This window comes from Arvicanthis niloticus, chromosome 22 (genome assembly GCF_011762505.2).
Source record: "Arvicanthis niloticus isolate mArvNil1 chromosome 22, mArvNil1.pat.X, whole genome shotgun sequence".
NCBI classification, from domain to species: domain Eukaryota; kingdom Metazoa; phylum Chordata; class Mammalia; order Rodentia; family Muridae; genus Arvicanthis; species Arvicanthis niloticus.
Genome location: NC_133429.1, coordinates 47,438,470 through 47,510,558, shown reverse-complemented (window position 1 = coordinate 47,510,558; position 72,089 = coordinate 47,438,470). Strand labels below are relative to the sequence as shown.

The 72,089-nt window shown below is 43.7% G+C and overlaps 1 protein-coding gene across 1 annotated transcript; it reads right to left on the bottom strand.

Moving 5' to 3' along the window:
- Window positions 1–19,821: 19,821 nt before the first annotated feature.
- On the bottom strand, window positions 19,822–68,798 carry Lrig3 (leucine rich repeats and immunoglobulin like domains 3). The gene is made up of 19 exons (XM_076920388.1): window positions 68,413–68,798; window positions 62,953–63,024; window positions 62,678–62,752; window positions 40,000–40,131; window positions 38,978–39,121; window positions 37,800–37,943; window positions 37,349–37,492; window positions 36,810–36,953; window positions 35,837–35,917; window positions 34,664–34,735; window positions 32,641–32,712; window positions 32,024–32,187; window positions 27,991–28,311; window positions 26,439–26,720; window positions 24,885–25,337; window positions 24,092–24,250; window positions 21,950–22,093; window positions 21,584–21,853; window positions 19,822–20,381 (listed from the first exon to the last, which is right to left on the bottom strand). The coding sequence occupies exons 1-19, from the start codon at window positions 68,646–68,648 to the stop codon at window positions 20,137–20,139; spliced, it is 3,354 nt and encodes a 1,117-aa protein (XP_076776503.1). The 5' UTR covers window positions 68,649–68,798; the 3' UTR covers window positions 19,822–20,136.
- Window positions 68,799–72,089: the final 3,291 nt, after the last annotated feature.

Here is a 72,089-nt window from a genome sequence, read left to right as displayed (position 1 = left end):
GGCCTGCTTAGGTGAATCAGTGAACTGCGGGTTCAGTAAGAGATCCTATCTCAAAAAATAAGATGGAGAGTTGTTGAGAAAGATACCTAATGCTAACCTCTGTACACACACACACACACACACACACACACACACACACACACCACATTCATATTTGCTCTCTTCCTACAATTCTTTCCAGATCCACCCTCTTCCCTGCACACCCAACTCTGTCCTCTTTAAAAAAATAATAAGATAAAAAACAAAACAAAATAAAAAAGACTCAGAATCAATCAGTTTTGCCCATAGAGGCATGGATTCTGAACGTGTGGTCTCTCACTAGAATGTGGCTGTCCTATAAAAGTCCACACCCTTAAATATGAACTCCCTCTTTCTTCTGAGAGTTATCAATTGACAATCTCTCTCAGCTAGGGGTGACACGTCCTGCGTATCCCCCTTCTCCATGCTTGTATTTTGTCTGGTTTGAAATTCCACGGGTCTTGTGCATTCTGTCACAACTGCTGTGGGTTCATATGCACAGCTGTCCTACTGTGCATAGGAAACACTGTTTTCCTGTAGGCATCTACCGCCTCGTGTTTCTATGTTCCTTCTGCTCCCTCTTTCACGATGGTCCCAATCCTGGCAGTCTGTGTGGTTCATTTAAGGAGAAGTATTCTACAGTCTCATATTCTCTGCGCCTTGACCTGTTTTCTCCATGTTAATTGCTATCTACTGCTAAAGGAAGCTTCTCCAACGAGGGCAGAGAAATGCCCTAATCTACGTGTGTAACAATAAGTCATTCAGAGTCAGTTTTTAAACCCTGTCCATTTAGCAGAATAGTATTAGTAAGTTGTCTCCCGTCCCTTCCCCGTATCCCATGACCTGTCTAGCAACAGGTTCTTGGCACAGATATCAGGGCCAAGTTGATGTTCACATTGTAGAATATGCCTTAAATTTGATCAAAAAGTGATCGGTTAATCCCACGACGTTTATGCCGCCATTAAACAAGTGGATATGTCTTGCCAGGCCCGTAATGCTGTAGCTCTCAAAGTTCACACACGAGTACAATTAAAATGGCTTCTGCTGTGTTCTAACTTATGACAAGTAAAAGCACGTATAATTTATGGGAGGTAACAGAAATTTAAATTATTTGATTTTTTTAAGTGACTTTAAAGACTGATCTGTGTGATGCTGAAATGTCAGTAAGCTTTTAAAAAGTTGTGTGTTACAGAGTAAATGATCCCTCCAGTGTTTGAATGAGTGTGAACATCCCTGTACACATCACATCCGGTAGTAAGGAGTACCAAACATAGTTCAAACTATGGGCATCCACCCATGTGTTACCACAGGATATGGGACAAGCGTTGAGTGCTGCTGTATCTGCCTCAAGATAGAGACATTCTTGTCACCTGAGGTGCTGGAATTGAGACCAGGTGCCAGGCTTTACCTACGGGACCCTTTTCCCATGTTCAACAGAACACAAAATGATCGCATAAAACTCAATGTCTTGACTATTGTCAGTGACCTTTTATGGGGGAGTTATTTTTTTTTTAAATATAGGTCAGATAAAACATAAAACGTAAAGTTTTAATTTCTTTCCCCTTAAAAAATTACAGAACTAAATTTTATACAGAGAAGTCAAGAATGCTTACCAATTATGCTTGAAGGAATTATTCCTTCCCTATTCAGTTTTCTCGGTGATTTTAAAGGATGCTCTATAATTGGGGTTGTGTGCATCTCTCCTATCTTGAATGACTTGCTCTTTGAAAGCACAAGCTAAAACATAGCTACTGCTGTACATGTGATCAGCCAAGAAAGCTGACAATCAAGTGCTGCAAAGGGCAAGCCAGTACCACTTGGTGCTAGACTTAGTCTTATTAATAGCAGACTTTACTGACATGGGTCACAATTGGTGTGGGAGTAAACATGTTTAATCATTCCTAGAACAATAGGTGTCACTCTTCCTCCTGGACGCGGCCTCTGTTTGCTTTGAAAGGAGCTGAAGAGTTCGGCTTTACTGTTGCTGTGTGTAGATGTCTCCCCGAGTGCTCACACATTAGCAGAAATAGCAAATAGTGTCTCCCTTGTTGCTTCTAGACAATAATCACCCACTTTGCAAATTGCTGAGAGGGAAGATCACAGCCATTAACATTTGCTGAGCAGGCCCTGGGTACCGAGGGCAGTACCAAGAAGAAAGGGGAGAAGAAAGTCATGGCAAAATTAAGGGCAGCTTTATAAGCACACAGACATCCTAAGGTGGTTTTTGCTGTTGTTTGTTTGTTTGCATAGTGCCTGAAAGGGCACCTTCCAAAGTTTCCATGTACAGCCCGACAAATAGTGTCAAGAGAGGGTGACATTCCAGGCTTGTAACCAAAACCTTAGAGTTGCATCAGGTTGGAACATTGTCATTTAGTGAAGGCTACGTATCAGATGGAAGCATGAGGTAGCCTTAAGTTGTTCCCTGACAGCAGTGGGTCACAGCAATCTGAGTCAACCCTTGCGGCCTCACCTACTGTGCTGAGAAAGCTTGTATTTTCTTTGTTTAAAAAAAAATGAAAGAAGAAGAAGATATTCATCTTCTTTAGATCTATTTGGAGTGATAACTTTATAGGTTGGACAAATATTCTCTGCTTTACAAAGGAAGGAGAACCAAAAATATCACTGAGCTGGAATTACATATATATGTATACACATATTGTGTGATAGACATACACAAAACCTATGTTGTAAAAAAATGGTGCTTTGAAAATGTTTTCTTAAAATTGAGGGTGGTTAACGAAGCATTTCATGCAGAGGAAAAGAAATAGATGGATTAATAAATGCTCTCAAAAATAATGCTAAAACACCTAAAAATGATTAAGTCTCTTCTCCAATCAAATTTAGGGTAGACCATTATTTAAATTAAAAAAAAAAAAAAAAAGCTGAAGGAACTAGAAGAACCTGCAGATGGTGACTTCGAAATACAACATGGAGAGAACTTATTAACATCCCAGCCACCACGGGAGAGATAAGCCAGAGGCTTGACTGAAAATAGTAGGAAAATTGTCTGAACCAGATTAATACCCCAGGATTACGTTATATAGCACACCTGGAAACATTTGCAAACTTTATTATAAAGCATTTTATGGTTGATATATAAATGTTGTTTATTTGTTCATTAAACACTAACATTCTAAAAGACCGAGCAAAAATATATTGAATAGCAAATTCAAACATTCACAAAAAGAGGCAATAATCATAAAAACATGCAGTTTCAGAATGGGGAGACATTTCAAAACTCTTAAAGACTTGTTGAATTCTCATGAGGACAGGCTTTCAGATTTCTGTAATGCACCTAAGTCCTCAAGAAATACCCAAACACAGATGATTCAAAGGAAGCTGGTTACTTAAACTAGCCTGATCGGCAAGCTTTTGGTTCAAGTGACCCTGGGTTCAGTATATAAGGTAGTTAGAACTGGCTTTAGAGAGCCAAGAAATACAGATGACTAGCGTCTCGTGCAATAGCTGACTTTATTCAGAGCATCAGACAGTTCATGCTCTGTGGGTTAAGAAAGGTCACACAAGTTCTCACGAGTTCAAGCTGTTTACAAGCCCAAGAACAAGCTGCATGTGGTAAAACCATGTTCTTCTATAGAGGCGTCAAAACAAATAACTCTGAAGCAAATTCCCTCCTGTCTGCTACACTTGGGAGGAGTACAAACACACATTCCAAGAACAGTTGTGTTTTGAAAAAAAAAATAAAATAAAGATATCACAAGACTCATCTTGTTTTGGGCTGTTCTCACAAGCACTCAAGTCTCCTCACATGACCCCATTTCTGGACCATGTTCCAAAAGTAATGATTGACAAAGATATCGAACATTAGCCTTGGGCCTCCACATGCACGGGCAAACACACGCAAACACACACACACAAATACACACATACAAACATATACATACACACACCTACATGTACCCACAAACACCCATACACACATGCATACACATCATGCACATATACACAGGCCAAACAACAACAACACCCTGAGTCAATTGGGCTTCAGGTTAACACAGTAAATGTTAAAGCCCAGGATGATCTGGAGATGGTGCTTCGGTGCCCAGGAACACTATCTGCTCTTCTGAAAACCTGGAGTTCAATTCCCAGCACCTATATGGTGGATCACAGTCATCTGTAACTCACATTCCAGGGTATCCAATGCCTTTTTGTGGCCTCCAAGGGCACCAGGCACACACATGACATACATAAAAACATTCAGCTAAAGCATCTATACACATAAAAAACCAGCCAACCAACCAACAACAACAATTACTACTACATGTAAAAACAGGCGGCTCACCTATAAGCTAATTTTTAACCTAGAATAAATTTCTAGTCTGACGATTTTAGATCATGAAAAAGTATTTAGACTGTGTTTCATTTTCCTTGGCTATAATATGAAGACGCTGATAAGAATTACCTCACTGTATCTACTTCATAGGGTTATTATGTAGATCGAATGATGTAATTCGTTTTCAGTGCACTAAAAACTATTTGGCATAGGCACTAAAGGATCTAAGCTAAATTAAAATAACAGCAATTTCTTTCATATTTCAAATTATCAAAATATATAGACAACATTTCTAATAAAACTTAAGAGAAATTGATCTATCACGTACATATAAACTGCTCAAAATAGACTTAGTGAGTTACTTTATTTAAGGACATTGTTCAGACGTTAAGAGCACTTGTTGCTCTTGCAGAGGACCCAGATTCTATTCCCAGCACCTACAGAAAAGCTCACAATTGACTATAATTTCAGTTCCAGGGGATCTGAAGACCCCTTGTGACCTGCACCAGTGCTGGGCATACACATAGTTATGCCGAAAGGTTTTTATCTTTCCCATAAATAATCAATGTGCTCTTGGACATACTGACATACAAAACTGTAGTGAATTAAAAGCAATTAGATGATGTAATGGTACTTTATTTTAAAAGGTCACATGGGACATGTTAAAATTTTGAATTTTTCTCTAAGCATAACTGCACTGCTGTTCTTGGCTGTAGGTTCTCCATGCATCTGTGAGGATGCCTCTTAGATCTTACCTATTCCTCAGCATAGCATCAGAATGTCGGCTGTAGTCTCAGTTGTGCTAAAAGCTAGAGAGGACACAGAAAGTGTTGCAGTGCTTACTTGTAGAGAGATTAAGAAAATGTACAAAAACTACAACTTGCCCTCCACTCTCCACACAAAGGAGGTAACTGGTAGGTTCCATTCACTTTCTCTAAACAGAAGGGGATCTGGGAGAAGTGCTTAGGGGATCCTAAGCACTTCTGCCCTCAGCCATTAATAGTGGAAAATGTAAGTCAGGGGAGCACAGCTTGCTGCTGCAGTCTACACCAGGAGTGGGGGAGGGGGAGCTGCTTCTCTTTAAATTACTCCCAAGGAACTGAGCGCACGTCTAGCCACCGTCTTTTCTTTTACAGTTTTCCAAATAACGAGTCCTCTAATTGCTTCTGCTGGAGCCCTTGGCCACCAGTATTTTACCTTCCCTTCGTTCTTCTCCCTGAATTTGCTGAAGGTCTGGCTTTTACCCTTCCAGAGGTCTAAGGGGTTGAATTGAATCACGACTTGCTTTGGTCAGTCATCCAAGGAGTGGCTTAGGAGCTGGAGAAACATTGTATCTGCAACTTATCCATCCACCTGCTCTGACAGGCATGGGATTTACTGCTACACTGAAAGCCTTCCAACCCATACCTCAAAAATTCTACCTTCTCTTGAGCTGCGTCATGGAGCATTTGTCCAGCAGCCAATTATGTCAGCCCCTAATTGATTTATATTAGCATCTGTAGAACAAGGTGAGGGAGGGGAGCCTGGGCTCAAGCCTAACTTCCTGAGTCTCCTGGAGACACTGCAGGATTACATAGATATTGGGTTCCCTTCTCTCTCTCTCTCTCTCTCTCTCTCTCTCTCTCTCTCTCTCTCTCTCTTTCTCTCCTGTTTTATTTTTATGTGACATGTTTAAGATCTTATACATACTTACAAAGCCCTCATAACCTATGATTTTCTTAAAAGTGAACTCATCCCCTCCTTGCCAATGTTGCTAAATTCTAACGAACACCTGGTCCTAAAAGACAGCCTTCATTTTCCCTGGGGTAGGAGCCCTGGGTAATAAAACCAAAGAAACCCCTTTGACATTTCTCTTCTACAGCTTTCATTTAAAAAAAAAAAGTTATTGGCTTTAATAGCATGTTTTTATATGTAGACCCAACTTCTGCTGGGTTAGAAGTATAAATCTATATATTACTTATCCAGGAACACCTGGTGTGAGGTGAGCTCCAAGTTGAGGGCACTAGGGAATCCAGCCAACGGGAAGAGCACAAGACCCTCATTCACTACAGTTTGGAGCCCTGGCACTGTTTTATATATGTAAGAGTTCCCAGGCTAGCAGTAGAGCATCCAGAGTGTGTTGGCAACGTGGTTGTTCCTGTTGGCATCTCAGGTTGTGGGGTTGGTCTCTGTTGACACATTGCATGTGCAATAATTTCTGCACAACCATCATGTAGGAGGTGCTGGGTCCCTGTGATGGTAGACCTTTCTGGAGCTAGAGTGGATATTAGCAAACTGAAGGATGACTGCATGCAGTTGGCCACAGAGTATCCACTATGTTCTAGTTGCTTGTTATTATGTACCTGGCTACTATGGGTCACTGTGTAATTGGAAACAATCTTTGGAATTAGGGAGTTCTTGTGGAAGCCAGAGATAGGAGTCCAGAAGTGAACTAAGACAGATGTATAGACAGTACCACCACTTATGCTTAAAATTACCTTAATGTGCACATGCTGGCTATTAGATCTTATATTTTTGGTTGTGAGCCTAGCCTTTAATGGCTGAGCCATCTCTCCAGCCCTGGCTATTAGATCTTAACCGTCCCTTAAGGAACCATGTGTTAAGAGTTTAGTTTCCAGGGTTTGGCACAAGATAGTGGATCTTAAAGTGAAGTTTAATGGGTAAAAGTCTCAGCACTGAGGTGTGCCCTTCCACGTTCAGGCTTCAGTAGCTTTCCCTCTCTTTGTTCCTAACCATCATGAGGTGAATAGCATTCATTCACCAGTTACTGAATACCACAAGGTACTACTGAGGTCTCAAACACAGACAAGATAGATAACTTTGTGATCTTTTTAACTTGCTTCCCTCTTTTTAACTTGAGTTTTTTTTTTTTTTCCAGGTATTTTATTATGGCAATGGGACTCTGATTAACACAGCTTTCTTAGGGTTTCTATTGCTGAGACTAAACACCATGACCAAAAAATAAGTTGGGGAGGAAAGAATTTCTTACATTTACAATTCTACATTGTTGTTCATCACCATAAAAAGTCAGGACAGGAACTTGAACAGAACAGGAATCTAGAGGCAGGAGCGGAAGCATAGGCCATGGAGGGATGCTGCTTACTGGCTTGCTCCCCATGGCTGGCTCAGTCTGCTTTCTTATAGAACCTGGGACCACCAGCCCAGGGATAGACCACCCACAATGAGCTGTGCCCTCCCTCCTTGATCACTAATTGAGAAAATGCCTTACAGCTGGATCTCATGGAGGCATTTTCTCAACTGAGGCTCCTTCCTCTCTGATAACTCTAGCTTGTGTCAAGTTGACACAAAACCAGCCAGTACAACCGATCCCTTGTCAACTTGACACATAAACACCACTGTTAAGCCCCAAGCCTTCCCTATTCATCCCCAAGATCTTGCATTTAAAACATAAATAACTTTAAAAGTTCCACAGTCTTTATAAATTTAAACACATTAAAAAATTTCAATATCTTTTAATTATCTAATCTCTCCACAAATCCAAAATCTCTTTGTAAGTTCAAGGTCTTTAGCTGTGGGTACTCATATAAATCGAAAATTAATAGCTTCTTCAAGAGAGATGGACCAGGGTCCAGTCACAGTCTGAACCAAGCAAAGCCAAACTCCAACAGTATAAACAACTCCATTTGCAATGCCTGGCATCAACTTACGGTCTTTTGGGATCATCCAAAGCACTTGGGTCACTTCTCCAGCTCTGTCCTCTGTAGCACAAACCTTGTCTTCAAGGCTGTGTCTGACTCCACTCCGCTGCTGCTACTGTTTTTGGTGGTCACCTCATGGCACTGGCATTTCAGAACTGGTGGCGTCTTCTGCTGGAAACGACCTGCAGTTTTACCGGTAGATCTCATAGGCTCTTCCCATAGTGTCGAGCCCCAGCTTCTGTGCCATGACTTTTCTTAGCCTTGGCCCTTCAACTACTACCGAGGCTGAGCCTTCACCCATGGCGTCTCCTGGCCTCTCACACTCCAAGTCTCAGCGGCCCTCCATGATCCCTTTATGCCTTCAAAACCAGTACCATTATCTCACATTACCAAGTCTGTCTGCCAGCACAAGGTACAACCTTGGCCACCTCTGGAACACAGCTTCTTTGTGCTCTCAGAAAACACTTCCCAGAAGATTTCACCTCAGTGATGCTGGTCTCTTCTTAATCACTGCCCATCTCTCAGCTCCAGCTGCCCAGCATCTATTGTCTCACTAACTCAGAGGTTTCACTTTAATGGTGCTGGGCTCTTGTTAATAACAGGTGATTGTTCACCACCCCAGCTGACCAGAACCACAGACTCTTAATTCAAAATAGCAAATGGACCTGCTAGTCTTTAATCTTCCCTCTGAAATGTCAGAAGCCAGGCCTCCATCTTCTGCACTGCTCCCAACATTCTTATCCTCCAAGCTCCTGCAGAACAGCCCACTGAGGTTTCAACACTCAATGGTTCTTTAAGCCCAAAGTTCCAAAGTCCTTCGACAATCCTCTCCCAAACGCAGGCAGCTCTGTCACAGTGTTAACTTCCCTATGCTGGTACCAGTTTGTCTTAGGGTTTCTATTGTTGTGATGAATCATCATGACTGAAAGAGCAAGTTGGGGAGGAAAGGGTTTATCTGGCTTACACTTCCACATTGTAGTCCACTGAAGGAAGTCAGGACAAGAACTCAAGTATGGTGGAGAAACCTAGAGGCAGGAGCTGATGCAGAGGCCATGGAGGAGTGCTGCTTACTGGCTTGGTCCTCATGACTTGCTTAGCCTGATTTCTTATAGCACTCAGGACCACCAAACTCAGGAATGGCACCACCCACAGTGGGCTGGACCCTTCCACATTGATCACTAATTGAGAAAACGCCTTACAGTTGAATCTAATGAAGGCATTTGCTCAACTGAAGCTCCTTCCTCTCTGATGACTCTGAATTGTGTCAAGTTGTTACATAAAACCAGCCAGTACAACAGCATAGCAAAATAAGATGTGACCCAGCATGTTGAAAATGAGCATTTGGGGGCTGGAGAGATGGCTCGGTGGTTAAGAGCACTGTCTGCTTTTCCAGAGATCCTGAGTTCAATTTCCACCATGACTCCAGGGAAGTTACTCTCACGGGCATTTTTATATTTCCATATGACTAACTGGCTTACAGATTCTTGGGCTCCATTTTTCTTGACCTTTCAGATGGTCAGTGGTCAGTCCACATTCCTTGACACATTTTTAAACTTGGCTTTCTGATACCACCTGAGCTTCTCTTCTTGCCTAGCTATTAGCTCTATCTCAGTCAACTAAGATGGACTTTTCCATCTTATGTCAGATGCTTTGTGAGTGAGCCCCAGAGCCCAGCTTCCCTCTCCCTCTCCCTCTCCCTCTCCCTCTCCCTCTCCCTCTCCCTCTCCCTCTCCCTCTCCCTCTCCCTCTCCCTCTCCCTCTCCCTCTCCCTCTCCCTCTCCCTCTCCCTCTCCCTCTCCCTCTCCCTCTCCCTCTCCCTCTCCCTCTCCCTCTCCCTCTCCCTCTCCCTCTCCCTCTCCCCCTCCCCCTCCCCCTCCCCCTCCCCCTCCCCCTCCCCCTCCCCCTCCCCCTCCCCCTCTCCCTCTCCCTCTCCCTCTCCCTCTCCCTCTCCCTCTCTGTTTCTCCCTTAGTAAATAAGTTGATCCAAAGTCCTTCCATGATATCTTTATGTTAATGATTTCTAAGCTCATAAAGTCATCCCAGATTCATATACCTGACTGCCAACCTGACATTTCCATTTGAATATAATCAGAATTCCTGAGTTGGTCCAAAGCTGAGCTAACATTCTCTACAATAAACCTCAGTGTTCTACGTTGTCCCCTGCCTGACATTAGACATCTTTCCATCTTTATAGGCAAATGGCTTACTTCCAACACTGTCCACTTTAGTCTGTTATCAAGACAGCCATAGAGTTAACATGGTTAAATACAAACTTAATGTGCACAAGGCCTGGCTCATCCCCTAGTATTAAGCAAGTGGCTATTAATACATGTCTTCCCTTTGATCAAAACTCTTCAGGTATATCCATATTCCACAGAGAAAAGACTAGATTACTGTCTGAGGGTTTCATTGCTATGAAGAAACACCATGACCAAAGAAATTTATATAAAGGTAAATATTTAACTGGGGCTGGCTTAGAGTTCAGTCCATTATTATCATGATGGGAAGCATGGCAATAGGCAGGCAGACCTGGTGCTGGAGGAACAAGAGTTCTACATCTTGTTCCAAAGGCAAACAGGAGAAGGGTCTTTGCTGCACTGAGCAGAGAGCTTCAGCACCCGGAGCCCTCAAAGCCCGACCACACAGTGAGACACTTCCTCCCACAAGCCCACACCTCCTAATGGTACCACTTCCCATGGGCCAAGTGTATTCAAACCACCACCATTACTTCTTCTTAATGCCCTGTTGTAGATTCCTGTGCTTCTACAACTCTTTTCTGCCTTGGACTCCATATACTAGCTGCCTGTTCCTACGACAACGGTGTACTTATAGTTTGTCTTAAGCATTGAGTGCTGTCCCCTGACATGAACACCTTTCTTAGGACAGAGGGAGTCTTTCTAGTCATCTTATATAATGTTTTATTCCCTACCGCTGATATGGCAATATTTGTCACTTTGTAGCATGCCACATAACATTCATTTGGCTTAATTTCTTTACTTCACCATACGCTGAATGATGGAGGTGAGTTTTATTTATTTGGTCATTACATTTCTGCAGGTGGTACAATTAAAAAGTACTCAGTGCACTTTAAATAAAGATTAGACAACTTAATACATTTCAAATCGTAAGTTTCTTTCACCCTGATGAGGTGGTTTTCAGATCATTCCACTTCATCTGTGTGTCTCCTGCCCCTGAGTTTTCTTACCTGTATCTCTGTAAACATATAACCTCACAGATCCAATTTTCATCTAGTGCAGTGGTTCTCAACCTTCCAAATACTGCAACCTTTTAATAGAGCTCCTCATGCTGGGGTGATCCCCAACCATAAAATTATTTCACTGTTACTTCATTGTGGGGAAAAAAGTGAATGGCCATCGAGCAGGCACCTGCAGGCATGAGTTCTCTGTTGTGTTGTGGGCCCTCTGTCACGGCTCAGAGAGGCAGGAGCTTGTGGGATCTTGACTGAGTTTGTTCTGCATGACACTAGGCAGGGCGGGTGCTGGGCTGTGAGAGGCTGGGGTGCCCCCAGGCAGGGAGTGAACTCAGCCTGATTCCTGGGGGCTCAGAGCTCTTGAGTGGGGACCCCCAGGCCTGGTGGTGGCCAAGGGCTGATTGGTCTCAATTCTGGGGCTCAGGGAGCTCTGGGAGGCCACAGCAGACTGGAGATGAGGAATGAGCTGGTGCAGCAGCTGGCCCACACAAATGACACCTCCCATGGCTAGAACGCAGAGAAGTCCTCCACAATGGCAGCAGGATGGCAGGCCCCCCAATAACATGAGAAAGTCTGGGGTTCCAAGAGGTTTATTGACATGGCGGATGAGAGTTGAATCTGGATGTGCACCCCACACTTAAGGGGGGGGGTAACCTGACTTAAATAGGGAGGGAGAGTGGGAGGAGGGTCACTTAGTTAGCTATGCCCTCTGGCCTTTAGGTAACTCATTAATGTGGAAATCTCTTGAGGCTGAAGCCTGTGGTCATGCCCCCTACCTGTGTAGAGTGATAGAAACTGTGCCCTTTCCCCACAGCCTTGAGCAGGCCTAGGATCTGTTTACCACAATAGACCAAACAACAGTAGGACCTGAGAGGCATTGCATTGCCCGCCTTGGCACCCTGCATTCTGCTACAGGAGCTAAGAAGAATGGACCGCCTGCTGAGCTTGCCTTGACCCCTCCTGGGCTACTATCTTCTCACCCAGCCCCTGGGCTGAACTGAGAAGAAACTCTGAGGTGGGGTGGGGGGGGCTTCCCCTTTATATGTGAAAGCAAAATATTAAACTTCAGGCCTTGATCAGAATACGCTGTCTTGGCCCCATGCTTCTCTCGAACTCCATTCCCCTTTTATTCCCAGCCTTCCTCTCAGGTGAACTCGGTTACCCGTAGCTGCTGGTGGCTACAGTAAACCTCTTAGGGTGGGGCTGCATCTTTTGTGACTGAATGACGCAGGTTTAATGGAGTTCCATGCCATGCATGTGTTAGGAGCTTGGATTCTGGGAGCCAGGCAGAATAGATGCCCGTCTTTTGCAGGGTCTCTGGGCTACTTCCAGCCAGCGCTTCTACCAAAACCAAAGACCTCTTTCATGGCCCCACATTTCATAACTGTAACTGACATGCAGGATATCTGATGTGTGACTCCCAAAGGGATCCTAATGCACAAGTTGTGAATCACTGATCTAGTGGCTTTCTACCCTCTTCCTTAAGATTCTGCATGGCAAATGGGCGAAACTTGAGAATATCATCTTGAGTGAGGTAACCCAGAGCCAGAAAGATACTTATAGTATGTACCCACTTATAAGTTGGCATTAGCCAGAAAGTGCAGGATAACTATGCTACAATCCACCAACCCAAAGAAACAGGGTAATGAGGAAGGCACAAGGAAGGGATGTGAATATCACTCAGAAAGGAAAACAAAATAGTCATCAGAGGTGGATGGAGAGAGGGACTGGGTGGGAGACGGCATGGGGGGCTATGAGGATGGAGATCAGCTGTGGGTAAGGGTGTGCGAGAGGGCTGGGAGTGAGAATAGAAATCAGTGGGGGGGGGCATCTCTGGGACCAGCTGGAGACCTGGGATGGGGTAGGCTATGGATGTGACTATACCTGAGACTGCTAGCAGCTGGGGATATGGAGACTGAAGTGGATACTTCCTGTAGCCAGGCAGGACTTTGAGGGGGGCATTAATCCATCCACAAAGTCTTCAACCCAAAATTTTTCTTACCTTCAAGACATGCAGGATTAAAGATAGACCAGAGAGTGAGGGAACAGTCAACCAATGACTGCCCCGACTTGAGTCCCATCCCATATAAGACAGTCAACCCTTGACACTATTAATGATACTAATGATAATCTGCTATGTTTGCAGACAGGACCACAGCATAACTGTCTCCTGAGAGGCTTCACCCAACAGTGAATGGAGGCAAATGCAGAGATCTAGTCAAACATCAGTCGAAGCCCAGGGAGTCTTGTGCAAGAGTTGGGGATAGAAGTGAGCAAGCCCGCCGGGCGGTGGTGGCACACGCCTTTAATCCCAGCACTTGGGAGGCAGAGGCAGGTGGATTTCTGAGTTTGAGGCTAGCCTGGTCTACAGAGTGAGTTCCAGGACAGCCAGGGCTACACAGAGAAACCCTGTCTTGAAAAACCAAAAAAGAAGAAGAAGAAGAAGAAGAAGAAGAAGAAGAAGAAGAAGAAGAAGAAGAAGAAGAAGAAGAAGAAGAAGAAGAAGAAGAAGAAGAAGAAGAAGAAGTGAGCAAGCCCAAGGGGTCTGGGATGCCATAGGAAGACCCAGAGTCAACTAACCTGGGACCATGAGGGCTCACAGAGACCGGGCCATCAACCAGGGAACATGCAGGAGCTGGACCTAGACCCCTACACATTTATAGCAAATGTGCAGCTTGATCATCATGTAGGCCCCCTGGAAAGTGGGGCAGGGCTATCTCAGTCTCTGTTCCCTAACATTAGATCCCTTTCCCCCTACTTAGACAGCATGGCTGGGGCCTCAGTGGGAGATGATGTGCCTAGTCCTGTTGGAACTGGGTCCCAGGGTAGAGTGGTTCCCAAGGGGGTTTTGCCTTCTCCTCAGGGTAATGGGGAGGGATTTGTAAGGGTGGGACTGGGAGGAGAGGAAGGAGGGGAGCTGTGATCAGGATGTAATGTGAATGAGAAAATATTGGGAAAAAAACCCACTCTATGCTTCTAGACTTTATGTTCTTTTTCTAACAAACAGCCTACTGGCATTTCCACTTAGTGTTTTAACAAATCCCTCATACAATATCAAGTAAAATCTTATACCCCTTCGTCAACCTTATCGAGGCCTTCTGTGCCATGGTTAGTGTACTATAACCCACCTAACTGCAAAACCTACAGCTCTGGTCTCTTCTTCAGCTGGTACTCACTGTCTGCTTCCAAGTAGGAGCCCCTGCTTGGTCAGCATGGGGCTGTGGGTCCTCCCTTTAAATTGAAACCAAAAAAGACAAATATGTATACATATAGGTGTTCATGCATGCATATATGTGTGTATGTTGTTTTTATGAGACATAGTCGCACACACAAAAATGAGACAGGCAGTGGTTGGTGAGATGGTTCTGCAGGAAAAGGCACCTACTGACAAGTCACAATGACTGAGTTCAATCCGGGGCCTAATGGGGTAGAGGAAGGGAAGTGACTCCCATGGGGTATCCTCAGATCCTACTCATGCACTATCACACACACACACACACACACACACACACACACACACACACACACACCACAGTCATGTGAAGCCACTTTTCCTAGAGTAACTGAACACATCTGTTTACCCCTGATACAATGCGTCCAAACTGAGCTTCCTGGAGAGTGGGCCATATCATCTACAGCATCGGTTCTCAACCTTCCTGATGCTGTGACCCTTTCATACAGTTCCTCATGCTGTGGCGATCCCCAACCGTAAAATGATTTTTGTTAATAATTTGTAACTGCAATTTTGCTACTGTTATGGATTGTATAAATATCAGTGTTTTCAGATGGTTCTTTGACCCTGAAAGGGTCAAGAGCCTTGGGTTAAGAATCACTGATTTAGAGAATATTTCAAAACAAACAAACAAACAAATAAACAGCGGTTTGAACAGAGTTCCTTTGATTTCTGTTACTATGACGAAATACCGAGGCTGGGAACTTATAAAGAAAAGCAGTTACCTTGGGGTTTGGAAGCTGAAGGACATACTGCAGGGTCTGGTGAGGTGGCAGATGGCACCAAGGCTATAGGAGCAGGTGTAGGAGAGGATCACAGGGCCAGAGAGGAAACCTAAGCACAGGGGTGGCAGCCTGGCTCTTTTAAGCAACCCTGTCTGTGGGAACTCACAGGTCTCACAAGAGCTACTAAATCCCTTCTGAGGATGTCTCCAGTGACTCAGTTGTCTTGCACTGGGCCCCACCTTCGAGAGCCCCACCATCTGTTACCATACTCAACACCATGCTTGCCACACATAGGCCTGTGGGGACCGTTCCACAGCTGACTCATAACAATTTCACATATTTATTTATTTTTGTAGAAACCTCCCTATTGGCATACAGATAGACTCTATTTAGTGTTTGCCATGCATCACAAATGGCTTCATGAACACTACCTTCTTGGAATTTTCTCCCAGTGGCTCAGGAGTGAGAGGAAAGAAGCTATCATGGTTTCGATAAAGATAAAATCATAGTCTTGGTCCTGGAGAGGCTTGCCAGGGGGAGCCATGAGGAAAAGCAACTTGGGTGATAATTGTTTCTGTTCAATTAGGAGTTTGAGGAAATATTGATTGTAAGAGTAAATATTTATTTGAGAATAAATATCATGGGGCTGATGAAATGGCTTCACAGGTAAAGGCATCATCAACTTGCTGTCAAGCCTGATGTCTTAATTCTATCTCCCAGTAAGCCTGGTGGGAGGAGAGAACCACCTACTGTAGGTTGTTCTATAATATCCATTCCTATTCTGTAGCACACACATGCACATGTGCACTTGTGTGCACAAGCATGCACACATATGTTCACATGTGCACACATACACAAATGTAAAAGGAATACATGTTATAGCCGTAGCATATAAGTCAGCTCTTAGCTACTCAATTCGAGTTTCCTGAGACAAACATGAAATGGTACTCTGCACAAAGGTGGTGAGTGGGCAGGCACGGTGTGCTGAGGCTCCTAAGAACTGCAGAGTTGAAAGGCTGAGGGTGCCGTGGAGATGGGATGAGGGCATGGATCACCTAGTTACACTATAACTAGGATTTTAAAGTTAGCTATGTGAGGATTTTAGCAGGGATGTGATCTCTTCCAATCTGCGTTAGAAAACTATTTCTGGTCATTGTGAACACCTTGCACGGTGTACAGAAAGGGATGAGCCTTGCTGAGTCTCTGCTGCAAGAGACAGATAAGAGTGTGAACTCCAACTATGCCGTGGGATGCCAGGGGAGGCAGGTCAGACCTTGAGAAGTCTCAGCAGGAAAAGTGAGGGCTGACAGGTAAACAGGGAAAGCTGGGCTGGGGTTGTTCTGCAATTCGAATGGAGAACACAGATAAAACAGCTAAGGCTGCCTGCCGCACTTCTCAAAGTTCATGGGACACTTCCAGGTTACTGGGTGAGGAAGTAAAGGTTTTATATACTAAATCAGTGCTGTCGATCGAGGCTTACTGGGCCAGAGCATTAGCATTCGGCCCTGATAAGTTAGCTAATTGAGAAACTCTTACTGTCCATCAACTCATCTGCTCATTTTCACCTAACCCGGGAGAAATACACAGCTTCGTACATAAAGGAAGCTGGGTACGGGAGTAAATCAGTGAGCTGCCCAAACTCAGCTGAACTGGAGACAGGCCAAAAAGGCCACATGTAGAAAGAACAAACCACTAACAGGCCTGGGGATGTAGCAGTCTGGAAACACCTAGCTCAGTTCTGCATCTCACAAACCTACCACAAACCAAACCAGCAACAAACATAGCAACAAAACCACTCTGCAAAACCATGATAAACAACAATAAATGTAAACAAACCAACTTCATTAAAACCTTGATAACCTCGTGGTGACAGTTGCTGTTGTCTTCCAACTGGACCTAAGACTTTAATCCTAATAAATAAAACAGTCACTCATGAGGCCCAGTGAAGATATGAAACAGAGAAAATAATTGTAATTGTAGACAAAACCTAAGCACTGACTTGTAACAGCTGTGAATTGCTTTCATTCGTAGGGATCTTTAATACTGTAAATGTGTGTTGGTTAACCTTTTCTTCATCCCTAAGTATCTTATATATGATACAGAATTGAAGACCAAGAATTCTGATCCTTAGCATTAAATCAAGTGATTGGGAAAGAAAATGAATCAGAACTTTGTACAATAAGGATGGATTGATCAACTATGTAAAAATGAAACTTTTTTTAATCAAAAGGTTCTTTATCCAATATAGAATTTCTTAAAAAAAAAAATAAAAAGGCAAATGACTCCAGATATTGGGATAATTCTGTAAATACACATGTACAAACCCTCTAGTCTATGAAAAGATTGTACCAGCTGCTTTTAGGTCACGATTGAAATCTCTCAGAGCCTGTGGCCATACTCTTGTGTTACAGACTTAAGGAAGGCCTTGCAAAAAAAAAAAAGAGAAGCCCTGGTAACCAGATATTTCTGGAGTACTGAAATGATTTAGTTCATGAAGGGACGGGCCTCTCTTTAGAGACTTGTTTTGTTTGGGAGGGATGGGGCATGTGTTCAGCGTATTAATAGTATGCTATTTTAAAAATACATGTTCCAAATTGTCCTATTGCACAAATCTCATCATTTCAGATCCCATGGTCAGAGAAGACGGAGAGAGCAGTCTGCAAGGATCCACTGTCCTCAGTCTTCTGAAACATAGCAGCACTGCACATCCGTGTAACACCGGCTGCGTGTTATTTCTCTCACATTACCAAGATAGTATGGAGACCAAACAACTACGGAGCATGTCTGTGCATCATGTGTGCATCTGGTGCCTGTAATACCAACAGCGGTTGTCAGCACTCCCTGGCATTGGAGTTAGACCACTGGGAGCCAATATATGGGTGTTGGGAACTGAACTCAGGCCCTCTGTGAAATCAGCAAGGGTTCTTCCCTGCTGAGCTGTCTTTCCAGCACTGGAATCTAGTGTTTAAGCTTAAGGTGCTGATTTAAACTTTTGTACTGAAGTTAGAAAAGAAAAATTACTTTAAAAGATGTTCTTAATTAAGAAGTCTGCATTTGCAGTACTTTGGATAAGAATGCAGATGAATTCACAGTAAGATTTCAAAAGTCTGACAGTCTAATAAAGCCCAAGCATGGGAAATCACTTTTCCTAGTCACTGGAGGGAAACACTTCCTGTCTTAGACTCAGGTTATGGCCCCTGACTCTCAATAGAGATGGACACAGCGCAGGGAAACCTTACCTCCGGTACGTCTTCTCGGAAGTTCTGCTTTTCCATGGGCTGTTTTCATTTTACTTCCAAAACCTGAAAATGACTGATATCTACACCCTCAAGTTTTGTTTTCTGAGTTTTTTTTTTTTTTTTTTTAAATATAGTATGCTACACTAACTCTTGTTATGACAATTTATCTTAGGCCAGAATGTTTTCTTTAAACGGCATATACAAACCAGTGTTTCCCAAGAACATATGTCCAGTTTCATCACAAGAGTCTTCCAATGCAGTAAATTTATCTATCCTGTATGCTTGTAGCCATATTATATAGTGTTGACAATCTGCTCATTCGTGTATGCATGAGCTTAACATGTAATAGTTTCCCTGATACTCTGTAACAGTCTCCCTGACTATGTAACAGTCTCCCTGATACTATGTAACAGTCTCTCTGATACTTAGTAACAGTCTCCCTGATACTATGTAACAGTCTCCTTGATACTCTGTAACAGTCTCTCTGATACTTAGTAACAGCCTCCCTGATACTATGTAACAGTCTCCCTGATACTATGTTACAGTCTTCCTGATACTATATAACAGTCTCCCTGATACTATTTAAAACAAACACCTTAAATGGCCGAAGGTTTTGGAGTAACATGTTCAGTACCTTAAATTCCAACCAGTTCAGTACCTTAAATTCCAACCAAGTAGAGCTGAAATGGCAAAGTTAGGAAAATATATTCATTAATAAGACATTACTTCAGAATACCTTCAAAGCCCTGTGCACACTCAGCCACACTGCTATGTGTGCACCCACAACCTCTCTTGAAGACCAGTAATCAAATCGCTATGTGTATTCCACTAAGCTCAGCATAGTGGGATAACATCCCTTAGCAACTGTGGATGAAATTTGACCTTCACCGTCTCCCTTTCCACTTCAGAGACACAAAACAAAGAGCCCCCTAGTTAGAACACAAGCCATGGTGGATGAGAAGCTCTTGGAATAGACATTAGGTACCAGCCCACAAAGCATAAGCTTCATTAAGGAAACATGGAGCATAAAGTCACCTAAGCTACAGTGGTGGCCAGACTGCAGCAGCAGAACTTTCTGTTTGTGAAGTTAGACATACACCTCTGATGGCTGTGAGCGACTCCTTCTCATGCAGTGTGCTTGGCTGTAGACCACAGATGTCAGTCTGTCTGTTAACACAGCAATCCGGGGAGGCCGGTGGAATGGGCTGTTTAGCTGTCCTTTGATATTGTACTTTACTATGCTAAATATAACTTTCAATTCATTTGAGATGTGATAATTTGAATGAGTTAGGTCTAAAATGCATTGGAAACTATTATGGTATAAATGGGGTGTGGCACCAAATGGCACATTTTATTAACTCGATGTGCAGAATAAAAGGGAGCGAGTGACCGCTACTCAGAAAAGCGTGTTAAGACGGGATTATTGAAAAGGCTTCAGTCCTCATGCTCAATAAAAAGAAATCTGGCTTTATAAAAATACATAAAATAGTCATGGATTCATACCATTAATTTACATATGATATTTTCATATAAAACAAAGTTATAAAATATTTTTAAAGACGTATTTTTTTATATGAAAGTTATTCCCCGGTGTAAAATTTTTATAATGTTTTGTAATTTTGGTTCATCTATATAAATAAAGCATCTTTTTTTTTCCTTTTTAAACTTTGTAAATCCATTTAAAAACATAGGATTCTGTCTCTTTTAAATAGAAGCCCAGCTGAGGTAGTATGTGGAAGCTTTTCTTCGGTCCCTTCCAGTCTATGTGTCCGAATCACAAGGCTGGTGGTCTGGAGTCCTGTAAGTGTGGAATATCTGTTGATAAGTACACCTGTGATTTTCTTCACGAAAATCTGTCCTTTCTTTTTCATCTTCTTCTGACTCAGAGTCCAACTCTGGTGAGGAAAGTGATTTCCCGTGACAGGACCTCGGCTGACAGTCTGGTGGTTGTGCGAAGCTTGAAAAGGCATCCAGGTGCGGTCTCCTCACAGGTTTTCCGAAGGTTCCTGAAAGAAAAGACACCCCATAAGTGCATAGGTCCTTCTGCTAGCACATACATGAACCTCGAAAGGGACAAGCGTGTTTCTGTGAGCACGATAAGCTTCTCTGTGAGTCCCTGTTCAGGTGCAGGTCCTCCCTGTGAATGGACTATTTTCAGAATCCAGCACAGAACAGCTGCACACCTGCTTATATAAAACCACCAAAGAAATGCATCCCTTTTAATGTTTTCACACGGCCCTTAGTAACATTAATCACCGAACAATGAAGTTCCTGAAGTCTATCAATGGAAAAATGCCCCCGGAGCCTCTGTTTGAGGATTTGTGAGCCCATGATTCTCCATGAAGGAGGACCTCACAGTAGGGAAGTGGTTCTGCCAGATAAAGCAATAGAGTGGGCATTCTTTCAAGACTCTGGTCCTGCCCTTTCTTCACCTGCAGCAAACCATCACCCAATTAACTAAAATTCCTTCCCTAGTTCTACAAAACATACTTCATTTTTTTTTCCTTCAGGGAGGTATATAAATAATCATACTGGGACAAAGAGTAAAATTTCTTAAACACTCAAGTAGAATGGTTTGGAATTCTTCTTTAAAAAAACAAACCAAGAACATAAAAACACACCACAGCAGGTTGAGGCTTGTTTTTTTTTCCTGATTGCGTCACTCCATAAAAAGAGCATCCTCTCTCTGTTCTTCCCTCCAACGGTTCTTATACATGAGACCAAAAAAATTCACACTCTACCCACGATGCTAGCTGCTGTCTGAATGCGCTGGCTTGTGCCTCAGCTGAAGGTCATCTTGCTTGTCTGAAGCTAGGCTAGGTAGAATGTTGCTTTCCCGGCCTCCACTGTGAGTTCAGTCAGAAGCCACGAGACATATGAAACCACAACCATGCAGAGTATACAGCTCCACCCCTCAGGCTGCCAGGACCCAAAACCACTTTTTCCACATGGCTGACAAGCTCAGCTCCTAAGTCATTCTCCAAACTCCTGTCTCCTACCCGCCTCACACAGCATGATCCAGAAAGCTCCTGGGCTTAGGTACAGATGAAATACATAACCCACACGCAATTCCCACCCAAGTGTATTTCAGAAACTCAGAGGATTTAGAACTCACAGGATCTCACAGTGACATTAGGAATAAAACGACTGTCCAACGCTTTGAGTTTAAGTCAGAGAAGTAAGGTGATTCCCAGCTTGACAAACGTACCCATGAAAGAGTTACTTGAAGTAACTGATCCTGGTTCTGGACTTGTACTAAAGTCCACGGAGGACTTGTTTAGACACAGAGTCTGAATTGCATGTCCCTCGTTCTGAGAGTACGTGGAGTTCATAAGCTTTCTGGAATGTGGCCACGGGATGCTCTTGAGGGTCCGTTCACAGGGTTCCTCTGAGGGATGAGCACATGAGAAGCAGTCCTTCTTCGTGTAGCTGGATTCACAGTGGTCCATTAAAGCAATCCTTGGGTCAGAACTGCAACCTTCTCAAGTAGGGTTCCACAACAAAAAGAGACAGAGTTAGCATGCCGAGAAGTCTTCCCAGGAAACAAAACTGTATTCAAGCAAGAAAACCATACCTGGAAGATAAACTTCAAATGGATCTGGGCCATATAGATTCCCCTTCAGATACACAGGGCCCGTGGAGCCCACGAATGGACAGAGAAACGGATCAGGGGCAGTTTCCACATCAGCTTCACTGCTGTCATCAAAATGGCAGGTCCCTTTAAAACACAACCCTACGTCAGTGAACCAGCTGTATTCAACACTCTCTGAGTCTGAACTTTTTGTATTTATAGAAGAAAACTGGGCTAGAATATGATAAGAAAGAAAAAGGACATGCACACAGGAACTTTTCAAATTTCCTGTGGCCTGTGCATCGGGGCTTATAACTGCCTACTCGAGCTATCCTTGGTTCAGAACTGTAAATATTTCAAGTTAGGATCTACCAGTTCAGGGCATCTGGAGAGAGGCCTGATTGCCCACTGAGCTAGGTGTGTCAACCCTGTGGCTAGACCCACTCCGGTTTTTAGGAAAATGGATCTGTGTCTATAGCCAAGGTTCGGATTCTCGGGACTATTGCTTTCCTGTAAAATGTCACAGCTGACTAGAACTAGGGATTGACATTTGGCTAGTCACCTCTTAGTTTTCTACCTCAAAGAAGAGTCAAAAACCAAACCAAACCATCTCAGGGTAGTTCAATTAAGCAGCCTGGAATGAAACAACAGTCAGCAGTAGTGGGAGGACTAAGAGGAGGACCACTGATAGGATCTTATTTGGAATTGCCATGGCAACAGAGGATGGATACTCTGTGGTCTGAGAGAGAAGCACATTGTGGCTCGGCAAGGTTTGGAGGCCCTGTAGCTTCTCTGGGCTACTTCTATATCCCTGTCTGTCCCTTAACCGGTGTTATTCATATGTTCTCAGTCAGCTTCATTATACCCGACTGAGGTTGGGTCTCTACTCTTTGCCAATCTTCACACTCACTCCATGCTTGGATCCTGTCTCTGTATCTGCTCTTACTGTCTTGCCAAGCACTGCTGCATAGTTGGTCGGTATGTCTGTCTGTCTGTCTGTCTGTCATCCCCCCCAGCCCCCACCATGAGCATTTGTCTCACCAATGACTAACTCTGAAGCTGAAAGCAAGCATGCTTTTCTTCCCAATCATACAGTCCAATATAGAGCAAATACAAATATTCAATACGGGCTTTGTGCTATGCATGAAATGCTGAGAAGAGCCAGCAGCAGTTTGTCAAAGCAGAGTCCCTGGCATGTGCCAAGCCTGTGTATGTTCCTTTAAACCACCTCTCTGGGCAGTGTTGCAACTCCTGTGCCTGGAAGGAGTGAATGGGTCTGGGCGGGGACGCTCCTACTCCACACTTCTTCCGTTGTCAGGCTCAGATGCATAAGGCACCTACAGTAGGAGTGTCATCGGCTTTCTGCTGTAGTTTTTCAGCCTAGGACACTACGCAGGAGATGTCAACTGAGGACATTCAGTGCCAAAGAACACTCACAATGTAAAAGAAATAGGACAGTCCTTAGAGAAACTAAATTTGACCAATTTGTCTATCTTCTTTAGCATCAAAAAAAAAAAAAAGAGGTGCTTTTAAAGAATTTTAGAAAGGATATTTGTGTGTGTGTGTGTGTGTGTTGTAAACATAAAAGAGCAGATCCCCCTAGAGCTAAAATTACAGGCAGTTCTGAGCCACTGGGAAGCAAAACAAAGTCCTTTGGAGGAGCACTAAGTGCTCTTAACAGCTGAGCCATAGGCGTTGGAATTTTGTGGAAATTGCCACGAATCTGTAGATTGCTCCTGATCATATAGCCATTTGCCTCAATACTAATTTTTCCAGAGCACTGGAGGTCTTTCCATTTTCTATTTCCTTCAGTTTCTTTGTTCTGCTTTTTACTTTTGCTTTCTGGTTTAGATTTATTCTCTGAGAAGTCATAAAAGGACCGTAGTCCTACTCAGAGCAGGTGAGTCCTCCGAGAATTCACCCACTGTGTGTCAGTCCACAGCATCTAGTCTTTAATACAACTTTTATGTCCATTCTCAGATGGGCCACCGTGGGCGTGGTGATCATAGCCATGGTTTGCTGTGTGGTCCAAAGCAGATGGGGGCCAGGCCCTCATCACTGTTAACCATTTCTTCTGAGAATTACTATCCATCCAGGACCCTCTCTGTGACCTCAAAACAGTCCATAGACATCTTAGATACTCACCAGCGCCATCGTGTTGGGGTAAGAAAAATCCGCCTCCTGAAGAAGTAACGAACTGGTGGTGACTTCCGCTTTCTGAGGAGATGTACCCATCCTGTCTGTCAGCTAATGTTCCCTGAGATGATAAGTAACTAGGGATATCGGCTGGCAAGTTGGTCTCATCTGCAAACAAACAACAGCATTCCATTAATAGCCGTGCTTCACCATACAATACAGACTGTCCTGGTTTCTATAACATCAGTCAGGGAAGGAAGATCTATTCCAACAATGGCATGTGATGGCTTTTCAGCTCTACGACCCTAGCTAATTTTTCCTTCATTACCCAGGAAATACACCCCTGCCCAATGTTCAAAACTACATGTTAAATAGGAAATGACTCAAAACCATGAATCCAGGCCCTTGACCACTCTGTTTCACCAAAGCGGTCCATTCTCATAACACACAAAATGCTGTGTGTGCACACATGCACACAGATCATGAGGCAGGACTGCTGGAGAGTGAGCCGACTTCCAGGTAGCTCCTGCCTCCCTAAGTCCATCCTGGAGAAGAGCTATTTCACTCTGCTTAGATTTTCTGTCTCAGCCACCAGGATAGCCTGATGAGGTTTTAATAAAAAGGATTCACCTTTGTGCAATGAATTCTTTCAGACTGGTATCATCTTTTAGCTGACCACATCCCTACAGCTTGCAGCAAATGAGTCACCTCCTGAGACAGACTCAGACTGGGAGGCAGAACGTCTGCGAAACCATAGACATGCATGACTCTCACGTTCTAGGCCATGCTCATGTTTACACACCTGTGTTGGTAATGCTGCAGTCTTCGTTCCTCCGCCTTGTGTGGTATATGATGACCACCCACACGAGGGACGTGCCCACCACACAGCAAACCACGGCTATGATCACCACGCCCACGGTGGCCCATCCATCACCATCCAGTGAAGGAGCAGTCATATGAGGGGAGTCGCAGGTCGGAGTAGGGATCACACTGAGGCGAACGTTGCCTCTCTCAGTGCCAAGGGTATTGGACATCTCACAGGTGTATTTTCCAGCATCGCTGACATCCGAGTCCACAATGATCAGCAGCTGGTTGCCTGCTGCGAAAAAGTGCCTCTCGGTCACCACCAAAGGGCTGTCATCTTTCGTCCAGTTCAGCCGAGGGGGTGGGCTTCCTCCAGCGATGCACTGCAGGACCGCTGTTTCTCCCTTGGTGACAGTTCTGTCTAACAGGGGCCGCAAAAATGATGGTGTCTCTGAAAGCACAAGGTTTAAGTTTTCTAAATGAAAACCGGATTCCACATAAGACCTAGCAGGTGAACTTACTGAAATTGGGTGCTCCTACAGCTTGATGGACAAGTGTATTAAACAGATGCCAAACAAACCAACCTTGGGTCATGTCACTCCTTCCACCAGGTAAGGGTCAAATTGACTAATTTTTATCTTGACTTCCCTCAGTTGTGCCAAGATTAGTAAATCTTTAAAATCTAGAAAATGTGTGAAAATAATGCGTCTTAGACGTTTGTAGAGATTTCCCTTCATTACTTTTAATTATCTGTGAGTGTGAGTGTGTGTGTGTGTGTGTGTGTGTATGTATGTGTGTGTAGAGATAGAGATAGAGATAGAGATAGAGATAGAGATAGAGATAGAGATAGAGATAGAGATAGAGATAGAGATGTAGAGACCAGAGGTGACGGGTTCCCTGGAGCTGGAGTTAAAGACAACTGTGAACTCTCCAGTGTGGGTGCTGGAACCAAACCCAAGTGGTCTAAAACAGTACACACTCTTAACTATGGAGCCATCTCCCCAGCCCCACACTTAATTCTTTTAAAATTAAGTTTCTCATGCAGGTCTGTATGAAAATCTTGGACCTGCTTCTATTACCTGGCATCTGGCATCTTGGTGGGTTACTGTAACTCACCCAAAGACACATGCATCATGAACATTTTCCCAATCTGACAAATAGGTGAGATAAGGTAAGGACTGGAACTTCTACTTCTGCACAATGACTCGGGAGGAGGAACAGAGAGAACAGGTCTTCCCAATGTAGCTATAGAAACCTTCTCAAATATTTTTTATAACACCAAAATGACCAATGGTTGTGAATAATCCCTGTGCACAAGGGTAAGCCTGAAGATTGTACTTGGAGTCAAGGGGGCAGATTCATCTCCCTGGCTACAGACATGAATGTGTAATATGTCCCTGGATTCAGAGCTACACAGAGGTTGTTTTTTGAAGGTAGAGCTTTCTGGCTCTTCACCTCCACCCCCTGCACGTCCTCTAGCAGCTCCTAGCATGGAGGTCTGGGTGAGTTAGGGCATTTAAGATCGTCTTGGAGTCTTAAGAACCTGCCTCACCTAGCACAGTCAAGGTTGCATTGGCAGAGACACTCCCGGCACTGTTTTGAGCTGTGCAGCTGTACACCCCAATGTCCTCGATCTTCACGTCCACTATGAAGAAGACATCGTCCTCAGGCATCACGTGCATACGTCTCTCCCGGGCAGCAGGGAAGTCTGTGCCTCCATCCTTCTGCCAGGCTATCTGTGGGGCGGGGTGTCCCACGGCAGCACACTCCAGGCGGGCCATGGCCCCAGCACGAATGGTGAGGTCCATGGGGGTCTTGGTAAAGGAAGGCAACACTGAAATCACAAAAGCAATGTATTCGTGAGGTAGGTCCTCTTCCCAGGTGCTCAATCACAAAGGTAGCGTGGGTGTGACGTCACTCCTCCTCCCAGGTGTTCACAGAGATGGCTGGCTCCAGTAAGAAAGGATTCTTTCTAACTCAAAGACAGCCACAGAAATGAAATTTACACAGGCACAGGTGTGATGGAGTCAGGATGACACAGGGTCACAAGGTCCTCAGATGAAGAGCCTCCTGACATTCTCTGGCCACATTTGAGTTTTCTCAATAATTAAGTGTGAGATCTTGGGCAAATCGCTTCATCTCTCTGTACTGTGAACATTCCTGTCATCTATTTCTTTCCAGTCCTGCAGGAACTAACATTTTGTGCCTTCATCCTATTCTACCCTCTACCTTCTCCTGTGTGCCAGGCCTTGGCAACTGGCTGCTGAATGAATTCAGTAATGAATCATCTCCTAAATCTTCTACCAGGCAGACACCAGCGGTTAGAGTGATAAAGCGGGAGCATCCAAAATACAATCTCAGAATTGTAGGATTGTATGCCTGCCTGCAGTGCAAACGATGCTACAGGGCTACTGCTTATTAATGATGGCTGCTATAAATGCCTCACTGAGCACTACCCAAACGCCAAGGCACACCACCAAGCCCCTGACACACATGCTATCTCATCTATGAATCATGGCCTTTCTATGAAGTGACACTTAGTATCTACATGTTTTCTTAGGTATATTGTGTTTTTGTCTGCACATCTGTCTGAGGGTGTCAGATCCTCTGGAACCAGAGTTACAAACCATTGGAAGCTGCTCTGTGGAGGATGGGGATTGAACACAGCTTCTTTGGACGAATAGCTAGTGCTCTTAACCACTGAGCCTTCCCTCCAGCCCCATCTCTAAGTCAAAAGATACAGGGAAGAGGGTAAGTCAGCTGCTGAGAGTCACATAACTATATACCAGGAGTGGCAGGATTCACATCCAGAGCTCAGTTAATGCCATATGCTTTAAAAATATACCCTGTGGCCCTTCACATAAAAATATACCCAGTGTCCCAGAGAGAGAAAAGCGTCTGGTTCATTTTAATGCTGGTTCAACCTGCTACATTTAGTGAGATAAAAATAATCACCAACAGTGATTCTGTGTATCCAGAGATGGGGGAAGGAGCTGGGTGGGAAACCATTAGAAAGAAAAGTGAGGGGGTGGGGGTGGGGGGGAGCAGAGAGCGGACAGGCAGTATGGCTGTCTCCTAACAGCGGTGGAGAGTGGATTACTCACTGCTGATGGTGAGCTTGGCTTTCATGGAGTATGACGAACCGAAGTGGTTGGAGATGACACACTGGTACTTCCCCTCGCTGGTGAATTCCACATTGCGCAGCCTCAGGATGGTGGTGTACTCCATCAGCTCTCCTCCCTGGGCCCGGAGGTGTGCGTAGTTCTCCATTTCAGCATCCTGAAGTGCTTCGTTGTCCTTTTTCCAAGCGAATGTCATAGGGGAGTCGCTGCTGCTAGCGGCCGAGCAGGTAAAACTCACGTCGGAGCCCTTTATTGCCGACTGCGTTTCCGGCTGGACTGTGATCTGGGGTTTGGGAAAATCATCTGTTTAAAATGGAAAGGAGGAAACAAATGACGTGAGGGCCTGGGAGTACACCGGCGCTCGGACGCCAACACCGGGAAGAGTCTCGGCAGCTACGGTTGATCCCCTGCCTGGGTTTTACAGACATCGCAGCTGACCCAGGGATGAGCGACAACCAGGAGAGAATGTGCATCTGTAAACTGTCCAATGAGGACAAAGTTTCCATCATTATTTACATGAGAAAAGTGTTACCCTGAAATGATCATAAAGGTTTATGCCACGTGTCTGGTGTTCTGTATAAGCACAGTAGCTGGTAAGAAGTCATGGAGGACCTAGACCCCATTTAAATGAGTGAGGTAGTGTGACTTGACTATTTCAGGAGCCTGTGGAGGGGCTATGCAATACTCCCAGCCTAAGGAAATGATTTAAATTTGTGGTGATGGGTCCACCAGTAGCCTGATCTTGCACTGATCTGTCACAATGTATCCCATGCACATATATAATTACCATGTTAATTACCATTAAACATAAGAATACATATATACATACATGTATGTATAGGCATATAAATATACACATATGTGTACATATTTACATGTATGTACACCTGTATGTGAATATATACATATATGTATGCATATATTCTTATGTTTGATTATGTATGTTCCAGTATAAGTTTTATATAATATATATACACACATATATATGCATCTTATATATATACACATACATATACATACATACACATATTATATATGTAGTATACATCATAGCATATATATTTATGTTACATATACACATTACATACATATATATTATATATAATGTATATATAAAATGCACGTGCACACACACACATATATATTTTTGTTTTGGTTTGGTATGGGTTTTCTTTGATTTGTTGTTGTTGTTGTTGTTTTTAAGACAGAATCTCACTATGCAGCTCTGGTTGTCAGACCAAGATGGCCTCAAATTCACATAGATCTGCTGCCTCGACTCTAGAGTGCTGGGATTAAAGGTCTATACTACAACTACCCAGCAAGAATATTTTTTTTAAGGAAGACAGAAAAGCAGCTTAAACACCTCCAGGCTCAAAGATGGTCTTTGAATGTTATTCTCAACTACTGCAACCCTTTGGCCAGACTTGCCATCAAAAACATAAAGTAAAACATATGCAGGCAGACAGCAATGGCAAACAATCCTAACTCGTATCATCATGACGGTAACTGGCTGTGCCTGCAAAGGACCTAGGTTTGGTTCTCAGCACCTTCTAATTGTCTGTAACTCCAGCTCCTGGGGTTCTTATTCCTCTTCTGGCCCTATAGGCACTTGCACAGACACAGTGCACCAATAGACAGGCGCACACATGCATAAACAAATTAAGAAAAGACAGCACTGAATGAACAAAAAGCAAGCAAACAAACAAAATAGCCCAAAATAAATAGAACAAGTGGGAAAGCACTGCAGGCTGGCACTCTGCTCCAGCCTGAAGCTGGTCAGTCCATCAATCACACTGCGGCACAGCCTGTCAGGGCTACATTGTAATTAGAGCCGGGTGACTCTCATTCTACACAGTTATTTTTAGTTCCCTGTTACTTTTTGAAAGAGTTACCTTTTTTTTTGAACTTCAGTTTCTCAGAGATGGTCTTCATAAACCCTGGAGGAAGCTGCCAGATCTCCCAATATGGACTTTTGGCTAATCAGAAAACACAAGCTTTCAGGGCCAGGAGCAAAGTGCCGCTCTGGCCATGGCTTGGCTGCCAGCTTTCTACCCTATGCCTGTGGGTTGTTAAATAGGACAGCTTCTTCTGTGTGGGTTTCCGTCCCACACATCAGTGTTCTGATTCACAATGGAGAAGGAAAGAAAAGGACAAGCACTACGGGCAATGTGTATGGGTTTGTCTCATAGTACGTAGCGTTCATATATCCAGGCCAAAGAACTGGGAGACTGGGAGGTAAAGGCATAGAGAAGGAATTAATGGGGGCCCTTGTGGATGACTGCCAAAAGCTTACTTGCATGCAAAGCCTATATCAGAGATTTTCTTTCCAAAAACTTGCTGACACCATTGAATCCTGCAACCTAGAAAATATATTGCTATATTACATGATGATATACAATATATTAAATGTGCTATGTGCTATGTACAATACATGATTATACACACAACATAATATATACAGGTATGTGTATATACAATATTATATGTATATATAGGCAAAGCAGTGTTCAGTCACACTTAAATGTATAAAATGTGGGTCTGTAGGATCTTCTCACATGTGCTTAAATTTAAGGAAATTTAGATTTCATGTTTTATAAACACATTTATTTTTGTAAAGGTTTCCCTGGAAGAGGAACTAACAGAAAGCTGAATCAGAGATGAAAACTGTATTTTTTTTTTTTTAAACCGTGGTCTGTTCCTAACTTGCCACAAGAACTCTGGGTGGATTTCAAATAGCGAGACTTGTGATTGCTAAGACAATGGATCTTTAAGTTGTCTGCAACAGATTCAGACCTGCCATTCGTCCTAATGCTTTGCCCATCAACAGTTAATGTCTCAGCAGCCCTAACTCCTTAGCTACTTAGTTACTGATTTGTTTTCCCACAGGCCTCTCAAAAAAACACCAGGGTTAAAGAGCAGAAAGCAAACTGCCCCAAAGTACCACAAGACCAGCCCATCAGTATTTCTATCTTGTTTGCAGGAGGAGCACACTGATGGCCCTACCCCTCCTTGAGAGCTATAGGCAGCTAATGGTTACTGAGGGGTGGGGAGTCACGCGCTACGCTGCACTGTCCTTTCACAAGTAAATAATTCACCCATCCATGCTCACACAGACTACACTGGTTAAACATGGTGGGCCACCAAAAAGACACAGAACTTGGAGCTGGATTCTAAAAGAAGGGAGCTCAGGGGTGGGGGAAGGTCTGAGAAAGAACGAGTACACATATATATGTATGAATTTATGAATTTGTGATTTTATGAATTTATAATTTATAATTACATGAATTTATAATTTTTAAAAGACAAGCATACTGGTTTTTAAAAGGGGGCAAATGGCAATTAGTAAGTTTTCAAGTTGCCTGGGCTGGGAGGTAACTCAGAGTTATGACTTCACCTACTTAGAAGGCTGGACTATAAAGAGAGGTCAAGGTTATTCACTAAGAGCCCCCCCCACCTCAAAAATTGAAAAACAAAGAAAAGGGTGATGGGTGGGGAGCTGGTGGTGCAACTCAGTGGTAGAGCACACAAAAGACCCCAGGTATGATTGCCACTAACACAGAGACAAATGCAGCTCCCAGGTCCAGGGACCCTTTGAAAGCTACTACTGGGAACTACAGTTTTCCCAGCAGTCTCTTAAATCAGGAGAGCAAGCCTCAATTCAGTATCACAACAAAGGTGCCTATGCCATTTCCAGAAGTGGTACCAAAACCCAGTAAGGGTCTCCACGCAGGAAGGTGGGGGAAGTGAGGTGAAGGAGAGCTGGGCCGACTCTTTCAAACTCCAGTTTCCTTCCTGCCAGCAAACCACGCTGATGCTAAAACAAACACGAAAACTCCACAAACATCTGTAAAACTTTAACAAGCAGCAGACTATAGACCCACTTCATGTACCTCAGCAGAAAAGGAAAAGCTTATTAAGAGAACACAGATCTCTTCAAAACCACTATTTGGACAAAAGGAGTGGGAAATAGAAGAGAATTAATAAAAAGAAAAATCAAGGAGGATGTTTTACTCACCACACACAAAGCCATCTGGGCTGACGGTAAAAATGCTTCTCCCTTTCAACAGCTGAGGGTGGGCACAACTGGCATTTACGAAGCTCTGAAAGTTGTTCTCTGCCACCCACTGTGGGAGCCATTTTAGCTGGCAATCACACAAAAGGCTCGACGTGTTTAAATGCCTGAGGAGAGAAATTACATTCGGTTTGTTTCGTATTTCTAAATGTAAATCAAACGTACGTAAAATATGAGCCAAGTAGGGGATTTGGAAACTGACTGCATGATGTTGTAAATATCCTATAGTCTACCGTAAATGCAAGAAACTGAGCTAGCAGGGCCCTTGGTCTTTGCTGTTCTTATTGTCCCACTGAGGAATAAGTACCGATACATCAGAAATTCCTAGCTAGTAGAAAACGAGAACTATATTTAGGAACCATACTATATATGGTCTCACAAATTTAAGCTGCAAATTCAAAACAGAAAAAGAAATTCCAGTTGCAACTGAGGGAAAAAAATGGCCCGCTCCCCTTGTTTCCCGGTATAACCATTAATAATGTCAAGAATGTGCTAGACACTTTTTGTAGATGTCGAATCATGTGACGGTTCCCCTTGGGGATGGAAAAGGGAAAACTTACAGTTGCTGAAGTTTCTTCATTTGGGAAAATGCATTGCTTTGCAGAGACATGATTGCATTTCCACTCAGGTCACTGGAAAACAATAAATCAAACCCATCAGTGAACTATGGCCAGGGTGTGTCCTTAAGGCCTGGGCCACACCCTACTACCCATCCCCATTCACCAACCAAATACTTCAATTGAATTGTGTAAATGAAACAAACACAGAGGAGCCCCTCACAAAGCTCCGACCAAGGCACCCAGAGACTGGTCCTGTTACAGGGAAGAAGTTATTTGTGTCACCCTCCCAGGGCATCCACTCTTCAGAGCTCCAGCTGATCTGCCTGCTGCATTACTTTCTTGTTATTCAAATCCACTATTAATTAAGAGTACATCCTAGGAAACATCGTTGTGGAGTGACTTAGAATACATTGCCGTTGGTATCCCTAAAGCAACCCAGTTAACGATGGCTTTACTACGCAGCTTAGCATGAAAGGGGAAGAAGGTTCTTGAGCCTATTAGTTTTGACTCCACCCTGATTCTGTCACACAGAGCTCACTGCTGCACAGGCAGCAATGTTCAGAGAGATGTATTTATTAAAGCAAATAATGTTTCAGGCAGGACATCTATAAAATGGGAGGACATTTTGTGTTGGCTTTATTTTTAACTGGTCCTTTATAGCAGTTCTAATTCATCTACTAGCCACAATGGTTACAGTCCTCCCACGACCCCCGCGGTTCACAGCATACAAAGGGGATTTTGAATGAGGCACATAGAAATGGAAAACGAAGACTAAAAGTGCCAGACTTGGATAAGGAAAGAGTTTGCGAGAGTCAGGGAAGGTTAAAGAAAATTGAAGCAGAGCTTAACGCTCTGCTGATCCACTAATTCCACTTTCCCAGAAATGGAACGGGCCAGCTGACAAACCCTTTGGCTAGTTTTCCTTTGAAAACAATCTGTTTCAGTAACAGCAATCCTGGCTTGACGCTGTGGCGCTCAGTTTTGCAGACTCATTCTGCAATTTCCCACTGATCCACTGTCCTAGGTGGGCCTGGCAATCCATGTCTCTCTCCAAACGACTGGTACAGTGTGGGGAGATGCCCGCTAGGTACCCAACAGACAGATTACACCCAAATACACAGTCCTGGTGAGGTACAGCCCAAATGTTCACTTAAATGATAACATGTGTCCAAGTTAACACATAGGAAAACTGCTGGCTACAAGCATTCCTCAATAAAGCAAGCATGTTCTAACTTACACTGTGATTTGGCTATCCAAATAGGAAACTAATAGTTAGTTGGGTCAGCTGTCGTAATATTAAGTGTCTTCTTTAAGTAGCTGAGAACCCTCCGCCTGGAAATCTCATTTCAAAAAAATGTATGCCAAAGGTTCCTCAGACCAGCATGGACTCGGGACAATGACTGGAGTAATCAAGGGCTAAAGGGATATAGGCTATGGGGGGGATGGCTAACGGGATCTAGGAGCTCTGTGAAGCCAGAGGGAGCCTGACCTCCTGTTTCCCTGGCAGTCCGCAATTGATGAGTGCAGATCAGGGAGAGGAACAGAAAGCTAAGCTATACATTTTAGATCAAGCAATTATAGCAACAGAGATTTGTTGAGATACAGTCATCCACCCTTAAATCTCCACCATGGTACTCTCAAGGATATCTTGTTCTTTACACATCTTAACATGGAAACAAACAGAATCCGTGAATCTTCAGGGATTCTAGTTAACTTTTAAAAATGATAGCAGCAGCTACTGAACAGTACTCTTGTTAAGTAATATATATATATATGTGTGTGTGTGTGTGTGTGTGTGTGTGTGTGTGTGTATGTATGTATGTATATATGTATAATGTATGTGTATACATATAGCCAGACTATATCCTAAGAAAGCACACGGGTAAATTGGTAGACAGAAAGCAAGATGACAGGTAGATGTATAAATGGCTTTTCCTGGGTGAGGAGAATGTTGTTACAACTGTTGTATAAACAGAAACCCCTCCTGGGTCACCCTTAGGAGAACTAAATTCCAGCTACTCACAGGTGTTCCAATGTGTCCAATCCAGCGAAGGCCTTTTTGGTAATAGATCGAATCCGGTTTCCCTGGAGAATTCTGCCGGGGTGGAAAGAGGTATAATCACGTTTTTTTTACCTTAAAAGGCCATTTTAGGAGCAGGACTCTCGTAAAAAGGACTATTTTCATTTGTGCTCAATACTATTGTCTTGAATTAAGCAGTGTGACTTGAAATATTGGACTCTTGGCATCTTGTTCAGTAACATTATCTAACATGGGTCTCAAAGAACTCAACAGACACGTCTATGTAGGAGCTTCACTAGGAAGTGCCCCCACCCCACCCCCAGTGGGCTCATGTATTTGGATGTGTGGTCCCCAGCTCGCAGAACTGCTATAGAAGGCTTAGGCTACAAAGCCTTGCTGGAGGAAGTACGTCACTGGGGTTGGGCTTTGAGAGTTTATAGTCCGGCACCACTTCCAGCTCACTCTGCTTTCTGTGTGTGCAGCAGAGATGTGGTCTCTCAGCTTCCTGCTGCCAATGGCCTCCTTGGCTTTCCTACCACCATGAACAGCTAGTTGTTCGAGGTGGTAGGAAAGCCAAAATAAACTCTTAAGTTTCTTTTGATCAGATTTTATCACAGCAATAGGAGAGTCATCAGTACACTCAGCAAATACAGGTGCTATGTAAGTTTCTCTGGGGATCACACTGCCCAGTGCGGCTTGCTCCCACCTCTTCTCTATAAATGCCCTTCATCATCAACTGAAAGCAGAGCAATCTACAAGACCATCTCACTGCGAAGCACAGTGTTTGCATCCCTTCTGGACCCTGATGCAGCGTGACCGATGAACAGTCGACTCAGTTGAGAGCTCGAGACTATAGCATAATGTGAAGTCCTTCTAAATGCTGGCATAAAGACACTCATTCTTACACAGTGACCATTCCTAATGTGCCAAGTGCTTGTCTGGATCTCAAAAGGAGTCGCTACACAAGTCCCAGGATTGAATTTTCTTCCTTTCATCCAAAGAAGGAAGAAAAGCTAATTGATATGCACACGTCATGAACAATACCACTCTCTCGGGAGAGGGACCAAGGGCACAAGCACATGCCATACTTACCACTGACCCTATGATGTCACCTGATGGATCAGACGTCAATCAAGACAGCAATTTTAAGTCATAGAGGAGAAAAATTACACTCACAGTTGCCTCAATTTGTCCAGCCCAGAGAATGCTCCGTTCATGTCTTCGATGGTCCATGAAATTTCATTGTTCCTCAGGTCCCTACGGAAAACAAAATATTCTCTTTAGAGATACTTTTCAGAAACCTCAGACGCTACCCAGGTGGTGTGCCCTTTGTAACCAAGTCCTCCTAATCCCCCACCTTCACCCAGTTCAGAAGAAGAAAGGCAGTTCTCCAAGGTGCCTCTTTGCATCCTGAACCCTCACTCAACATTTATTAAAACTTTCTCCCAAACTGAGACGGTAACCCTGGCCCTGTTAAGTCTTCTACGAAGATGGCTGAACTCTCAAGTCTTGAACAACTTGAAAAATACATTAAGTTTTAAAACCAAGTGCCCATCACAAAGACCGATATGAGCCAAACAAAGCATGTGGCATGTTTTCCCATGAGCTCTGTAATAGTTCAGATGGAACAGAGCGCAGGTTTCTAAGTGCAAAATCCCGAAGCCAATGGCACAGCACTAAATTAACGTTTGGAGAGATGTTTCAAGAGGTCAGTTAATCCAATACTTTTCGTCCTTAGGACAGAAATCAGGGGGTGAGAACCAGAAGAATAAACACTCAGCTCCCGTAAGGGCCTTTCTATCGTCCTCTTTGCTCTGGCTTATTTGTAATCTATACTTTATAAAGAAAAAAAATAGTGGACTTTAAAAATTATTTTTTTTCTCTAGCAGTTCTGAACTTCCTAGCGATGCTATGAAGGAGGGAAGCTGCAATCACTGGGCAGGCTGATCAGCGTCCTTCTAAAATTCCTTTAAGAAACACACATGGCTGAAATGGATCTATTCTAATCAGACTGCTCTGGGAAAGATTAAGAGCCCACTTTTAAGGCTGTACACATTTCCTCAGCACCAAAGGAAATCTGCTGGGAGAAAAGTGGGCACAGTTAGGAACCAATTAGGCTTGTGTACCAAGAGCAAAATGTGTAACTTACAAAGTCTTTAAACTGGAAAGCCCCCGGAAGGCACAATCAGCAATGTAGCTGACTTTGTTATTCCCAATGTGGAGGGCATTTAGTAAGCTTAGGCCAAGGAAGCTGGAATCATCTAGCCTCGATAAGTGGTTGAAAGTCAGGTCTCTGCAAAGAACAACAACAACAAGAAGAAATCTTTTATCTTTCCATTCAACATAATAATCTGTTTTCTAAAAGAAGGGTAATAAGTAACTACAATAATCTTGTTTTAACATTCTGCCTTACAGTATCCAGGTAAACATTACTTCTAATCCCAGTAATTAAAATTAAATAAGTAGTCCATGAAACAATGACTACTTTTGTCAACTCCACGCAGAACTGCAAAGAACATGTTGTTGGCTTCAATGTATCACAACCAAAAATACAGCATCAATGGCACACAGGAAAGCTACTGTCGCCTTGGCAACTTTGTTACGAAAATTTCACAGATCAGTGGTAAGAAACTCATGCTCCAGCAGGATCCCTGCTCTCGAACCTGAGGAGAATAGAATGCAACTTACAGCTCACTGAGTTTCTGGCAGAACTCCCAGGCATCTGGGCTGATCCTGCTGATGGCGTTCTGGCTCAGATGAAGTTCCCGCAGCATCAACAAGCCATAGAGCCAGCCTTTGGTGATCTCGGTTAGGTTGTTATGGTCCAGCTGCCTGCATGTACAATGAGAAACCAAGGTTGGATCCGGAGTTCAAGATCTACTCTCTTCAAAAACAAGCATGTCTGGCTGCATGCAACTTATGACATATCCCTCATGTGCCTAGATATTTGGCTTTGGTACTTATAAGGAGAACAGCAAGATTTATGCAGTTCACCTGAAACATAACTAAATAGTTAGAACTATGATTAGATAGTATGAGGATTTAATGCGGCTTTTCAAACGAGAGCCCCCGTGTGTCCATTGAGTATTGGGGGGGGGGTCAGTGTATCTGAGTGGGAACTACGATAACCCGCACTTACAGGATTTCCATGTTGCTCAGACCCCAAAAAGCTCCATCCATCAGCTTTGTTACTCCATTTCTTTGCAGTTTCAGAGACTTCAATGCACCAAGCCCTTGGAATGTGAGTCCATCCACATTCTTAATCTTGTTTCTGTTCAGCTCACTGTGTTGGACATCACAATTAAGCCGTTAATTCATGTGACAATTAAATTCTAAAGGTAATAAAACCATGTCATACACTGCAATACATTGAACCCAGTCAGTGCTAAAACTGCAAGAATGTTTTCAATTTCCCAGACATTTTATTAACAAGGATTTCATTTTCCCCCTCCAATTTATTACAGGGAGTGAATGTCTATGTAAAACACATAATATATATTTTTGGAATAACACAGGAAACACATTAGATTCTCATTTTTAAACTGTTGTCCACTCAGGATAGCAGTCAACAAATTGATTTTCATCCTTTGTTGATGCAGAATGAAAGTGATAAGCACTCCAGGAAAACAGGAGGGCTACCCAGGAGTGGCGCGGAAATCTTGCTCCGTGTGTGTGCAAAGCTATACCATCATTCCCAATTAACGTTCAGTTTGGTACTTTCCTGCAGGCTGCAGCACTCTCTATTCCTGCTGAACACTAGAACCACCTAAGGAGCTTTAAAAGTTCTCGAAGCCCGAATTGCAACCCTTAGAGGTTTTAGTATAATTGGTGTAGGGTGCAGCCCGGGCTCTGGGGTTTTAAAAAGCTCCCCAAGTCTCTGTAATGTGCAGTCAAGGCTGAAAAGTGCCGTTAGGGGAGCCTTGTTCACACAGCATTCCACCATTTTTAACGAGACAGTTCTTTACTGCCACTTAGGCTATCAAAGCATCCTGGAGTTGTTGGTATTATTCTCATAAACCACAGCCATTGGGAGACGCTGTGGTTTCCCCCAGGTCCACAATGACACCTTTGTGAAGGGGCAATTCAGTGATCACCCTGCTCCTTCAGCCACTGTCTAACATGTCCTGTCAGGCAGCAGCTGGCATGAGGTAATTGGCAAGCTTTTTCCCAATCAGGAGATTCCACCACTTAAGCCATGAAAGGGAGAGCAGTCACCTGCTTGCCTCTACATTTCTCCTCTCCCACTGTGAGCATCAGACATAAACCCCAGAGGCTGAGACGTGAGAGCGTGATAGCCATGAGGCTACGTTCACTTACAGGTGCTGCAGCTGAGGCAACTTAAACATCTTGGGCGGGATGGCTGAGATTCGGTTCCTGTTCAGCTTCAGCACCAGGAGTGTGCTCGCCAAATTGTCAAAATACCCCGGCTCCATGGTCGTAACTCGGTTGCTATTGATATACCTGTTGAGAGTTGGAAGGCCAGCAGAGGCTTGCTCAGGCTTCTTTGGGAAGTTAAAGTGCTTTCGGTATCCCCATTGCAGAGACTCCCCCAGAGTCTCAGAGATGACCATAAGTGCATCCTTAAAATTGTTAATACTGAGTCCCCCCATGAACAAATTAAGGTTTATACATATTGGCTGCGATGTGGCTCACTGGCAGACTGCTCACCTGGTATGTGTGAAGAAGCCCTGAGCTCCCTATCCAGTACCAAAAAAATAGTACTTTTAATATGAAATGGCCTGTGTAGGTTCATGAGTTCTAACACTTATTGTCCAGAAGGGGGCACTCTTTCAGAAGGTTGTAGATCCTTTGGGATGTAGGGCCTAGCTAGAGGAAGTAGACCACAGAGGGCAGAGGGCGGGACTTAGGGCTCTATAATCTGGCCTGACTTCCTGACCACAATGTGACAGGGCTGCCTGCCACTTCTCCCAGCATGCCCTCCCTGCCATAAGACTGTGCCCTCGAACTGTCCATCAGAATAAGCCCTCCCCGCCTCAAATGGCTTCTTGTCAGGAATTGGGTAAAGGGAGCAAGTAAAGTAACTAATACACGTATTCTGACAGCAAAGACTGACAGATCTTTGAAGGTGACAAATATTTGCTACATGTGTATACACACACACACACACACACACTTTCATATATATACTTTGTGTGGAATTTGTTATTCATGCCCTAGTTTGGAGTATTTTTTTTTTTAAATTGTGGTACAAAATTGTAAGAAAGAAGATTCAATCTATTCAAGTCAAGAAAGTTACATTCTAATCAACTCTCCCCCCCCCCCACCCCCCCCCCCCCCGTTTAGAACAATATTCTCACTGTGAGGTAATTTACACTTACAGATACTTGAGTTGTAAGGGTGGAAATGCAGTTCTAAGTTCTGAAATATTGTTGTTGCTCAGGTCCAAAGTCTCAAGGGACTGAAAGGCTTCCAGCTGTTCAGGGAGGATTTTGTCGATGGTGTTCCCAGCCCTGTAATTAAAACACAGTCCGGGCAACCGGTCAACAGTACAACCCAAAGGGAGATGAAAACCACCTATTCCTGACCTGTTCTTCAGAAGTGTGAAAAACTAGTTGGTCCAAACCATATTTCTCAATGACAAACAGACACCTCGTGGTCATGTAGGCTCTGAGGTCACATTAGAGCACACGAAGAATGTTCTTAACACCAATCTGACAGGATAGTAAACATGTATAGTTGTCATGCTTTTAAACACAACTGATGAATCTTTTTTTTCTTTCAAATTATTTTTCTGTGTCTTCTTGTTTTATTAGATTGTAAATGAAACATCTAGCACAGAGTAGGCACACCAGGCTACACTTCCTCATTCCATAATACATATATACATATATACATATAATTATTTATTATAGTCTTGTTCCCCATTATATATATATGTGTGTGTGTGTTTACATATATTACAATGAGTATTTAAAACACATATATGTACACTCATATATTTAAACTTGGTGTAATTATTCCTATTAGTGGGACAGAGCTACACATGTGGAGATCAGAAGAGAACTTAATGGAGTCAAGTTTTTTTACTTCTATTTCTGTGTCTCCACAGGCTCTGGGGATGCTGGTCAGGTGGCCGGGCTTGCGCAGTAGGCAGGCACATTTAGCCAACCCAATTTCTTCTTGTTTCCTAGTCTGATTCTTTGGTGTTTTTAGACAGTACTCTCACACCACAGTGCCGGATCAGCTCCCAAGCCTTACCACTCTGTGGCTGCTTTAGATCCTGGCTAGAAAGAGAGTGCCCTGTTTATATAACAAGTTACTAAGTTGCCAGAGGCTTCAATACCAAAGAAAAAGCAACTGGGTCTTCTGTGTTACAAAGGTATCCCAGAAGGTGACCACCCAAACAGTCTCTAAAGACAGATAAATTAAGACATTCTTGGCATCACCAGTTTCAACAACAGATCAAAGTAGACCACAATGGTAGACTTCATTGGCTACATATAGTTCTTTAAATGTACACACACACACACACACAGAGTACATGTCAATGAACACAAAAACACACACTTCTAATGCCACCACTAAAGATGCAATGGCAGATGTTCTGGGTCAGCCAAGAAGACTGTCTCTAACAACAACAACAACAACAATAACAACAACAAAAGTATCCCTTTATTATCATATCCATATTTCAAGAGAGCAATAGCCAATGTACCTGACAACATCAAATGAGACAACATTGCCACCACTTTTCTGCTGCGTTTCAAATGGGGGAAATGTCCAGCTAAATTCTTACAAATGGGCATGGGTACTAGAGCCACTTAGTACCATACTAATTACCACTGAGCGACAATCTTATTTGAAAGCAGGAGCAATCTGAACATGCAAACCAGCCCAACTGTCACATGAGTTCAGGTAGCATGGACTTTTTGTCCCATTAATCAATTTATTCACTTTACGTCCCTATTGCTCCTCTCCTCCTCTGGGTCCCCCTTCCCATGCTCCATACGCCCCCCTTACCCCCTTACCCTTCTCTTCTGAGAGGGTAGAGGTCCTCACTGGGTATTCTCCTCTCCCTCATCACATCAAGTCACTACAGGACTAGGTGCATCCTCTCCCGCTGAGGCCAGACAAGGCAGATAAGTTAGGAGAACAGGATCCACAGACAGGCAACAGCTCTAGGGACAGACCCTGCTCCAGTTGTTGGGAAACCCACAACAGACCACATTGCACATCTGCTACATATGCGCACAAAGGCCTAGGTCCAGCTAGGTATGTTATTTGGTTGGTGGTTCAGCCTCTGGAGGGCCCTAAGGGTCCAGGTTAGTTGACTCTGTTGGTCTTCCTGTGGAGTCCCTGTCCTCTTCAGGGCCCTCAGTCCTTCCCCCAATTCTTCCACAAGAGTCCCAAGGCTTTGTTCAATGCTGGGCTATGGGTCTCAGCATCTGTTTCAGTCAGCTGTTGGGTGGTAGCATGGACTTTTAGACCATTGCTTAGCAGGAGAAACCATGTTAAAGTTAAAAAGCTGGGAACAACTCTAACAAGGGTTTCTCTTTATACCCTAAGAAAAAGCCACAGGATCTGATCCTTAGTCAGAAAATAGCCCCCATGTATGTATGTTGCTTACCGTAAATCAGACATGTTTCTCCATCTCAGAGGTTAAATAAACCTCTTTTATGGGCTCTCAAATCTTACAGTGAATCTTACTATAACATGCACACCACCACTCTCTTTCATATTGCAAACTCCTTGGAGGCAGGAATTCGTGTTCATGCCACTGAGTTGGAACATGGTGAAACCAGAAATAATGGGGCACACATTAGGTTTCAAGATCTACAATGGTGCACACATTAGGTGTCAAGACCTGCAATGGTGCACACATTAGGTGTCAAGACCTATGTTAAATACAGTTCACAGATTACACCATCCACTTATAAAGTAATTTCTCTCTTACAAATATAATCTAAAGTTGGGAAACTGGGGCTTTTTGCATAACCAGTCCAACCACTTCTGACCTACCTCACATAGCAAGTCTGGGTTGGTCCCAGTGGATCCCAGGTTTCTTTTACAGAACACAAAGCATCAGTGGTATTCTGGCAATTAATCTGGCATTTCTCACTGTACATATTCCTTCAGAAAGGTCTGCTACTTCTTACCATGATCAACAAAAGAAAGTTCAAATTCTGTTTTCAAACTGATGTAGAAATCCAACTGGCTCACTGATCCATCGTCACAGGGACAACGAGGGTCCCTTGTAATCTGCACTTCTCTCCTGGAAGAGACAGACCTCTAGGGATCTGTGTGCACTGTACCCACTACAGTTAGAAGAAGGTTGACTTCCTGAGACTGCAAAGGCCAGATGCTGCTTTCTCCAGGACGGTAAAGAGAAGACTCCAGAGACCCAGGCTCTAAACAACACTCTAAAGCCTCTCTCACTGCAGTGAAAATCCTGAGTCTATTCCCTTTAAGGATTTTAGGGTTATTGTCTGTTTGATCTTTAAGACTCAAATCATCAGAGAATGTAACTCCAAAAAAAAAAAAAAAAAAAAAAAATCCTACACAGGGTAACAAAGTAACAACTGAGATAATAGTAAAGTTCAAAAAGAAAAAAAAGATCAGCAGTTCCACATACAAGTCACAGATTACCAAGTTCCTTGGATTCCCATAAAGCCCTGACAGACTTTGTTTAGAGTCAAGTCATCCATGACCTCTGACTCTGACCATTTCCACATCTGGATTTCCCAGAGCACAAACTCCTTGATCTAGCTGTGAGGTAACAAGTGAGACAATTAGTCAATCTCCAGGTCCCGGAGATGGAGGCAGGCAGTCCAAGCCAAGCCAAGAGGCCTTAGGGCCAGGGTATAAGGGATGAACAAAACCACAATTTGGGGGACAGAAATTTCCTCTTAAATACATAGCCCAATGTTTCTATCATAAGGCTGTCCTCTTTCCAGCCACCCAGCAGCTGAAATGCCCAAGCCCACCCCTGTCTCTCTCACATCTCTCTTCGAGTCTGCACCTGGTATGGGCCAGGCTGTCTGGGGCTAGACTACCCAAACTTAAACACTATTTTGCAACAACAAAAAGAAAACAATAGTGTAGTGTTTGGTTTTGTTATTATTAGTTTTTTTCCCTAATAAATGGAGCACGTCAGTTTTTTGAGGTAAGGAGAGGGAGGAGGCCCACCAGGTGTCTATCATGTTGGCGAAATAAGGCGACACATTAGATAACAAGCCATACAACCTTTGGTTTATATATTCGTTTGTTTATAAGGTAATTATGAACAAGGTATTAAAACTGCCAATTACTTGAGTGACGAGTAAAATTTTCCTTGCAGTAAAAGCATGGTCCAGCCAAAGCCAGCAATTTCCTGAACTGCACAGCTCCTAAATTGCAGTGTGAAAGTGCTCCGCTCGAGATGGAGGGTGCACAGTGTGCTCTTTGTCAGCCTCACTGCCCAGCACAAAAATCCCTTATAACTGCCAGGATAATAGCCCCTGTATCACAAACATTTAAATCTGCCCTAATGGAATTGAATCAAATCCAAATTCGAGTTTCTTATTACCTTAGACTAACTGGCGAATTACCACCTGATAGGTCCCAGTTTAAAATGAAAACAAACAAATAATAATAATAATTTAAAAAAAAAAACCAACTTGCTTTATATAATGAAAGAGGGTTTTAAAAAGAAAGAGAGAAGTAACTACATTTAAAAAATGAAAAAAAAATTCTCATATCACCTGAAACTCTCAAAATAAATGCAATTCGGTGAATGGGTCCTAAACTAGTGCTTGTGGAAGACAAAGGTCCAATTCAGGCACAGTCTTAGCTTCTCTCCAAACAGGGATAAATGCCAAAATTCATCAACACATCGGAAAGTACCACAGCTGATTCATACTGGGGCCGAATGTGTGCAGTGCTTGATTAAAAAGCAGCTACTTATCCAGCACTAATGTTACACGCACATGGCATCTCATCTTTCCGTTGCCCAAATAACAAGGCCTGGAGGGTGTTTTAGCCCCGCACAAACCCATCAGAGACTAGGAATATTTAGTCCTCCGTTTGTTGATGGTACAGAGAGTTCCACCGTCAAGTCACTGCTGAGGTGACTTATAATTAGTCCCTTCAAGACAAACACACCTCTGGGGCATGGCTGGTGGGGAGCCTAAGACAGTTGCTTTCTTCAAGCTTCCAAAGAGGCCACAGGACCAACAGTAGCCTCAGGTATTTCAACCTTGGCTTTCGATGTCCAAAAATAATGGCTTCACTTTGCTGCCAATGTCACCTACCAGAAAACTTTGCCAAACACCTTAAAATGAAGAGGCAAATATGGCGCAACAATTTTCTCTGATGATATTTACTCTAAGTCCATGGTTAGGAGAGAGACGTAACTATGAACAAGATCAAGATGCCCTTGACTTCCCTAGAGTCTCATGTCTAGCAGGGAAATGGAGAAACAGACAGAGGTCAGTAGTAGGGTTGGTGCTCTGAGAAGGAAGGGACACAGATGAAACTCAAGCATCAGACACCTCAAAGGCGGTGGGAAGAGCATGGCAAGGTTGGCAAAATTTGACTCTCACTGATGAGAGTCCAGGGGTGCAGAATCAGCCTGGCAAGTGGGAGGCCAGGCCAGTGTTGCTGTGAGCAGAAGCAGAGCCACAAGTCAGCTGCTAGAACAGGAGAGAATGAAGCAGAGTGTCTTTTTAAGGAAATGGAGTATGATTGGCTGGCCAGGATACAGTGCTCACAGCTAGAGACAGAAAGGTTGACATTCAAGAGCGAGCAAGCTGGGGAGTAAAGAGGTAACCCACAGGTGAAGACCACTTGCTACTCTTCCAGAGGATGTGAGTTCAGATCCAAGCATCCATAACAAGGCGATCATCATCCCCTGCAACTGGAGGCCTTGGATCCAACACCTTATCCTGAGGACGCCTGCACACGTGTAACATACACACGCAGATATGCACACATGTAACATACACACGCAGATATGCACACATGTAACATACATACGCAGATATGCACACATGTAACATACACACGTAGATATGCACACATGTAACATACACATGCAGATATGCACACATGTAACATACACACGCAGATATGCACACATGTAACATATACATGCAGATATGCACATATCCATAAATAAAAATAATAAATCTTAAGTAAAAAAGAACAGAGTATCTGAGATGAGCCTAGGTCAGGAAGACCCTGGGAATCAGGTTAGGCCATGGGATCTCCTGTAGGGAGAGACCTGGGGCTGCTGAGTGATGGGGTGACATCAAAACCAGCTGAAAGGTGGGTGCGGATAGATGCGAGAGCCATGTGTGAAGCTTCCAAATCAATACAGAAGATAGAAGATGATACTTTGGTGCAATGGCAATGAGCTTAGATGTTATGTTTAGGGGTCACGTACCTCTCTTCTTCTGACTACTAGAGTGCAACCAAGACCTTGTTCCCTCCTGCACGTTGAGGTTGTTCCACAGCCGGGATTCCCCACTCTATAGTTCTGGCGCTGGGACCAAGTTCAACTCCAGAGGAGTTTGCATCCACTCTGTTACTCTCCTGTTTGGTGTTGGTTGGGAGATTCGAGACTCCCTCTTGCATGGCAGGTATGAAGCATTTCGGATGGAAACGACCAACAGCAACACTTCAGCATGCCCAGAGCTTCTGGAAAAATGGGGGAGTGCACTATCTCCACACACTAGGAATGGGCTCTTTGAATCCGACACTCAGTAAACCCCGGGTGGAGTCACTAAGAGCAGAATACAGCTGAGGCCAGGATGGCTTCTACTTTCCACTCGCTGTGGTCTCCCGGAATGTACAACTGTCTCAAAAGCACTCACACACATTGTGAAGTGGATTTAATGGTGATTATTTACTTCCAGGGTGAGGAAAGGGACTTTCAGAATGGAAGGGTCTCTGTTGGTGAGGAGCAGGAATAGCAGGTTTGTTTTACACCAGAATTCCTGAACCAACCTTGCTCGTTGATAAGTAAGGAACATCTGCCAGTTGTTCGGCTGGCTCCTACCTATTGCGACAGATGAAAGGCAACTCAAGACCTTCCAGGCCAAATATGTCAGGGCATGCAATGTTGGCTCTGTAAAAACCCTATGTGCAGGAGGCACTCTCCTTTGGAAAGGATGGGAAACCATGTTTCAAATGTTGCAGAGCCTCTGTACTTGGAATGTTTAAGCCCACTTATATCCCTTCATTTCTACTCTTCTGCTGCCTCTAACAACTGCCGAATCTGGTCATTCCATGCAAACACCACCATGCCAGCACAGTAATTATATTGACTGGTACAGTCTGGCACAGGCTCGGGGAAATACTGATCTCCATGCTTACAAGCAACCAGCTTAACACCATATATAAAGAAATCACAAGTTATTAATGAAAACACAACATTGTCCAAAGACATTAAAGGGCACTTGTTTCCAACATTTGTCACACACACACACACACACACCATCCCTACCCTCAGTCAAAAAGGGGAAAAAAAGGTTTTCTTGAGTCTTCTTGAAAATTACTTTGGCTGAATCAACTAACTCCCCATAGGATCAGACTTCTTTTAAAAGAAAAAGTTGGCAGGCGAAATCTGTGTCTCTCACTCAGATGAAAATAAACAACAGCCTTTGCTCGCCTCTGTGAACAAGATAACAAGGAAGTTTCATTAAGAGAACACACGTGTTTAGACTGGCCCACGAGCACTGTGCCATCTCGTAAGGGGGCCAGCCATAGAAGCTTCTGGACAGAGTCTTGATTAAGAACTAATGCTGCCAACCAGCAAGGGAGCGGCAGTGTGAGGAGAAGACTGTCACTTCTTTTCAGCTAAAAGCCAGATCAACACGAAGTATAATTATCTTCTGGATCACAAGCAGGGTAAAGATGGCCACAACACAGTATTTTAACAGCGGCCCCACAATAATCAGGGCTCTGTATGACTGCCAGGTATAACACATGTTAAAAATGAAAAACAAAATCTGGCTCAAAAGCCCATTCATGCCACATACAACACAACCCTTCTCTGGTCTCAGGTATAAGGTCACGTTGGTCCTCTGTGCCAACAGGAGCTGACAACGAATTCCAAAAGAGGATGATGAAGGAGGAAGTTACTGTAAACTTATTTTAATGTGAAATAACTTAGATGCAATAAAGCCAGAGAGATGGCTCAGCAGGTAAAAGCACTTGCTGTCAGGCCTGACAACCTGATTCTGAACCCTAGGATCTACATGGCGGCTCTGTAGTCCGCAGATTGTTCCCTGACCTCCACACACGTGCTGTACGCATTCTCGAAAAGGACAATCCATACCTCAGTGCACCAGAAAATGACCCACGCCCCTCTCCACCCCCCAGGAGGGCCGGAAAGCAAACACACTCATGGTGACTTATACAGAGCAACTGGTACAAAGTTAAGGCCCTTTGATACAATAATTCGAACTGCGGTGCCTAAGAGGACTTTAATCTCTTCCTGGTTCAACGTCTTGCTTTACTGTACTTGGTGACCCCACACAGAAACAGGAAGCAAGATTTGGATGGTGGAGCAGTGTGAACAACCGGGTTTGCTACAGAGGCTTCAGAAAAGAATCACAGCATCCCTCAGCATTGTGCCTGGCTCCAGAGACTTCTACAATGTGTCCCTGTCCCTCTGATCTTTATTGGTATCCATTTATTCTCTCCTTTTTTTTTCCAAGCCTCATCTCCCATTGGCTTCTTCATGTTTGGTAATGACTGTGAGTCTAGCAGTTTGTCTGTGCACTGCGTTCAGACGAGAAGCCGTTGTCCTTTAGGACTGGGAAGGCTTGGTGGTCACTGATAGAGCATTCAAAGCCAGGTTTCTCCACCTCAGAGTTGCTCAAGCTTGAGCCAACATTAGAGCTGGAAGAGGGTATTCTTGAGGCAGGGTTATACAGTACTACCCCACTGGGGTTCTATTCAGGGTGTGTGTGCACAAGAAGATGGACCTAAGAGTCTGTGTTTCTACCACATTCTCAGGAGTGTCCTGCGGCAAGATGACTGTCAATCATCCTGTCAGGCCTTCCTTCTAGCTTCCCTCCTCTCAGAGCTTCTTGCCATGGTCCCAACATGTTGAAATTTCACAGCAATGTCCCACTGGAAGCCTTTTGTTGTTCTCACTGTGCTGGCACACAGTAGGCCCTTTCAAGAGAACTATGCTGCTTTTCAGTTCTAAGACTGGGTTTTTTGTTTTGTTTTGTTTTTTTGTTTGTTTTTTTTTGTTTTTTTGTTTTTTTGTTTTTTTTTTTTTTGCCTGTATCTTTGGCAGTCTCTTTTCTTCATCTTCTACTGATGTTTTTTGTTGGAATCCAACACCCAGTGGAGCCTGCTTCCTCAGACAGTATTCCCAACCTTCTCGCTCCTCCAGCCTGTTGCATGCCCCCTTTGTCCTTTGGTTCTCTCTAGGAGAATTTCTCAATGCTTTCCCAGCACATTTATTTCTTTGTTAAAATAACTCTGCACTCTTAACTTCAACTTTACATCTTGGTGAACAGTTGCACTTTCGACTTCCTGAATACCCTACGCTTGTATGTTTTCTCTAGGGTCTTCTGTTGTGGTGGGGTGAGCATCTCATCTTTGGCCCCAAGGAGACTGAATCTGTTTCTCTCCCTAATGTCTCCAAATCCCTTCTTTCCATTTGTTTTGGACTCAACTTTGAAAAGCAGTAGATACTCATTCATATTTTCTAAATCTGTTCTTTAGGGAAAAAAAAAATCTTACTAAAACCAGGCGGGACAGAAGGCACATGTAATCCTAGCATTCAGGAGGCTGAGGCAGAAAGATATTGAGTTCAAAAGCCATTCAGAGATATTCAGCAAGAACTTATCTCAAAACCAAAAACCAAACCAAACCAAACTAAAACAAAACAAAAATCAAACGAGGGTAGGGTGTAGCTATAGCTAAGGTGGTGGAATTCTTCACTCGCAAGCACACATCTCTGGATTTGGTCTCCAGGACCACATCCATAAAGCACAGTGGCACTCTCCATTAATCCCAGTTCATAGAAGAAGAAAGCAGGAGGATCAGAAGTTCAAAGTCATCCTCTGATTTCTAGGGAGGGCATCAAGGGCTACGTGAGAGCTTGTCTCAAAGAAAGCAGGGAAGATAAACTTACTAAAGACTTCAGGTAGACACGCTGTTGAATGGAAAGCATCCACATAGGTGACACAGGGGAGCGATCTTCTGCTGGGGTGCCCCTGAGGGAGGCTTTTCTAGCTATCCTCAGGCTCAAGGCTATGGGCATAAGCATGGCTGTCGCCCAAGAAAGCTAATGGAAATAAAAAGAGAGGATGTAATCTGAGCACTCATGTTTGACTCGGTTTTCCTGACTGAGGCAAAGCCCTCCATCCCACCCAAACTCCACAGACTCTGCTCAAGTTGTTCTGGACATGAACTTCCAGTCCTGTGTGTCAGATGCAGGGGAGTCTCTGCGTTATGAGCCAGGAATGAGAATGTAGAGGTCAGGTTACTTCTTATAAATATGAGTTTTAGCTTAATTGTCTTTTCAGTCCTATGGGACACTTCCATCTTTATAGGTTTTGAAACTCTGAAATATCCCGAGGTTAGCAGCACATGCACACGTGTGTACACACAAAGGAATACACAGGTGAGTACTCATGTGCACACACACAAACACACACAGGCATGCGCACACACACAAGAACACACATGTACACAGACACATGTGCATACACCCACGCACACATACACACACATGAACACATTCGCGCGCACACACACATGTGCACACATGCACACACAAGCACACACACATACACGTGCACATACACAAAAACACACATGCACACATGCCCATGCACAGGTACACATACAAACACATGAACACGTACACATGTGCACACATGCATGAACATGGGCTCACACACCCACACACATAAACACACAAACTCATGTGCACACATGCATTCACACACATACACACACACACATCAACACACACAAACACATGTGCACACATGCATTCACTCACACACACAAACAGACACAAACACACACACGGTAGCTCTTACTTTCTCCCTAATTAAGCTTATGATTTATCCATTTGCTTGTAAATGTTTTGTGATATTTTCATTTGGCCTGTTATCTTCTCTTTGTTCCTGTTGGTACTTTGGTGGTTTTCCTTCCTTCCTTCCTTCCTTCCTTCCTTCCTTCCTTCCTTCCTTCCTTCCTTCCTCCCTTCCTCCCTCCCTCCCTCCCTCCCTTCCTTCTTTCTTTTTATTTCTTTCATTTTTTAGGTGGCTACGTGAAAGAACAGAGTAGAATAAATGTGCTCGGTGTAACATGCTTACCACACCTTCTGTAGTAATTCAACCAGTAACACGATATTTACATTGTCCTTATCAGTGAGCAAAAGATAGACCATTAACTCTGTTTCTCGAATATAAGTAAACTGCTTTATTGGCTGATATAAGGGACTGTCACTTAATAATAAAAACAAGAGAGCGCCACTGTTTGAAACCACAAGCAAATAACCAGATATCATAGAGTGATTCAATGTGCATATATATGCCAGGGTAAATTAGTTCTACTTTATTTTCTGATTTGGTTCACAGAAAACAAGCAGAGTATCCTGATCTCAGCGGTCCCTCTGAGCAGACACAGAATACGTGATGTTTGTGATCCCATAGGCAGGCATGCTCACACCCCTGTTCTGCGTGCACACTAAGCTCAGGGATGCTTGTCCTCATAGAGGCGCTCCTGAGCAGGACTGAGCAAGCATGTAAGTCATGCAAGAAAGAGGAATGAGAACGTTAAGACTAAACATGGAAGGAGCCATGAATGGCAGGGACGCCTGTAGTCTGCCACTGAGAAGCTGAGGCAGGGGAACTGGGAGACAGCTGGGTCTACAGAGTAGACCCTGTTCCAACAAACAAACAACAGCTCAATGACTAATGGTGGACAGAAGGCCTTACAAAAACAAACAAACAAACAAACAAAGTCTAACAAACTTATGTCTAAAAGCATATAATGCCCAAACTGGAAGTGTCTTCCCAGCCACAGAGAGGTAAGGTCTAGCAATTACAACCATAGAGTTGGTCTGTCTGGAAAGGGTGCTCACCAGAACAAGCCTCTGCCCCAGATGACTTTAGGTTTCATGGAGAGATCCTAGAATTTCTCTTCCAGGGCTTCTTTTTTTTTCCCCATAGAGGAAAAATGCGTCTTCTGGTTCCAAGTTATTATAATTGTGCACAGGCATTATTAGAAAATTTTAAAAGTGGGTTACAACAGCTATATAACATCTGAAACGGTTTCTAATTCTTTGCGAATTCTCTTTGATAACCACATGGGTAGTGAGGAAGAAAAAAGAATCATTCAATGAACTGACTATGTGCCTAAATCTCTAAGCATTTTCTTCATCTTCAAAGAATTTTGCCATCTATTCTAGGCCAATATTATGTGTGGGATTATAAAGAAAAAGCCAAATTCAAAGCCTCCCCCTTCTGTGACAGATACACATGCACATATACACATATACATATATTTGTGTTTAAAATGTATATATTTGTGTGCATTCATTTTGACCATTCTACATTATATTTCTTTGCTATGAAAAATGTAAACTGCCCATACGTAACAAATTTGACAGTTCATGAATAAATGCCAAATTTATCTTATGCTCTAAGCTACCTGAAGTGTTACTATTCCCTTAAAATTTCATTCAACCTTACTCTATAGAGCGCTCTGTCTTCTGGATGAAGCCAAACAACAAGGGAATGAGACAGCCAGGCAGGTTGTATTGGGTGCTAGAAAGGAGGCGTTTGTATTTATAATTGCCTTCCCTTTCATGTTTTAAATTTAGTGCTTAAGCAACTTTCGTCCAAAGAAAGAAGAGGCACTGTTGGCTACAACACTGCCTCATTGTTTTGGTCTCCAGCAAACAAGAGTCCTGAACCTCTGGCCTTCGGAAACCATCCCAGAAGCTGAAGTAAGAAAAGGAAGAGGCGAAAGTAACCAGACCAGAATAGAGCCGCATGTCGAGTCTTGCCATCCCAATCATCCACAGCTCACTGGCTGGAACTTTGTTTTGTCTGTCTTGGCAGAACAAGCCTCACTTGGCATAGAGATGCTTCCTGGTAGAAGCCATCCCACTGCTTCAAAGCAGCACTTGAAATGGCTAACCCAAAATGGGGAGGGATGAGGAAACGAGGCAGGCTGTGGCAGCCCAGAAGTATTGCCGAAAGCATTCTGGTAGGGCATACTGAAGGGAGTCGAAGTTGACTTTGGGGGCTTCACAAAAGACCACAGGGGGAAAGATTGCCCCATAGGTCATTCCTATCAAACCTAAAACTCTTGTTTTGAAGGGAGGAAAAAAAAAAACAAGTTTAATAAGTAAAGACAAATTCTAAAAGATGGAAGACCAGAAAGCTAACTAATGTGGTTAACTAGGAGGAGGCCATACTGAATTCCAGAATACCCAAGACTATATCTGAAATAAACAAGCAAACAAACTCCCATAAAGGTGGCGCCCAGGCTGAGGCATAGGAGTGGTGGACAGCAGAGAGATCATGCTGTACAGGGTAAAGCAAACGTAAAGACTCCTGGGGCTGGAACCACATGGCCCAACCTTGGACCTAATAAGGGAAGACTCCAGAGAGAGTCTAGTTTGACGAGAGCTTGCAGGACACTGTACATCTAGACAAAGATTCTGAGTTTGACACAACCTGTGGAAAGACCCCAAGAACCCTTAAAAGCCATGTTATGATGAAAAACACACATTTCAAATTCAGTTATTCTAAGCAGAGAATTGAAAACCCAGTAAGTCTGTATTCTGGGGACAGGTTAGCTTACATGAGTAAACTCGAGGGTAAGCTCACACTGTGGTTACCGATACAGCTCTGTCCACAGTTACATTCTCTTATGTGCAAACTGTATGTAAGCCCTTTAAAGCCCAAGGGAAGAGTTCCACATACGGTATTAAGATGCTTATGTGTTTACTTTGACAGACTTTCCTTCCATGAACACAACAGTACCTGGTTTACACTCAGGGGAGAAGGGTAGAGGCCTGTAAAGCAAGACTCCCTGCACAGGAAGACACCAGGCCATTTGTACATCAGCAGGATGTATGAGCTTGGGAGGAATTTTACAGTTGAGTTGGTCAATTTCCAGCCTTTCCTCCACAGCCAGATGTGGGCAAGCACTGGGTATGGTTTATGCCCACCTAATCAAAACAAAGCTTGTTGGCTTGACTCCTCTTAGAAACCTATGTTTTACTTTTGGCTACAGTTGATCCTCAAGTCTCTTAATTAATACGACAAACTAGCAACCTCTCTTCAAATATTGACTTAACAAAGGTTTTGGTTAAAACAACTATTTGTGTCTTTACCACCTAGGTATAAAATTATTCAGGTATGTTACTACTTGAAACTTTTATAACGCTTTGCCTTAGATATGTGACTTGATTTCTGAGCTACAAACCTACTAAAAGTCACAGACTACAATATTTAAAAGCTATAAAGTAAACTTGATGAAGTCTTCAGATAAGCTCAGTATCATGCGATAAAGCAATAGTACCTCAAGTGAATCCCAAACTAACCCAGGAGTCTGATTCTTGGAATGCATGCGACTGCTTAGTTAATATGGGTTGTATTCACTATATACATAACAGAACATATATTTCTCCAGACTTAAGATAGCATGACATCCCAGCAAAAACATTGTATGTGCAGATATTCTAAGATAAAAATGAATTTACTAGCAAACCTAACCTACTGGCCATCCAAGCTTAGGCTAAACCTGTCTTAAACACGCTCAAACATATATTCACCTATAGACAGGCAAAATCGCCTAGCAGAAAACCTATTTTGCAACTAGGTGTGATCTCATGTAACTTATTATATGTACTAAAAGCAGAAAGCAGGCTCGTGGTTGGAGTACTCTCTTAACCCACTGTCCAGTCTGAATACTGAGTAGAAACACTGTAAGCTGGGGAGAGCCTGTACTTCAATCTCATTTTGCTCCACCCTGGGCACAATCCAGAAGCCAACGCTGTGCCATTCCCAGAGAGGAACAACCTCCTTATGTGCCTCTAATACCCCAGGGCTTGGGATACAGAACAGCCATATGATGTGCGGGTGACAGGTATATCACAACTATTGGTTCTCAAAGGCACATACGATACTTGATTTTGAAAATGGACAGTATGCTGACTATCTAAAAGGAAAGCAAGAGAGAGAGAGAGAGAGAGAGAGAGAGAGAGAGAGAGAGGAAAAGGACAAGGAGGAAGAGGAGGAAGAAGAGGAGGAAGAGGAGGAGGTAAGGGCAAGTTCCCCACTGTATCTTTCCATTCCAATGCTTAAAAAATAAAAAGTCAATCCTTGACTCCTTCCAAATCAGAACCTCCGTGAGCTCATCCTACCAACTCACTCACATTTTCTCCCTGACATTAATGTCTTGTCTAGGTAGCAATCTCTGAACTCAAAGCCTGGGATGCCCACAACTCCCAGGACATACCCTCTCTTTGATGGCCTTACCAGCTTTCCTTTCCACTGCTCACAGCCACTGTAGAGCACACACCAAGCACTCTTTCCTTGCTATCACTTATCACACGATCGACTTTGTTCTTAGGGGTCAAAGATCACCCTATAAACACAAACTTCGGCTATAAAAGTTATTACTATCACGTTGTGCTTTATTTTGACCACGGAAAGAAAGCTCCAGATTCACCAGTAATTCACATGAAAGATAAAACACATTCCCTCTCTCTCATATACTGCTTCCAAGATAGTCTTTAAATCCCACCTTTTTCCTGTGACCCTCACTCTCAAGACTCCATATTGGCCCGCAGGCCGAGGCCTCTGCCCCTGAGCCGAGCACACACTGCGTGCAAGTGGCACACGTGGGCTGCTGGAGCTCCTTTCAGGTACGGAATGCCATTTGATCCTCTGTGGGAACAGAGCAGATAGATGGGCAGACATCTCCGACTGCTTGTACAGATAAACAAAGAAGAATTAAGTCTGCCTGAGGTCAGACAGGCCCTTTCTGTGAGCCAGACACAAACCTATGCCCCCCGGATCTAGCCCTAGTCGGTCCTACTTCAGAAGACTCTATGTCTCATCCACTCAGAGTCTACCCAAATGGGACTTCTCTGGGCTACTGTAAAGATTGAAACCTCAAACGTGAGTCTGAGTCCTACACTGGTGTGGGATGTGACAGACGCTACTAGACTCCACAGACCCTAAACTTGTAAGAGTTTCAAAACTGAAATCATCAATCAATCAATCAATCAATCAATCAATCTCTGTGATGGACGGCTAATCTCACTAGTTAGTAGTCAACCTGACTGGATTGATAAGTGCCTAGGAGGTTAGTGATGTATCTCGAGCTGTATCTGAGAGGATGTCTGCTGACAGGGTAGGAGGACCACCTGGCCCTGAATGAAGGCAGCACCATCCCATAGGTTGGGGCCCACGAGGAATACAATATAAACAGAGAAAACCCTACTTCAGGTACTTCCTAGCTACGGACAGATTACCTGGCCCTCCCTGACATGTCAAACCTTGACATCTGAATCAAAGGTGACAACCTCCCTTCCTTGTCTTTGGGGTGCGGGAGGAGATTATGTTACAGAGGCCAGAGAAACTGGATAACAATCACCCTTCTAAGAAGTCTACAGAACTGGAAGTCCCTGCCCCCACCACGTCAAGGACCAGCCCTCCCTGGCACACTATAGTGATTTTTGTCATTGTCTCTGCTGCCTACAAACCCACTCCAAAAGAAAGGGTGATTCTCAAACCTTTCTGTGCCTCTAACTCATCTCAGGTACAACAGGACACAAGATGGGATGGAACAGCTCATTACCCACAGGCGGACAGAAGTGTTCGGAGGACAGAAGTGAGGACAAGCATCAGCAGCAGTCCTTAAACACAGTGAGTAGTGAGGACTTTAGACAGAGTCTCCCTCCCTGGCCCCAGGAATCTACTATTCTACTATGACTTTTTTTTTTTTTTTTAGAATGAGACAGTTAAATTTTGTGGTGTGTGTGAGTGTGTGTGTGTGTGTGTGTGTGTGTGTGTGTGTGTGTATGTGTATGTGTGTATATGTGTGTATGTGTTTGTGTGTGTGTATGTGTGTGTATAGTGTATGTATAGTGTGTGTGTGTGTATTTGTGTGTGTGTATTTGTGTGTGTGTATTTGTGTGTATAGTGTGTGTGTGTGTTGTATCTCTGCTGTTGCTTTCTACTCAGAACTTGATAAAGAAGTTCACAAAGTGAAAGGCACAGTTACCATGGAAAACCAGTGTGTGACTTTCAAAGATAAAGAAGAAGACCACGGGGTTCCACGTGCTACTTACTCCCTAACAGGCTCTCAAAGAAGAGTCGCATAATGAATCCCGAGCTACTTAAACTGCTTCTCTTATTCTATTTAATTTGGTCTTTAATTAGTGTTATTGCTGTTGGTATAATTTATTATTATTACTTTACCAAGTATGCACTGTTGAACGCTATAAATACTTAGCCATAGGTTTAGACTATGTGTATACAAAGTCTGTCTGAATTATGCTAGTACACATGGCTTTCTATAAATATTCCCTAATTCATATGTTAATTAAGCACTAACTATACACTATATACCTGTAGTAGGACGTCAGCCACAGAAGTCTTCTAACACAGAGGGGAACAATAGAAACGAGATTATTGGATAACTGGGCAACAGCTAGATCCACAAGGAGGGCAGGGATGGTCAGGGTGGAGCTGGGCAGGGCAGGCTAAAGGATGAGCCCCAGACTCCAACATACACTGTGAGGACTTCGCTCAAGTCTCACTTCTCAGTGAGTCCTTTTTTCTCTATAACCCTTTATTTTTTTTTACATCTTTATTTATTTATTGTGGTGGTGGGGGTGCCGCAGTGAGCCGCAGTGAGCCACAGTGAGCCACAGTGAGCCACAGTGAGCCACAGTGAGCCACAGTGAGCCACAGTGAGCCACAGTGTACTATTGGAAGTCAAGGGACACCTTGTGGAGTTGGTTCTCTTCTTCTACCATGTAGGGTGAGGGAAATGAACTGAGGTCCTCAGGCTTGGCAGCGGCCTCCCCTTTAAACTGTCAATCTTCTCTGGCCAGACCCAAGTCTCAGGCCCTCTCCTGCTTTATTTATGTCTCCAGCATCTACCCCCCTCTGTAGACAACTCATCTCCATGTGTATCCTGTTCTCTGAGAAGGTAAGACATTCCTGCTAAGGTGGCAAAGATTTTTCTCTGTTCATTGCTGACCTCTGACCTTAGGGAACGGTAACCTGACACATAGTAGGTCTCTGTCAATATTGGCCTTTCCTGACTACATCAAAGGTCAGCTGCCAGGACTCACTAATCATACCTATATCAGAAGCCAAAGCCACCTTCTCCTTTGAAGCTGGCTTACCTATCCTGTTTTTCTCTCCCTTCTCACTGGAATGAAGCTCCACCACAAGAGACAGATTTTGGCCTCTTCACTTGAAAGAGCCTGGCAGATAACATATATCCACGGCATTCTAGGTCAATGAATCACCTCCCTCCTCACCACCCATCACCTGGGGTATACCAGATGTCTTTCCCGGCCTCTCCACAAATCCTCACAATGAGTCTAAAAGACAGGTACTGCTCTCATTCTCATTTTAAAGAAGAGAGAACACACACACACACACACACACACACACACACACACACACTGTGGGCAGGGCCAGCAATGAGTCCCAGGCCATTTGATGTGCAGGCCGTTGCACAAGGCTGGCCGGCACTCCCAGCATTGCTTGGAACTGTTATGGTGGCATGAGCCTCCACAGACCAGGCAGTTACCACACCTCTGCTCTGCTGAAGGGACAGTTGTCTGCCACCTCCAAGTTACCCTGCACACCAAAGCTGGACTGATGTTTTCAAGCATTGCATTTAATCATCTTACTGTTGAAATGTCTTCCATGGCTCTTTACTGAAGCCCATGTTGTAAAGTGGTACCAGGAAACTTAACTAGTACCTATAAACACATTGCAAGGAGATGGCTCAGTCAGGAGACTGCTGGACAGGAAGATCCTGAAACTTGATGTCCAGCCAAGTTCACCAGCTAAATTAGTGAGCTCTAGGCTCACTGACACCCATCTCTGATGATGATGATGATGATGATGATGATGATGATGATGATGATGATAAGGTGCAGGGTGAGGGAGATGCACAACATTGCCTTCTGGCTTCCACAAGGACACACACACACACAAACACACACACATGCACACCTGCACATAAGAACTTGTAAAAAGATGACAATGTCCTCTTGATTGTGACATTGACCTGACTCTTATTTCAGAAATACTTATGCCAGATCTGATCAGAATCCAGATGATGGACGATGGATATGTTATGACAGAGGTTCCTAGCCCTGCCCCAACTCACGGTCAGAGAATGTCCATTGTAACTCCAGGGGTACCTCTGACAGTGACTTAACTGTTTGCATCTCTAGGACACAAATGTCCGACTTAACTAGGTAATACTACTTAAGCCATCAGCATCGAGAGGTAAGCAGCCCTGTCTAACCACCATGTTTCACAAATCAAGTCTCGCTCACTCATGTTACAGGTTTAAAAGGGGCTTAGAACATGGATAAGTCACGCCATACCACACAAATCTATACAGTATGATATAACCAGGTGGTCAACACTTTTACTTTGAGATGTACTCAAACAGGATTATTTCGTTTCTAAAAAACCAAACAAACCAAACAAACACCCTATCCTGCCATAGCTTTGCAATGATTTGAGGGGAGAGAGAAATCAATGAATAAACCACACACACACACACACACACACACACACACACACACACACATACACACACACACACACACACACACACACACACACACACACACACACACACACACGGTTGCCCCAGCACATCACTGGGATCTGAGCAGTCTATTAGGTCTTTTGCATTCTAAAAGATCTGTTACCATGGCGGAGATAAGCTTTGTCCAGAGGATGTTCAGGGACTCTCCAGCCAGCATCCCTGTTACTCATATTTTACCAGGCTTCCGAAGAGCCCAAGTTTGTCTTTGCACATGGAAGGCCACTAGACCCAGCATTAGCTCGTGTCTTCTCCAACTACAGACAGAGACAAAGACTTTACAAGTTAGTCATCTCTGAAGCTAGCTACCCCAACCGGGAAGGTCCCAAGGCACCAAGAATAACAGTATTAAGTATTAAATCTGTGTTCTTGAGATGTATAATAGCCAGGCACACTATAATAGTGGTGGCACACTCCTTTAATCCTAGCACTTGGGAGGCAGAGGCAGGCGGATTTCTGAGTTCGAGGCCAGCCTGGTCTACAGAGTGAGTTCCAGGACATCCAGGGCTACACAGAGAAACCCTGTCTTGAAAAACAAAAAGACAAAACAAACAAAAAAACAAGATGTATAATATACACAGAATACACACACACATATCACAAATATGATTTTATATAAAGATTGTGAGATCCTTAGATATGGCTTAGCTTAAGACTCCAACTACTTTTTTCTTTTTATATCATATAAACATCCTAGAAAAATGGTTTCTTCCCAAAAATGTTAAAAAAAAAAAAATGGGCGGGGGAAGTAACAAAGGTCAAACTACTTTGAAAAATGCAGTTTAAATATAGAGCTAAGGCAAGTACTGAAGCCGAGTCATACCATGTGGCTTAATGCTCTTTTCTCCTTGCAATTTCAGAAACGTATTTAACAGTACTGATAACCAGCTGAGATTACTTTCAAGGGCTTCCCTATAAAGGAAAATGTTCTATCTATACAATATAATATAGAGGATATTAACGCTTTAGAAATAACCATATATTGCAATATTCAGAAGAGTCCTTGGGAGATAACTAAAACCTTTGTAGAAAAAAAAAATACCAGAGAGGTAAAATTTTCAAGATGTTTCATGGGCATAAAAACTCCTTTCAGTCTCCATATTGTATGAGCAGGCTCCTCACATAAATCACCACCCACGGGGACTTCCTAAGCTAAGCAATAATTGGGCCTCTCATTATGTGAGAACAAAACTTCGGCTGCCCAGATGTACTATGACCAACAAGAGGGAACGGAAGTGAGATTATTGAAGCTAACTTGACCCACAGGCTCACTAATGCCAAACACACACAGAAACAGCACGTGGAAGATTCCTAACTTTCAGGCGTCATTCTGGCCTCCAGCTTTCTAGTTACAAGTGACCGTATTCAGGTTGCTACTTAGTTGCAAGGGAATTTTGTAACTTCTTCACATGCGCTTTGGCTTTGGACCCTAAGCCATGCTAAACTACAGGCTGTTACTCCACCCTACCCGGAGCAAAAAAAAAAAAAAAAAACCACACTGCTGACCCTCAGCCACCACTGAGCCAGGTTCTTAAGCATGCTGATAGAATCTGCCAAAACAGAAGACAGAGACAACAGGATAGAGGGATTCTGAAGGGCCCCCTTGGTCAGTCAAGAATAACTCCGATGCTGCAAAATCCCTTCCACTCAGATGCTATTAAAACATGAAGAAAATAGGTATTAATACTAATATGAAAACTTTTTTTTTTTTTAAATTTGGTGTTTATTTGACAAATACCAAGTGCCTTTTCTTTCACTCGTCTCTGGTTCGGATCTGTGGAGAAACCACATCAGTATCAAATGCCACTTAGTTCTTATTCAAACAGAAGAAAGCAGACAGGGCGGCTGCAGAGTGACTTGGCTGACCTGGGCCTTCAGTAAAAACAAACCACTATAAATCACCAGATGGAAGCAATTGGAGAGTGATCACTTTAATTGATTGACCAGCTCTCCTGAAGTTTACTATATAACTTCAACCCTCCCAAAACCCTTACAAAAAAAAAAAAAAAAGTGGTTTTATCAAACCATGTAAAGAACATGTTTTAACTTTAGAGAGAAGAAAAATACTCAAGATCAAAATGGAAAATGGCTTGATTTTAAAAATTAGACCTGGGATATACAAAATGCGACTTGTAAATGCTGCAAAGACAAGACGTTCCCAAAACTGACCTCAGATGTACAAATGTAAACGCAATCTGCACTGAAAATGCAGAAAATTTGGCACAATTTTAAGTTTATCTGAAAACTTTGGAAACTAACATTTTGACTTCACTTACTGATTTAACTACGTAGGTCCACATTTTCAGTTGGGGTTTCTAACCCTGATTCCAACACCAGGAGCCATGCTCAAGAGGTGGTGGGAGGTGGCTCCATTCCCAGCACCCACATCCGGCAGCTGATAACCGACCCATGGCATCTACTGTTGGAATCTAAGGTCGCTTGCACTCACATTTGCACGAATCCACATACACACACATAGCTAAAAATAAAGATGCCCCAATGGCATATAACCAATTCCCATTAGTGTCACACAGTAAGTCTGATCATTCTCTGCAAACATTACCGTAATGCACAGTTCCTATGCCAACCCTTACGCAATGCCAGAATTTTAAGTTCTAGTCTACAGAATATAATCAAAGCTCAAAGTAGCTTTTTTGAATCCTGGAAGTCAAGTCAGCAAGAACAGTGTGTAAAGTACTTATTGTCGGAAGGATGTTTGAGGGAGTTGCAGTTCAATAAATTGCCTAGCAAGCTCTTCTCTGGGTTCCATTCCCAACAGCATAAATAAGCATATAATTAATTAACTAATTAATTAATTAATGCTCGAAATTTAGAAGTGAAAATAAGTTAATCTATAGAGGCCTTCTTTGTTATGCCTTGGGAAGGGTATTCAAAATTTGTCTATAAGAACTGCATGCTAGTCCATACAGATCAGTGGTTCTAAACCCCTCTAATACTGCAACCTTAGAGCTCCTCTTGTTGTGGTGACCCCTTCCCCCAACATAAAATTACTTCACTGGTACTTCATAACTGCAATTTGCTACTGTTATGAATCATAATGTAAATATCTGATATGCAGGATATCTGATATGTGGCATCCCTCCCACACACACAAAGCGGTCACGACCCACAGGTTGGGAACCACTGATCTAGAGATCATCCACTACTCCTATCAATATACATGGGAACCATGCTGGATTCACTTACAAGAATAGCTGTCTAATATTTGCAGAGATTGGTCCCAGGTTCGGAATGGTCTCTAATTCATTGTTGTTCAGCTTCCTGTAAATACCAAAAGAACAGAAAAAGCCAATTAGATCATCTGAAATCCAAAGACGTGGAAACAACTTATGATATTTAAAGACAGCATCCAAGTCAAAAGTTTGAAGGATGCTCTTATCATTCCAAAGGTTCGTCCCATAAAATGGTTCGAGGGGTAACTACTTTGTGCAACCCTCAAAAGAGAGATAAGTGGGACTCACACTTCTTGAAGGTTTTGAAGGTGGCTCAGGGAACCCGTCTGGATAAAAGATAATCTGTTGTGACTCAGGTCCCTGTAAGAAAAGAAAAGTCATATTACAAGTAGTTTCTTAAATGTCACTAATATCATTTGATGACACACTAGGCAGAGTGGGGGCTTTGAATTCTTTCTCTCAACACCAGTGACAAGCAGAGAAATAATTGGACCATTCTGTCCACAAATTAAATGGCAACCAAATGCCAAAGTCAAAACGACAAACTCTGAGGACAGAATTAGTTTAAGAGGCTGGCAGATTCAAATCCTTGAAGCCCACAAGCATTTTAAGAGATGTTTTCTGGCACTTGGTGAACAGATCTTTTGTGAACTGTGCTTTGCTTCATAGTCTCAACTCTATCCCTCCCCCAACCTGATACAGTGACATCACAGACTATGAAAAGTGGCTAATTAGGCAGGTTACTGAAACAAGGACTCTGAAAAAAACACTTTTATTATCACAAAATTAAGTACCAACAGAGGTTGACATCCATGTGTATTTACTTGTTTCAATGTGTTAAAGGGCTAGATTCCTAGTGGGGTGTGTGTGTGTGTGTGTGTGTGTGTGTGTGTACACACCTGAAAGTACATGCTCAAAAGGATATACCACAGCCTGAATCCTCTCTTTCAAAAACTCCCTAAATTTCAACATCCAGCAATGCAGCACAATATTTAAGCCACACTAACTGTAAACTAAATGTGCTTCTTATCCAAAGGCTCAGTCAAACTTAGTAACAATTCCCACAGGCAACAAAGTACTAAAAGTAACAAACTCCTGTCTATACAGTGTTCTGGGCTGGAAAGTCTACTTAGCACCAAGATCTGAGACAAGGACCAAAATCCAACAAATGTTTCAGCACCCTGTCTACATGCGGCTGCCAAACTAGTATAACGGAGATGAAATGGCAGAAGAGGCACTGGAAACCAGGCTCAAGCACAGTGTGGCTGGACGCTCTTCTCTGGAAGAGGCAAGCTGATCTTAAGTTAATTCTTCAGTGTTTAAAATGAAGATGTTTTTAAAGAACCAAAGTGTTAGATAATCAAAGTCCGTTGCTGACAAGTACGAGCTATATAATGTATGTACATCAGAATGCGCTCCTACAAACAACAGAAAAATAGAAACCACACGCTCAGAGAAATAATGTTACTTCTTGCTTAGTCGACAATTCAAAATTAAGGATACTGTCATTCTCCAAGCTTTTGGTTTGGGGAGTAAGCCCCGATTCCTGTATTTCACCTTAAAACAAAATAAAAAAAGAACTTGCAAAGATTTTATTTAAGCTCTGTTTGCCTAAAGACCTACCAGACAGTAACAGACATGAGTAGATTTGTTCTGGTGGAGTTCTAACATGAAGGGGGGTGAAAATCTGGCTCAGTTTTAAACTATAAAAATCCTGCAATTACAACCACTGCTGTGCACGCTCACCACGCTGGCTGGAGCCAGACACTTTCCCTCACAGTCCAGCCCAAGTCCATCTGGAGTTCATCAAGGAAGCCGTGAGCCCAACAACTCACGTTAGCAGTCAAACAAAACCTGTGTGCTTTAGCACCCCAGACGGACACAGATTGCCCACAAGCTTTAAAACACAACCAAGAAAAGAGCCCTCCACCTGGGCCTTCGGCCTAGCTCCACAGACAGTCATTTGGAGTCACTTAGCTCAAGAATGCTGAGCCCGCCCCCACCCAGCATTGTTTCCTGTGTTGGAAAGCACAGGGGGACCAATCTGGTATTTACATTTAATACAGTTAATTTTCTTTTAAATGAAAAGGAAAAAGAAAGGAAAGCTAAGAACTGTTCTCTGCTCCTTGGAAGGATTATTTCTCAGAGAGATACCAGGAGAAATGAGATTTGGGTGCTCAAAGTTTTCCACCAGTAATGGGATGAGATTTTCTGAAACAAAAGACCTTTGAACTGGGAACAGGCCTTCAGCCCAGTACACATTCTGAGGACACTGGTTGCATGTCCTCCAGTAGGAGCTGGCAGCTATACATACTTCAGTTAGTGCAAATGCTTCCATCCTGAGCTCTGTGTACTATTAAAACCACATATGTGGGAGAAAAAAGAATGCTTCTTAAGTGACTTCTACTGCTAAAGGCTTAAAGCCATGAAACTTTTAATTTACCTAAATTTAGATTTTCAAGTAATATATGTTTCAGAAATAATTACCTTCCTTTTAGAGGACACAGTGTTTCCCTACGTCTTCCCTATATTGTTTTTATGGCTGGAGCACTAAAGAGAGACGTGGAGATACAATGTTTCCAGTGTTTTCTTGAACCCAGGAAAGAAACCAGTCAATAGGGAGGGCAAATTCATCGTTTTGTGTGTTATGTGTAGTTCGAGAACATCTTCCACAGGAAACTTTTTAAAACGACTTGCTGTGATGAGGTCACTAGATAAGAAAGGTAGGGAGGTGCTAACGAATTTACCCAGAAAGCCACGGGGCACAGGCCTAGAAAAATCAGCCCCTGCCTCTGTATATTGTAAAGTCAATCTCCGTTTTATCGAGTCAGTAGTCATATGTGAAAAATATTAATTTTACATTTGGTTCTAGCTATCATTTTCTTCTTTCTAAGCATTTGGAAATCTGACTTCCAATTCAAATGTGAAAACACAAATACAGCGTAGCTTCTTAATCAATCCCACAGGGGCCTGCCATGCTGCTAACTCAGCAGAAATATGGAAAGCCGAAAAAACAAAAAGGCAGGCTGTAGCTGTTTTAAAACACTGATCCAAAGTGACTCGTAAATCAGCCTGCTATGCTCGAGTTTTGGTCTGGAAAATATAGAGAAACAGCTGTGGAAAACATAAGGACTACTGCTCCCTCCCCACCCCCAACAGTACCCTGTTCCAGAAGATTCATAACAGGCAGCACCAAAGAAGTCACACACGAGTACAAACTACCTTTCGGACTTTCTCCTCAACCCTATTAAGAGCCCCAACATTTCTGCGTGATAAGATAAATCACCTGAAATTCCAGCTAGAATTTAATAACACTTGAGGTTCCAGTTGGCAATCAAGCAATTCACCCCCTTTGGCTACATAACGTTATTTTAACAAGCCCCCCTCTTTGGCTTCAGAGCTCCAGAGAGGCACACAGCTCTCTGACTGAGATTCCAGCAGTAACTTTTTTAACAGCGACTTTCATTAAAGAACTGCAGGTTCTTTCTGAAAGCAGAAGTGAGTACAGTGTTATTACTGTTTAACTCCAACTTCTCAGCTTTCCACACCGGGCTCTCCTATGATAATAAAGAACAACTGGATAAAGTGGGGAACACGTGCGCACGTGTGCACACACACACACACACACACACACACACACACACACACACACACGGAGCACAGACATTCCTAATTTGTAGATTCAACAAAGGGAACAAAAAGACCCAGCATATTTTTTTCTGAACTTTCTCATAAACTATTCCAAAGACAAACGTTGCTATTTTAAAAGCCCAAGGAAGGAGGGCTGTGGTGAACAATACACATTTTCTATTCACTCCCTGGTCGTGGAAGCCTTGTAGTTAAGAGCTTTTGTAATTATGTAAAGTTTAACTGGGAGCAACTCACGCCTCCTATGGCAATACACAAAGTAACAGGAGAGAAGGATTGCCTGTTGCCTTTTGCTCTCCTCTGAGGTGGGGAACAGACCTTTGAGAGTAAACAAAGGAAACGTTGACAATAAAGAACCTGAGACCACATGGCTTGGTGATGCCCCCAAAGACGGTCAGAAGTCACAAAAGTACAAGGATGGAAAGGCTGTTTGATGAGAGATCACAGCAGGGCTTCTGACAAGGGACTCAGCACTTATTTATACAAGTGGAATGTATTTTCACATACGTTTAAGGAATGCAGACGTGTATTGAGACAATTTACTACTGGCGGAAATGTAATTAAAGACTTGTGCTAACCAAATAAACTGTAATTTGTTTTTAGTGTGCCACCAAATTATCTGCAAAACAAAATCCTAATTAGGTCAGCTCCGTTTAAGAACGTTTAAATAGGTATCAAATCCCCCCTTTTGATTCAACTCAACTTCCAATCAAGGTCCATACAGTTTTCTGAACTCCATTTACATTCAGTGAGACACCTGTCATTGAGAAACTACTGGGTAAAGTTAGACTTAGTAAGCATTTCTAAAGGCTCTCCAGGGAGACAAGTTTTCCCCTCCACGCCTGTATCCTCCATAGGTGCCCACCTCCCGGCATTCCCGTGCTTGATTCCATATGTTGTCAGTAGAGCCGTTCGGCTTTCAGGAACTCAGCAGCGTGACCCCCCACCCGGCAAGAGGCAATTGAATGGAATTAGCCACAACTAATTGAAAGTCTTCCTGCTTCAGGCTCAAGTCTTTATCTCCCCTTTCACGAGTAATAAAAGCTGCTACATCAGACATTCCATAATCAGCCATTAAATATCAATCCAATTCTCGTTAATTCTATTTCCTTATTAAACTTCCTTTTAAGAGAGCGTGTTGTTTGATGGTCAACAGTTTACAACTGATGAAAGAATTTAGTTTGGGACACTGGATCAAAAACAGGATTGCTTAAGCCGCCTGACCACTATTGTCAAGACCTACGATTTTTAAGAGCTGAGAATGTCTGAGAGGCCTAAATTTCAGAATCTTTAAGTATGAAGTGATCTGATTTCTTTTAAACGGAACAACTTTTTTAAAAAGTACAATTTTTGCTTTTTTGCTTATTGGTTAAATGCCCCCTCCAATTTTAACAAAATTAGGGGTTGGGAGAGAATAAAGAGAGTTGACATTTGTAAGAACTCGCATTTCCAAGTAAATTATATTTTCTTCCGTGTTCTTCCACACAGTTGACAGTGACTTCGGATTTTCTGGCTTCCCAGCTAAAATCCGCCAAACAGCACTCAGCGCCGGCTCTAAACTTGCCCAGATCTCGGTTCTGAAAACCTACTTCCTTTGCTTATCTACCCGATCAGTCTTCGCACCCAGTTTCTCACAGGAACCAAGACGCATTACAAAGTGGCCCGGGAGCGAGGCTGATGGACTGCTAATGTGAAATTAAGCACAGCAGGGAGAAAAGTCTGTGCACCTTTGCTTGAGCAAGGGGTTCTAAGAGAAAGGCGCGCTTGCAGTGACTGTCTAGGGACAGGCAGGGACCCTAACCACTGAGAAGCTACAGTTGGGCCAGTTTCCTACATAAACTCAGAAGAAAGCCTGCAAAGTACGGTGTCTCGCAAAGTGGCTCCCAGTCGCAGGCGTCGGTTCTGTTGGCCAGGGAGTGGCGGCCCAAGAACCCATCTGCGCGGATGCAGAGGGAGACTGAGTCCCCCCCCACAGGGTTCTGGTAGCCGCCTGGGTGCTGCACAGTGCCCTCTGAGCCCCGGGCCTCGGCGGAGTCTTCTCGTCCCGCACCCCTGGCTGGACAGTCCCCTCCACCCCACCGGAATGATACTGATACTCACAGTCGTGTGACCCAGGCCGGGAGAGGGTCGGGAAGGCGAACCAGCCGCCGTCGGCTGCAGTCCAGCAGGTCCCCGAGGCACTGGCAGACGGCTGGGCACGGGCGCTGCACAGCGTCGTCCGAGAGCTGCCCGGGCGCCCCGTGGCCTCCGCTCCCCGCCGGGCCCGCGCGCCCCAGCCCGGCGCACAGCAGCAGCCCCAGCGCCGCCGCGGCCGCTCGGAGCCCGGGAGCACCCATCGCCGCTCGCCCCGCCGCCTCCGGCTCGGCCCCGAGCTCTGCAGTCTCGCGCACCCCAAAAAGCACCGACTCCCAGACCGGGCTGGACACGCCGATCGCCGCCTCGTGCTCCTGGCCGCTCAGTCCCGGCACGGAAGGCCTCGCATGCCCGTGCACAGTGGGAGAGCCAGGAGCGGAGGATCGGCAGCCACGGTACAGGCAGCCGGAGCGGCGTCCGAGAACCCGATCGCACGCAGAGAAACTTTTCCGCCTGCGGCGGGCGGCGGGGCGCGTTGTCCCGGCGCGGCAGAACGGCGAGGCGGGGCGCGGAGGCGGGCGCGCGCCTATTGGCCCGCCGGGCACCCGCGGCCACGTGACAATAACAAGGCTCCAGCCCCGGGCCGGCGCCCGGGAGAAAGTGGAGCTGAGATTGTAGGAAATTCCGAGTTACATTTTCCAGCGTCTGCAGCCAGCAGTCTCCGCTATGTCCTGGGAACCATAGATCAGATGGAATGAGAGGGCAAGAGCGAGCCAGCGAACGACTGAGCCGGCTGATGCTCAGAGCTGCAGTTACTTAGGGGAAACTTTAGGGAGCACAGTAAAAGTAGATGTGTTGTTCTGAGGCTTTTCAATTCCTAGCGAGAGAACTGCGTCGATTATTTTACTATTGGCGGATGAAACAATGGCTTTGATGAAAACAGTTTCAATATCGGTGCCAGTTGGGTCTTTTATGCCCATAAATTGGAGATATATGTATATGTATTTGTATATGATGTATTTGTATAGCCTGGCAGCCCAGCACTGAAAGAAAGAGGCAAGCGGACCTATGAGCTTCAGGCAGGCCAGGACAACACAGTGAGACCCTGTCTCAAATGCATGTGCATATGGATGGATGGCTAGATGAATGGACAAAGGACATGATTTTGAGTATGGTAGCTTGGTTTATAATAGATGGAACTGGAGGGAATGATAATAAATTAATAAATAACTAAATAAATTAATAAATGAAATAATAAATTAATAAATCCAAGTTAGCAATCAGATTCCAAGCAATAGCTAAGAGTAATAAAAGTGACATACTAATATATGCTAAGACCTTGAAAAAAAAACGCTCGCGCATCCATGCACAACCACACACGTGCACACACATGCTAACACACATGCTCACACACAGGTGAGCACACACACACATGCTTTCTCTCTCACAAACACATACACACACGCGCGCACGCGTAGGTCTACCTGGCTTTTGAATGATGATGGTCTTGACTGAAAAGTCTATCAGACTTAAATACACTTGCCTGTCTGTGGGGTATATTGAGGGAGGCGATAGAACCAAACTACCAGGAGCCCAGTGAAGCCTGTCTGGATGTATTCTGCCTGTAACCTGGGCAGCAAGGTGTTGAAAGTGATGGAGACCTCAGAGTGGCTCTGCTAACCCCTCAGGGAAAATAGGCCCCGAAGAGATACCTAATACTTTGTGGGGGTGACATAAACTAATTTTAAGACTCCGTTTCTATAGGCTGCTTGCTGCACGGTATCTGCCCCAGCATGTCTGTGGCTGGGGCTGCTCAAGCAGCTAGATGCTGCAGGATGAGATAGCTGTTGGAGCTGAGACTTTAACCTCATGCCCATTGACTCACACTGTAGCATTCACCTGTGTAAGCACGGCCATTCATGGGGAAATAAAAGACTTCAAAGTCGACGCACCCTAGTTTAGGTAAGATATCCCCTCCTCTTTTTTCTGTCTGCCTGTAGCTCTGCAACGTTTTAGAACAACAGACAAGAAATAGTTATCATTACGGGCTTCCATTAAGATTCACTACAGTCGGGCTATGGGTTTTTCAAGTTTGTCCTGCTTGACTAATCTGCATAAGGAAAGCCAGGTTTGCTGCTCTGATGTTTTTAAAAACAAGAGAGATGTTAGTATACACGTGCCCATGCCATTATGTGGAGTGGGTGCCTTGGCTTGCTCCTGAGGTGTCAGGGACAATAGAAGTCTGTCATTGTCTGACGATGCAATGCTGGGCTCACTTTTCCTGGGTACACTCAGTTTCACTTTCCTCATGAATTACATTTATACTTCTCTGCTTATACCCACACCTCATTCCGATATCCTGATTTCCAGTTTAGACCTTTCTCCTAAATCACGCACACACGCATACACACACACACAACTTCCCATCACATTCAAATGTGATGTATCCAAAATCATGTTTTCAGCATCCCTGAACCTCACTCCTTTTCTTCCTGTGTTTACTGTCTCAAAGAAAGATGCTTCACCCCATCCAGGTAAAAACCCTAAACCCGCTGGGCGATGGTGGCACATGCCTTTAATCCCAGCACTTGGGAGGCAGAGGCAGGCAGATTTCTGAGTTCAAGGCCAGCCTGGTCTACAGAGTCAGTTCCAGGACAGCCAGGGCTACACAGAGAAACCCTGTCTCGAAAAAACAAACAAAGAAAACACCTAAACCCTAAAAAGTAAGCCTGCATCCTTAGCACCATCTTTACAACTGACCAGCATGTTCTGCTGAAGCAAACCTAGAAAGTAGGTACCTATCTCCATCTCCTCAGACATCATACAAACTTTGGCCCCATGGATCAGGATGACACCTCCTTCCACCTCCTTCCCACCATCTGGCACTCCAGTTCTCTCCTCACAATGCGAAGACAGCTCCAGAAAACTCAAACCAGGGCCTAGGACCCCACCGTCTGATTACCCCCGTGAGTTCCATTGTCTTGGAAGTAAAGTTTGAAATTCTGAGAGAAACTGTACAGTTTCTCCCTCTCTGCATTTGGCCTCCAATAACCTCCTTTAGTTCACCATACCCCCGGCCCCATAACCTACAAACTGCCCCATTTACTTTGAAGCTGCATGTTTTCCTCTTTTGCTTTCTGCTCCTTTGATGGCTGTCCAGATCACTCTGCCCCTCCTTAGCCTGGTCCTTTTGTACATCAGGAATCCTTTCCAAACACACTTCCCTAAGATCTGCTTAGCTCCCCCGACCCCACCCCCCCCATTCACTGGGCTGAGTTTCTTAATCAGCTAGTTGGGAATACAACCAAACTTTATCAGGCTCCCATCTATCGGCTCCTTGGATAAGTCCCTTTTACCCGCTGTCCTTTCTGTAATACTTGCTGACTGTGGCCTAGGCCTCCTCTAGAAGCCACCAGGTCCTCCTCGTTACACTCTTCTCCACGTGTGAGCCCCTGACAGTTAGTACCTGATCCTCCATAGGGCCAGGCTGGTTTGTGTTTATAATTACACAATTAAATTAAGCATGGAGTTAACCTAATAAATATGAGCATAACAGGAAGAAACACACTCATTTATGATAATGATAATTTATGATTTATGATAATTTATCATTTATGCTAATGACCTGGAAGCATGGGAAATTCCTTTAAAGGTAACCACTAAAGCAACTTCGTCAAATTAGATTAGAGAAAAATACCATTGTA

What these genes read in the sequence shown, in the direction of transcription:
- Lrig3 (XM_076920388.1), bottom strand. Translation starts at nt 68,648, where the DNA reads ATGGGTGCTCCCGGGCTCCGAGCGGCCGCGGCGGCGCTGGGGCTGCTG. An exon ending in CTTCAAAACCTTCAAGAAGT is followed by an intron (nt 62,753 to 62,952) that starts GTGAGTCCCACT and finishes TGGTATTTACAG; the next exon opens with GAAGCTGAACAACAATGAAT. An exon ending in TTGGACACATTGGAACACCT is followed by an intron (nt 32,713 to 34,663) that starts GTGAGTAGCTGG and finishes ATTGTTTTCCAG; the next exon opens with TGACCTGAGTGGAAATGCAA.